The following is a 71,876-nucleotide window of genomic DNA, read 5'->3' on the forward strand; positions in this document are numbered from 1 at the left end:
CATCAACACGCAAATAAATTATTTGAGTAACTCTTCACAATATAAAAACTCAAAACATTTGTCATTTTCTTCTAACTGTTGGCATGTTAGAGATTTTGCAGGCAGTACTTGCCGACAATATAAATTCGTGGTCAGATGTCAACATACCGGAGCAATCATAAATATATATATATATATACACGTGATATTTCTATCTTTAATTAATTAGAGGTCTCGTGTTTGAGCTTTGGGATGAAAAAAATGGTAGAAAATGTTTTCCCCTTAAAACGGGGCCTTATACTACGTGAATTCGAATTAGTCAGGACTCCAAAATATGTATCATACTTGATGAGAAATTAAGAGGTTGTGAGTTCGAGTCTCTCCAAGAGCAAGGTGGGAAGTTCTTGGAGGGAAGGATGCCGGGGGTCTATTTGGAAACAGCTTCTCTACCCCAGGGTAGGGGTAAGGTCTGCGTACACACTACCCTCCCCAGACCCCATTAAATGGGATTATACTAGGTTGTTGTTGTTGTTGGTGAGAAACCACAAAAAAAAAAAATCATAATTCAGACAACTTAGTGAATTTTGAGTTAAAAATATGAATTGTGACGAAATAAATATTTAATTTTATCTATACTTATTTTTTGTAGATAAATATATGATTCAACCTTGAAGTAGTGAATCATACCAAACAAATCATGAACTCATTGTTGAATCCGTCATAATTGATATGAACAAAGTAAAATCTTCCTTCTTACATATGATCCTTCCTCTTTTCATTTTGGATTTTACTACTTATTCCATTCTTGACGTTACATCTCAATATTGATGTGAATCTTTCCTTAACGAATTAGAGTAACTTTTAGCTAGTATTATTTAAATATTTCTTTAGTCAAATCTATCTATAACAATCTTATTTATTCCGATACTTTGGCTGCTATAGTGAAGTATTGTTATAGATAACATATATTATAACATAATATGAAGAATGTTTCCAGAAGAAACTTAACTGCTATAGTAAGATATTGTTATAGAAGACGGTTGTGATAGAGAGGTCGGCCTACACATCATATAAAAGTTAAATGAATATTTTACCATGTTTGTCCAAGTAAATGTTGTTAATAAAATGGGAATCATATGCAGAATCTTGAGACTGGGAGGCAAAAAATATTATGTGATTCTTTTTTCATATGTTTAAGTTTATGATACTTGTACTGATGGAAAAGCAGTAGGTATCCATAAGCTAAGTTAATAATAAAAAATAAAAAAAAATAAAAAAAAAAATAAAATAAAAAAAAGATACGCGAAAACTGACCCGAACATCAAAATTATTCTTGAGATTGGCAACAAAATTGGACAAGTCACTTTCTTTATCTTGGTGTCTCCCCTATTATGGGCTATAACTTTATCTATATGGTACAATAACCTCTTAATCTAATGGGCCTGCCATCACATGGGATACTGGATGTGAAAATTTAACAACCAGATATTTGGGTGGGTAGGACAAAGCCTTTGACTCCACTTTTTCTCGAGTCGATGGTCTATCGGAAACAACTTCTTTAACTCTCGAAGTAGGGGTAAGGTCTGTATACACACTACTCTCCTCAAATCCCACCTGTGAAATTATGCTGGATATATTGTTGTTGTTGTACAAAGCCTTTGACCTTTCTTGAACCAAGAGTCTATCGGAAACAGCTTTTGTTGTTGTTATTGCTGTACAAAGCCTAAAAGCCTTTGACCCCACAGAAACCCCATGCCAACAAAGTGGGGCTAACTCTAAAATTACATTAGAAGAGAACTTGTAAGAGCCCAATAACAGATTATACCAAATTTGGAAAGTAGATGTTTAAGGAAAAAGTTGTAACCATGAAGCTTTTCAACAATTGTAAGAGAAGTTATTGAAAATCACGAAAGATTGTAGCGGAGTGGTAAGTAACCATCAATCTTTAATAAGATGTCTCTGGTTCAAGTACTAATATGGAGCCGTCTTTAGTAAAAGCATTTACCCCCCCCCCAAGTGGAGCTTTTCGACGCAAATCTGAATTAGTCGAGCTCCAAAGAGGTATTGAACACCAGAAAAAAAAACCTAATTTTTTTTTTTTTGGGGAGGGGGGGGGGGACCTTAATTTTCAAAAGCAAAATTTTACGATGAAAAAATTGTATATTTGACTCGTTAATTGTTTTTTGAAAGATGTATCTATCAAAAGTTTTCCTGAATTTCTTAGAATTAGGCAATTCTTTCTTTAATTATTCTTAAGCTCAGTCGCATTTCAATGTTTAGTAGCTTTAAAAATATAAAAGAGAGAAAACGGCAAATAGAGTAATAGGAAAATAGAGTAATAAAGACAGAAATTGAAAGAGACCAGACACAAATAGGAAAATACAATAAAATAAAAACAGAAATTCCTTTTTTTTTTCATTTATTTTGTTTTAGTTACTTTTCTCGTTTCATTTATTATTTCCTTTTTGTTTTTTGTTTAGCTTCAGTTGGATAATGTTATAATATGGTTTCTAGCTATCATGGGTGGGATCTGCTATTCAAGAGTTTGTCTGATTCTTAGTTTAAATCTGAGAAAGGCATGCACTTTGTCTCTCTAGTATGTCTTGAATTTAATTAGAATATAGGATTTATTACATATATTATATATGAATTACGAGGCTATATTTTTCTGTATATATGTGCACAATTTATTTAAGTAAATTTAGAAGAAGAGATAAATCTCACACACCTGACTTGCAACATAATAGCCTAGATACCACTTTGCAAATTTATAGCCCAAAAATAATAGGTTAATTCCCGAAAGACAACTTATTTCACACATCCAACAGGATAAAAGAAAAATAAAAACTTGGTAAATAAATTGTAGACTCCCTCCAATGCGTACAAATCTTTTTTATACAGCGCATGCACGAAAAAGAAGAAGAGAAGGAAGTGTCAAACTTCCGTAAAGGCCTCTTACATACTAACAATCTATATACATCCTTATAAACTGAAAAAATATATATTTATACAAAATTATACACAAATATACATATTTATATACAATTATACAATACTGTATAACTTGTATAAACATGTATAATAGTGTATAAGAGGTGTTTGTATATTCATATACACTATTATATAGTGTTTATACAAACTGCTATATAGTTATGATTTTTATCCAAGCCTCGAGTTGTAGTAGAAGGTATTGGATGATTCAACTCGTCTATAGGTTAGCAATTTTGCGCAAACGATTCGGAATTCAATGCACAGATACGATACACCCAATTTCAGATTCAAGACTTCAAGGAGGACAACACACATATCACGGGAATCAATAACTTGGAAATTAAGGTTTCAAACTTCCCATTTAGCTTCCGAATCAATAACTTGGGAATCAATGATTTAGCTTCCGATCTTTTCTCCTTGGAGCTTGACCAGACATTGGAAATTAAGGTTTCAAACTGCAAAGAATCAGACCCAATTTCAAAAAAATTCAATATTCTTCTGCTTGCCACCATGGACGACGGAGTAGGTGCCCGAGCCTTCTTCGAGCCATTGATGGCAGAACTGCGTAGGGGGTAGGAGAGGGGGAATAGCGGGGGCTACGTTAAGAGAGGATGAGGGATCTATGTGGGTTGGAAAGAAAAAAAACGAGAGGCGATGAGAGAGAATTTTGTATCCTGGGAATGAAGAAAGAAGAAAATAATAAAAACTCTAAAAGTGTGTCTTTAATAATGGGCTAAATGCTGAAAAGTTTCTTTCAAGTTATGTACAACATGAGCTAAATAGGGTAAGAGCTTCAAATCTGGGTCATTTTCAGTTGGGCTGTTAGGCCAAGTGACAAGGGCCGTAATTCTTTCTTTATTTAAGTAAATTTAGAAGAAGAGATAAATCTAATTTTCTACAATTTTTTGGAAATTAATTTTTTTTACAATTTAAATCTTTTAACATTTTAATTCGTTTTAGCTTGTATCTTATTCTAGTTTCCCTCATTTATCTTTCCTTAGTTTCCAAGCAAAGAGATTTGGTTGTCAAACAGAACCTTTGGTCCATCCCCAACCAGCCTTTCCAAGAACAATTATGAAATACCCTTCACTTTATTCATTATCACAATCATTTGAGTTCTGATTACTTGTAGGTTTGGTGGCTTTTAATTTTTCGAATATTTAATAAAAAGAAAAAGATGTAAAAAAAAATCCTAATAAAAGAAGAATTATATTTTAAGAAAAATGAAACATGCATGACGAACTTTATGGTGTAACGAAGATGTAGGAAATACTGCTGGTCAACTGGCAAGGGAGTTTGTGTTGAAAGTGATAATGATTATTTTACCCTTAATTAAAGTTCTCAGATTCGAGCCCGAAAATAAAAAATATTATGATACGAAGCTTCCCCCTTTAAGTCTTACGCTTTTCGAATGCGAATTAGTCGAAGGCTCAAAGCACTAATGCGAGTTGTCCCTCTCGAGCTCTCCTCGAGGCTTGAAAGCTTATTTCATTCTTGTTCACCTTACCAGACACCGTTTAGAAAATTAAAAGAAACAAAAATTTGCTAGTTAGACGATCTTTTTTAATTTAATTTTTAATTATGTAAGAGTTCTCTCTTCTTTTTTTTCTTTTTTTGTTTATCCCATATATCATGAGTGATAGAGTGACAATCTGAAAAAACTGTATAAGCTACAATATTCATTGATGCCAACTCTCTCTATTATTTCTTTTATTTATTTGTATTGTTCAAGGGGTACACAGGGGCGTTGGACAGGAAAAGAACCCTAAAAAAATCTTCAGTATTTTGTCTGTATACTTCCTGTATTATTTTGACAATTTTTTATTTTAAAAAATCATATAATTAAAATAGTTTTTGTAATGATTAATGAATCAAAAAACTAAATTTCCGACAAAAGAGACGAATTTGACACCAAATTTGAAGTCCCACCAAAAAGGTGGAAAAGATTCGGACAACTTGTTAATTACCATATTTTATGTGAGTATCTTTTTTTGAAAAAACAAAAAAATCACTTAAATTTGTTGGCTCGTTGTCCTTTCAAGAATCTTTGACATAAGATTTATTTGATTAATTCATTAGATATATATGTGGCACTTTCCATCTCCTATGATTTATATTAAAACTTAAAGTAGTTATTAACTAGTTTAGTTTGAATGCGATATTTTTCCTAATAATGCCTTACGTAAGTTGTTCATGCATTTTCAGTTCTGTCTTACCAGAAAGACGTACGTCTTTTAATTATATATCTTAGGTGTGATAATATATTAGAAGTTTATCTTTTTTATAGTCATGATGTCGGACGTTTGCGCGTATATCGATTAATTTTTTATTTCCATGATGTTATTTGAGTGAACTTTAATAACGTTTTGTCATCTTTCTTTAGCAATAAGATAAGTATGTCTATAACAAATGAATTTTGAGTAGGACTTCTTTTCTTTTCCTTAGATTTAAAATTATATAAATTAATGGTATGTAAAAGAAACTTAATTAAATTCACTATCAACTTATTTGACTTGCATTTTTTATAGCAGTTAGTAATATTCTCAAGGAGGTTTTTCGCCCTAGTATCGATGTTTATGCCAGTTCTAGTACTTTTAATTATTTTGCATAATATTTGTATGAGACAAATATTATTGGATTTTATGGTCAGTGAGTATAGATGACTCAAATTTGAGACTAAAGTGTTATTTTATCGTTGCGTTATAACGGATCATTAATTAATATTATCTAGGTTACCAAATTTCACTTACTATAATTTATTTGTTGTTGTAAGACTTTTTAACGTGATACAATAGAAAATTTATACTTCCTCCGGTGACTTTAATTGATTTTTTGATTTTTTTTTGTGGTCCATAATATTTAATTTTTTCAGATATTAAGAAGGAATTAACGTCTTTTTTTTCAAAATTTTCCTTGGAGTAAAGAGTACAGGAGTATTTGATATATTTCCAATAAACAAATCAAGGCTAATATGGTCAATTTTATTACTAATTAATGCTAAAATGTGAATTTCTTATTATATATAAAAATAACCAAAAAATTAATTAAATTGGATCGAAAAAAATATCTCAATGCACAAAAGTTAAATTCTTTTTATTTAAAGCGCATTGCCCATCATACATCCATACAGACGTTAAAGTATTTAATGACCAAATACTAGCAATTTGAATGTTCCAAGTCTTAGAATACTACCCCTTATGTTTCATTTGTGTATATACTAGACAAAATTACTTGAATTTCTTGCAAGTTGCATCTATGAATGCATAACTGAGGGTAGGGGTGTTCATGGTTCGGTTTGGGTCGGTTTTTCTGTAAAAAGAAACCAAACTAAGTAAGTTGGTTTTTTAAATATTGGAACCAAGCCAAACCAATTAAGTCGATTTTTTATCGATTCGATTTTGTCGGTTTTTTCGGTTATTTACCATTTTTTTCTTAAATATGGACATATACTACCAAACACATATTCCGGCGACTACATTTTTAACGTAACACTATCAAATCAATTGCTCTTTGAGAAATCTATCATTTACCAAAATATATTGATGATAATTGAATAAATTAGTGGTGAATTATTTAAGTACTCAATTAAAAATCGATTATTTTTAACATGAAATAAAATTCTTGTATTTAGCAAAAAAAAAAACTACCAATCAAACTAGAATGTAAATGCAAATAATTAGATTATTATAATAGCAAAGAACTAGACTAAAAATACAAATGACTAATATGTACTCCCTTCGGTTCACAATAAGTGACCAATTTGTTTTTTCATTTTGGTTCAAAATAAGTGTTCAGTTATGTAATCAAGAAAAAATTCAATTTGTTTTTACAAATAACCCCTATGTACATATTCCTAAAAGGTTTTCGTACTTTAATCATTAAATGTTTAATTAGGGATAGTTTAATCATAGTATGTATTTTTATATAGAATTTAGTATTTTTTAATAAGCGTATTAAAAGCAAATTGATCATTTATTGTGAACTAGAGGGATTATTATAAAATTTGTGACTTCGAGTATCGTGATATTATTCAGGACGACTACGCCACGCATCACTTTCCACGCCTGCCACGTGTCATGATTGTAGTTCTCCAATAAAATATCAGTGTTAACAGGTTCAGGTACATCTTCAATGAGAAAACTAATAGACCATTTGGAGAAATTAAGCCACGACCATTGACCATTTGACCCTAACAATCTCATTGCACTCCACTATAAATCCTATCATCACACGGGCGGCTCAATAATGTTGGTGGCCTAAAGCGAATTTTATTAAGAAGGGTAAAACAATTTTTATATTTATTTATTTATAATTTTTTTTAAAAAACTTTTTGACATACATAATTCTTCTTTTTTATTTTTTATTTCATTATCATGTAACTCAATAAGATCGGAGACTTGTTCATTTTAAAAACACTTTCCTATACCTTTTTATTAAACTTTATCTATTGTTTGAAAGAAATTTATTAGCAATACCTTTTTGAGGTTGTATTAAAAAGTTACTCATATTTTATTGTTGGCATGTTTAAATTCTAATTTAAAAAAAAAATTAAACCTAATTCTGAAAGTTGATAACTTGATGATTAATTTCAAAATAAACTAATCCATGAGGGAGTTTCATTTCTTCAATTTGCTAATTTAAATGCTTGAAAACATGAGAAAGAATATGAAAATAAAGGTGCAATTCTAATTATACAAGATATATTTTTTGTTTGACAGAATATGCAAATGCATAGGAAGAAAAAAAAAACATGTACAAATATGAATTTGGAAGTCACGGCCTAGAAAAAATATGTGACTTGTTAAAAATTATATATTTCTTTACAGGTAGAAGCTCATTGCCCATGTCTCCTTCTTTAAGTTGTTTTTTTTCATATTCTTTTCACAAAGTATTAGTGATTTTTCTTACCAGATTCAATTTTTTTATGAAAATATTAAAAACATAAAAATAATTACTAATAATATTTGGGGGCTCCAATTTTTGAGGGGCCTAAAACAAGGGCCTCACTTGCTTGCACACAAGCAGCAACAAGCAGAAATATGGATAACTGTGTTTAGCATAAACACCATCTAGAATCAACATAAGTGCACTTATAAGATAAAAAGGCACAAATAATGAAAGAAAATATATTTTTTTTCTATCATGGTTCTTTGGTAGTGAAAACTGAGAGCACGTGAGAAAGAAGGGACAGAATGAGACTAACAAAAGTGAGAGGAGAACGAGAACAAGGGCGGCTCAGTAAAATTAGTGGTCTAAAGCCAAATTTTAGTAAGAGTTTTTTTTTTATTTTATATTTGGTTGGGATAAAATTGTAATATAACTAATCGCGGAATTAGTTATTCCGGGATTGTAATAATTTTTTATTCTTGTGGGAGAGTGAAATAACTAATCTTGAGATAATTAATCCTGAGATAACTTATATTTCAACCATTTGGTACGGGGGAAAAGTGGAATAAGTTGGGATAAAATGTGGTACTAAATTTATATTATAGAGATAAATTTATATTGTCAACCAAACATAGCGTAAACTTTGTCTCAAACTTAGTTTTGGATATCCCATCTTATTTCATTTTATCCTATCAAATTTGATATTATTTTATCGCAACTCCCAAGTGAAATAAATTAATCTAGAAATTATAATAATATGGAGATAATTTAATCCACGTACCAACCGGTAAGGTCACATCCCAGTTTAAAGTTTAGACCAATAAAAACCACTGGTAAATTCTTTGTACTGTTCGAAGGAGAAAAGAATGAAACTAATTGCCTGTGTAGCCAAACTTCTTTTTGGTCAAAAGTAATTTATTTTGGCCAAAATAATATTTTTTTAAAGTTAAGGTGTTTAACTAAACTTTTAGAAAAAAAAAAGTAATTTTGAGTAAAAGCAAAAATAACTTTTGAGAAGTAGAAAAAATAGTTTCTCTAGAAAAATACTTTAAAAAAATTTGATAAAAACACACTTAGAAGTATTTGTTAAAAGTTTAGCTAGACATTAATTGCTGTTCAAAAATAATTTTAAAATTAGTTAGCCAAATACAAATTACTTTTTGCCAAAAGTACTTTTAAAAAAAAAATCCATATAAGTTGATTTTAAATGTTTGGCCAAGGAGGCTATAAACAAATTTTACTGAATAGTTTGTGGCCAAACAGATATGCATCAATTTTTCTAATACAAATGTCAAATCCATTTTTAGCGGACCTTAAACAGAAGTTTATTCTAATTTAGCATAAAATTTCTCATCACATGAGGATGCTTTAGATATACTAAGGGATAAACTATTTCATGTTGATCAAGCCCAACTATGCCTTATAAAAAGGATAAAGCGGTCGTTGCAAATATAATCCGATTTACAAGTCCGGAGTCGAATTTCACAGAGAATTAAGGCTTAGCTACAGTTGTCCACTATCACCAAGAATACAAGCTTGAACAATTCCTAACTTATAGATATTAAGATTCTTGTGTTTAACTAACTAACTAACTAACTAATTAAAATAATAAATTAACACTAAAGATACTATAGGTTGGAGAAAAGATTAAGGAGGTCTAGAGTTATAATTTTCTCAATTGTCGGAATCCTTCCCGCTATGTCTTTTATAATTTCGTCTAAGTATTCTCTACCGATCATGAATGCTCTGCGTGTTGTAATTCTCTCCCGAGTAATTACGACAATTTACTAGACATACTCTCCCGAGTTACGCTAGCTGACTTTAATTACAGCTCACTTAGATCGCACCCAAGGTTTCGTTGTCCTTAATCCCACCTTTAAACCCTTGGTTATTGATTCCTCACATACGTCTGGAGTGATGTTGTTCAACAACTACCTAAATATGCACTCTCTCCCGAGTAATACATACTAAATATGCACAGCTAATTGAGGGCCCTTCAATCAACCACAAGAATAATATAGTTGAACAAATAGAGAAAATACTACGGCTCAATTATATAAAAACATAACAAGAATTTATCCTACAAAAGGCTCCATCAAAACCCTAGATAACAAATTACCTATTCATAATAGTATGTAAAACTACAATACTAAAAGTCATAACCAACAATGAAAAATAGGAAGAGGAAGGAAAAACTCGTAAAGAATTCCCCGCCTTGCACCTATTGTGTCTCTGCCTCCTTAGGTCGAATTTGTGTAAAAAATTGGTCTCCTCTCCTCCAAATACCGGTTTACCATCTATATATACCAAGTAGGGTCGGGCCCAAATAATTATACATTCTCCTACGCCAAAAAGGACAAGTTTCTAGGTCTGGACGTCCGCAGCCACGGTCCGGACGCGGTACTTTCCTAGTGTACTGCCTCAGTCCGCGTCAGGTCCGCGGTCGCGGTTTCGACCGCGTTTTTACCCTGTTCTGTTTGGAATTTGGAAAAATATAAAACATGAAAATTGTAGCTCTTTAAGTTAGCTTTCCAATCATATATTGTGGAGACAAAATGAAGTTCTGAGAAAAAAGTTATGTATATTTTACTAGACAATGCGCAATATACCTACTCGATTCTTCGTTTTGTTGCTCTATCATCAGTTAATCCCCGAATGCGATCCCAGCTTAATTCCTTAGGCTTTTACTCAGACTTCAAAACTCCAAATCACTTGAATTTATTTTATAATATCTACATAGCTTGGAATCACCCCTACAAGGCATAAAACACACAATTAGTGCAAGACACTAGCGATTAAAGCTCAAACTCAATTAAAGTGCAGTAAATTTGAGTGTAATAAGCGACTAAAATACGTAATTATAGCCTATCATCAATACCCCACACTTAAATTATTGCCCGTCCTCGAGCAATCAAACTACACTTTTTTTATAGACACGACCTTTTTAAGCAATTCTCCTAACTCATCACACCAAGAGTATTTAAAATAGACTAAGCACAAAAGCGTAACATCTTCACCTCAAGATTTGACTCACAAGTACCACGCATTATTCACAACTCACTCACTTATTCTAACATAGATGTCACTGACATTACCTTTCCTTCATGAATCAAGTGCCCTCATACAACAAAAGAGAGTAGTTCCACACAATAAAATTTAAGAATACTTAGGAACTCAAGATAGAAAGAATTCACCCACTCTCAGAAATAACATTCATATACCATAAAAGATGCACCATAGGCTTGCCCGTAGTGTACTACTCTACTACTCGAACTTATTCAGCCTAGGATCAAGTAGGACTTTATTTGATTGTAATGTAGGCTGCGGGACGGGTATGATACATTTAAATATAAGAGTGACTACACATCCCTAAGCATTTTAATACATATACTTTAACATTCAAACCCCATACTTATGTTAAACCAAAACTCCACCTTCACTTCAATGTATATTACCCCATTCTTCTTTAAGTACACTTACATCAAAAGCCACCACTTATCAAGGAATTTTTTTTTCTTCACAACAATCCAACTATTTTTTTTCTCAATTCAAGTGGCTCTTACTTTTTCAAAACAGTGCACCTTTCTCCTTATTTAATTAGTTCCACTCAAAAGTCAAACCAACAACCTCGCACGTTAACATTTACAAAGTTCATAAACAATTCAAGTGCTCATGAGAAGTTACAATGGTTCAAATAGATAGTTAATTCAAACAAATGAGTAAGGTTTGTAATGTGGTTGCCAAAGAATCAGGATTACAGGCTCAAAGGGGGTTAACTATGATACATAACAATTAGGCGGGTAAAATATACATATCTAGCTCAACAAATAAATACATATATCACTTTCAAGACTGAATAAAATTACTATTTCGCTTTGCAAATACACGGGGCAAGTTCTAAACATCAAATGCAATGCACTGAATAATACAAAACCTTACACACACATGGCACATAACTCACTCAGGATTGGATTCATAGACACTCTAGTCAAAGTAGTTAAGCAAAGTTAAGATTATACAATTTAAGGTACTTCTACAAGAGTCAAAAACTGTGCCTAAGCGTCACAGCCAAAGTAGTCACTATTCTCAAGGCATAACCAAGTCAAGAGATATTGGTTCAATTTAAAATACAACACAATAGCTCCTACTCCTAAAAAAAACTAACTACATCCAATTCAAACAAAACCCTTGGAAAAGAACCGTGGGTTAAAGAAAAACCAAGGGGTAATTGCTACACTACCTAACAAAAGAAAATCTTTTTTTTCTTTAGACTTAAATCCCTCGAGAAAATTGTCTAATAGATCCATCGTCGGGAAAAGTCCAATCTTTTTAAAAAATCATTATTTAATTAAACTAACACAGCTAAAGTAGCATGAAAAATCACCCAGACAATCTCCTCACTCCACACTTAAAATTGTGCATTGTCCCCAATACACATCATAACCATAAGAGGGTAAGACAAACTCACTGGTAGGCCAAATGCCGAAGCACTAGCAGTTCATAGGGTACTCACACTTCTCCCAGGCTTGGTCCTTCGTGCGGGTACCTCACACTTTGTTCCAACCATCTGATTTGCTGTTGCATCCTTCCAATAGCTTTGCTTTCCATGCTCCTAGAAAATTAAAAATCGGCACTACAAAAATAATACGATAAAAAAATTATCAAAGAAATAAAACAAAGCAGTAAAGCTAGGTTACCTCCCAACAAGCGCTTGATTTAACGTCGAGGCACGACGCGGATCACTTTTTGCTTCCACTTCGAACTTATAAATTGGACCCAAGTTTTGATTCTGCTCTATGATCATGCTCCTAGGGTGGTGGAACGAATCTGACTGGCCCAATAAAACAATGTAGTATTCTGCACTTCTTGGCCTTTAGATGAGATGCGTATTCCTGACTTTCTGGGAAGAAGCATTCCAGAATGTAGACATCTTGTTCCTTACTCCTTGACTCCTCAAGTTGCTCGGACGACTCTATTTCCATATCATCATCCAAATACAATGTGGAAAAATGCTTGGAGTGTGGACTAATGCGCTCAACTACATGAACATTGGGACTGTCTACATTCTCAACACTAATGACAATAGAGTCAACTAAATATGCATCATCAATATCCTTGGTTGACTCTAGTATCTCTTCTACAACATCGACATCCTCAAAATCTAGTGCAATTGATTGTTGGTGTTCTACTATGGCCTTCTCCTCTAGCTCATCCTCGTATTTTTTTAAATCCTCCAGAATAATGGCAATTTCTGCAGCCACTTCATACTCATATTGGCTACTATCCACAATATCAACTTGTTGCGCTTTACAAGGTTCAATTAATTTATTCGCTTGCGTCTCCAAGTTGTGAATAGTTGCCTCTTGCCTTTGTATCTGTCGTGGTTTCTCATCATATTGTTCCACGTGACACTTTAACATATCCATGGTCAGCTTTAACATATCTTCGATTTTCTTCAGGTCAGCTTCCCAAGGTTCTTTGATCCTATTAACTTCACCAGAAAAAGTAGAACCATCATAGTAAGGGGTTGGGGGAGGATAAGATATATAATCACAACCATGAAAGTGACCATCTTGACCACCACACATATCACACACATTCCACACATAAGATTGAGTTGGTGCACATAACTCGCTCTGGGAATATTTTGACAATTTTGCAATGGGTTTTTCCTCCATAATATGCATAAAGAGGATCAAAAGTAGAATTACCAACATCAAAATTCTCATAATTCCAAGATGCCACGTCTCTCAAGTCAAAAATAAAAATAAAAAAATCAAATACAAGAAAACAAAAATAAAAATTCAAACTTGCAACCTAGAAATATGTACACCTACAACTATACCGTTAGTTCCCCGGCAACGGCGCCAAAATTTGATCACGCCCAACTATGCCTTATAAAAAGGATAAAGCGGTCGTTGCAAATATAATCCGGTTTACAAGTCCGGAGTCGAATTCCACAGAGAACTAAGGCTTAGCTACAGTTGTTCACTATCACAAAGAATACAAGCTTGAACAATTCCTAACTTACAGATATTAAGATTCTTGTGTTTAACTAACTAACTAACAAATTAAAATATAAATTAACACTAAAGATACTACAGGTTGGAGAAAAGATTAAGGAGGTCTAGAGTTATGATTTTCTCAATTATCAGAATCCTTCCCGCTATGTCTTCTATAAGTTCACCTAAGTATTCTCTACCGATCATGAACGCTCTACGTGTTGTAATTCTCTCCCGAGTAATTACGACAATTTACTAGACATATTCTCCCGAGTTACGCTAGCTGGGTATAATTACAGCTCACTTAGATCGCACCCAAAGTTTCGTTATCCCTAATCCCACCTTTAAACCCTTGGTTATTGATTCTTCACATATGTCGGGAGTGATGTTGTTCAACAACTACCTAAATATGCACTCTCTTCCGAGTAATATATACTAAATAAGCACAGCTAATTGAGGGCCCTTAAATCAACAACAAGAATAATATAGTTGAACAAATAGAGAAAATACTACGGCTCAATTATATAAAAACATAACAAGAATTTATTCTATAAAAGGTTCCATCAAAACCCTAGATAACAAATTACCTATTCATAATAGTATGTAAAACTATAATACTAAGAGTCATAACCAACAATCAAAAATAGGAAGAGGAAGGAAAAATTCGTAGAAGAATTCCCCGCCTTGCTCCTACTGTGTCTCTGTCTCCTTAGGTCGAATTTGTGTCAAAAATTGGTCTCCTCTCCTCAAAATACCGTTTTTCCATCTATATATACTAAGTAGGGTCAGGCCCAAACAATTATACCTTCTCCTACGCCAAAAAGGACAAGTTTCCAGGCCTGGACGTCCGCGGCCGCGGTACTTTCCTAGTGCACTGCCTTAGTCCGCGTCAGGTCCGCGGTCGTGGTTTCAACTGCGTTTTTCACCCTGCTTTGTTTGGAATTTGGAAAAAATGTAAAACATGAAAGTTGTATCCCTTTGAGTTAGCTTTCCAACCATATATTGTGGAGACTAAATGGAGTTCTGAGAGAAACGTTATGTGTATTTTACTAGACAGTACGCAATATGCTTACTCGATTCTTCGTTTTGTTGCTCTATCATCCGTTTATTCCTGAGTACGATCCCGACTTAATTCCTTGGGCTTTTACTCAGACTTCAAAGCTCCAAATCACTTGAATTCAATCCATAACATCTACATAGCTCGGGATCACCCCTACAAGGCATAAAACACACAATTAGTGCAAGACACTAGCGATTAAAGCTCAAACCCAATTAAAGTGTAGTAAATTCGAGTGTAATAAGCGACTAAAATACGTAATTATAGCCTATCATCACATGTATAATTTGATTTTATGAGGTAGTTTGAATTTTCGAGAATGGTAGATTTTGAGAAGTTAGGACGGCAACTCTTCAACATGTTTTTGCTGCTACTTCAAATTAAAGAAAAGAAAATTGAAAATTGTTACTAAAACATTTATGATTAGTACATAATATAATATCCAAAAATTGTAAAGTAAAAGAAACTAGTGAACAAATTAGCTGTTAGAATCAGGGGTTAAGCATACCTGCCATGTGGGGTACATCTTCCATTATTGCACTAACCAAACTAAACCACTCCCTACTCTATTCTTTATTATTTTTTGTAGTACTATACAATCACTAGTAATCATCAATACATAGTTGAGATCTCTCCATTTTTAATAAGACGCCTCGAATTAATTTTTTTCAATAGACCGTTTTATTCTTTTCTTTTTTGTAAGTCTATACAATGCGAATTTAAATTAATTGATTAATGGCCCCGTAGTGGACATGATATTGAAAATGGGGATGAGATAATTTGGATATGTGAAGAGGAGATGCCCAGATGCTCCAACGAGAAGGCGTGAGAGGTTGGCCATGGTAGGTTTGAGGAGAGGTAGGGGTAGGCCAAAGAATTATCGGAAGAGATGATAAGGCAGGACATGACACATGTGCAACTTACGGAGGACATGACCCTTCCTAAGAGAGTATGAAGGTCGAGAATTAGGGTAGAATGTATAGTCGAGCTTTTCTTTTTAATACCTATGGCAGATTTTCTTACACTTAGAACTCTATTACCACCGACAGTCTCTTTTTTTCCGGTTATCTTATTATCATGTTGTTGTTACTATTTTTTCTTTTAATGACTTTTCCCTTACCGTATTTCTTTTACTGTGATGTGACGATACTTTTTCTGAGCCGAGAATTTATCAAAAGTCTCTGTCTATGGCTCTATGCACACATTACCGATGTACAATCATGCCTCTCTATAACAACCTTCATATATGACAGTCACTCACTATAAAAGCCAAGTTTTTTTTTGGAACCGATTTTTATGTTATGTTATAATATATATTTTTTATAACAACACTTGATCACTATAAAAATTAAAAAATATCAAAATAAATAAAGGTGTTATAGAGAAGTTTAACTCTAATGGACTTTAAATATCACATGATTAAACTAAGAAAATACACATCACTAGTATTCCTACTATTAATAAATTATTTTTGGTTTGAAAGAAAATGGAAAGGTGAGGTGTGACAATCAAATCCAGCACATGCAAACGAGAGTATATAGTCAGCAATCGTAGGCCGCCCCACACACAACTATTCAACTCCTAGCTAGAAGCTGCCAATCAATCAATTGATGATATCATGAATTTCAACAAATTCCTTCTCCTTTCCTAACTTACTTACCTCTTTCCTAAGTCATTTCTCCTTTTCATTCTTTCATACTATTAATACCACACCCTTTTTCTCCTCCTCATTTTTTTTTCTGTGAATTCAGATCTATTTTCTCACTTCTCTGGTCTACACTTTCAAGTCTGAACCATGGGTGGTGACAACACTGAGAAGGTAATGCTAGTCTTTTTTATCATTGCTGTTTTCTTTTTTCTTAGCCGATGCTAACTTGTTTGAGACTGAAAAAGCGTATGTAGCTCAGGGGCGGATTTAGGGGCGGAAGGGAGTTCACCCGAATTTTCTTTGCCGAAAAATTACATTGTATATATAAGGCAAAATCTATTTTTTTACCTCTATATAATATGTTTTGAATGCCCTTGACACAATCCAAAATTGTAGTTTAGTGGTCAAGAGAATTTAAAATCTTTTTTAGGTCGCTGGTTCAATTCTCACTAGCTCTGCATCCGCCACTGTTGGTAGGTGGCATTTTAAGTCCGCCGTCAAATCTCAGGGCTCGTAATTGTTGTTGTGTTTTTTTTCCCCCTTATAATACAAAAAAAAGGGGATCATTATTACATGTTCAATAGCTCAATATCATTTGGATCCACCTTTTAAAGTCTCTAGCGTTAATTTTCATATTTTCCTTAATGAATGACACTGATTTTTTTTTATTTTGGTCTCTTAACAGACCACCAAAATGGTGCTTAAGGTTGATCTTCAGTGCCCTTGTTGCTACAAGAAAGCCAAGAAAGTTCTCTGCAAAATGCCCCGTAAGTCTTTATTTTCCTTCATGACCCCCCCCCCCCTCTTTTCTTTCATACTCTTAGAGCTGACATGATAGAGATTAGAATTCAGTTTAGGTTTATAACTTATATATAGTGATTGTGTAAAGAAATATAATACTATGATTTGTTGTAGCAGATAATCTAGCTTATTTGTAAATATTTTTTATTGACCTAATAGTGTAAAAACTTCGTTTGATTTTTTTGAGGTACATATTTGATGTTAAAATGGTTTAAATTGCAGAAGTTAGAGACCAAGTGTATGATGAGAAAGCCAATACTGTCACCATCACTGTGGTATGTTGCAGTCCAGAAAAAATTCGCGACAAATTGTGTTATAAAGGAGGAAAAGCAATCAAGAGCATTGAGATCAAAGAGCCTGCAAAGACCAAAGCTCCTGAAAAGCCCAAGGAACCTGAGAAACCCAAAGGGCCTGAAAAGCCCAAGGAGCCTGAAAAGCCCAAAGACAAGCCCAAGGATCCTGAGAAAGGTAAGACTGTCACCTTTGAAAAGCCCAAGGAACCCGAGAAGCCCAAGGACAAAACAAAAGAGCCCGAGAAGCCCAAGGACAAAGCAAAAGATACCGAGAAGCCCAAACAAGAAAAGCCGACCATAATTGACAAGCCAAAACAAAAAGAGCCCGAAAAGCCCAAAGACGGTCATGCAGCTGCAATGGTGGCAATGCCGTGGGTATCAGAGCCGGTGATGATGATGCCGGTCCAAGGATACCCACAAGCAGCAGCACATGGATGCGGTTGTGGGCAATGTTATTACACCGGAGGCCCGTGTTATCAGTACTACGGAACTCCGGTGCCACAAGCCCCAACCCCATATTACGGTAACTACTCGTATGGATATGGGCCTGGCCCTGGCCCATCTGGCTACGGAAAGGGCCCTTACGTTAACAGTGAATACTTTAGTGAAGAAAATGCTACAGGTTGCACAATTATGTAATGTGACCCAATCATTGTGGGCCTACTTTGTACTTTCTTTATTGGGCTTCTAAATGTGTCCAAAACAAAGTTTTGGGTCCATGTGAATGCCTTTTCTCTGTATTATTATTGTATTCATTAATTTCACATACGATGTACAAGGTATAGTTTTCTTTTAAAGAAAAAAGTGCAGAAAGAGAATAATAAGTAGGTGACCAAACGGCTTAACTGTCTAGTTATATAAATCTTCTATTATTGCCCTATTTTAAATATTACTTTGTGATAGTATAATAAATCTTCTATAATTAATTTCTTTATTTTCCACTTTGTTTGTTCTCTATGAATGTATTTGTGTTGTTTCTATTGTTGTAGGTGATGAGCAAATGTAGGCTTATGCGCCACAAATAAGGAACATAGGCGCAATTTCGCTTCCATATCTCATTTAGTAAATTCTTTATTAATGAACATAATGGCCCTTCTATTGTTTCAATAGAGAGAAGATCCTATAATTAGTTTTTCGAGAAATTTCCAAACAAACAATTTCACCACCAAAATGAGCCAAGTAGCTATCTTCCCCAAGGTTGCCAATTGAGTTCCCTTTATCAGAATGTTGCATTGCGCATAAGTGATCTTTTTTTTTATGTATATATATATATACTAATGTTAGTGAGAAATGAAATTAAAAATTTTCTTTTGTAGGTTATTGGTTCGACTTCCAACTATAATATTTTAGCATTTTTTTGAATCCCGTTGTCTCCAATTCTGTCTTCACCCTTGCAGTTACTAGTACTTCTCTTGAATGTGAGTGAATAATGGAGTGATAGCCTAGCCGTGAGCATCCTTTACCTTTAACAGAAAAAAAAAATAGAGGTTCGAATCACCAAAAGAGCAATGCAGAAAATAATCAATATAGACCCTTAGCGATCTAGGTACAGTTTATCTCCCTCATCTTTGGCACCGACCTTGAGTTGACATTGTGTGACTATTGCATTCTCATTAGGTAAAACATACAGAAAATGATGCAGGCTCTGACTTAGGAAAGGCTTATTGGAGTATTATATATATATATATATATACAACTCTTATTTGGTAAAAGTCAACCTAAAAGAGTTCCTTAAAATAGCTCAAGAGCTTCTTTATGAGTTCTTTTTCCATATAATACTTCACTCTTTCTTTTTCTTGAAATTAAAATATGCATGATTGCAGAATTTTAAATAATAAACGTTGCTTTTGCTAGAAAAAAAAAAAGGGAAGGTCTTAAAGGTGGCATGCACGTTTCTTTGTCTTGGACATGGTATTAATTAGGGGGGCAATTTGATCACAGACTCATTTGACCCACCCAACTCTTCCAAGGTTGGGTTGGTCATTGATCCGACCATTTGTTGAATTTAGCCTATCTTCATATAACTCATTTCAACCCATCAAAATTTGGGCTTATTTTTAGTCCAAATTCAGCCATGAATAACTATGCTAAATTATTTTAAAAGTAATTTTTTTATTTGATATTTTATATATGATTATTACAAAATAAAAAAAAACTTATTTGATAATTAAATAATTCATAAGAAAATAATACATGTTAATTAAAGCTTGATAAGAGTTGGACAGATTGGGCTATTACCCAAATTTTAGCCCAACTTGACTCAGTCCATCTCAACCCAAGTTATTTTTGGGCGAGTCATTGACCCGCTCGTTTATTGACTCAACCCGTTTTCACCCGCCCAAAATCATCCCAAACCACCCATTTAACACCTCTAGTATCAATATTGCTGTAGCAGCACTATAAATAGAGATGGTTTAGGTCATAAATCATAACTTTTCCTTGCAATTAATCATGGGGAATTGTATTGATACATTATTTTCTTCATCTCTAAATCAAGAAAATGAAGATGTAAAAGATTTAGCCAATGAACAAAAGCTAAGATCTGATAAAGAGATGTATTATGTTATTCAACATTTCAACCAGCAATTCCATTCACCTAGATGTCTATCTAATGACATGAGTGATAATAGTTGCAAGAACCAGAGAATCAAGATTGTCCTGACAAAACAACAGTTAGAGCTGCTTGTGAATAATGTAAAACAGCTCCAATGTGGACAAATCCCAATTCAATCTTTAAGAGTAAGAGATGATTGTAAAAGGTGGAAGCCTTCTTTAGCTACTATTCCAGAGTTATAGAGTTTTTCTTTTTACAACCATCTGGTATCCGAAATCTACTAGCCCGGCTAATTTAAGGGGAAAGTTCTATTTCTTATTTCACGGAGTGAACTCGAGACCACTGGTTAAGGATGGAAGGATCATGTCGATCCCACCACATCCCTGACTAGTGGAGTTATAGAGTTTTTTTTCTGACTAGTGGAGTTATAGAGTTTTTTTTTTTTGTCAACCATCTGGCATCCGGAATTTACTAGCCCGACTATTTAAGGGGAAAGTTCTATTTACCAGGAATTTTCTAATTCAGGGCTTGAACTCGAGACCTCCGGTTAAGATGGAAGGATCATGTCGATCCCACCACATCCCTGACTAGTAGGTTATAGAGTTGTTATAACAAGAAGATGAGAGCTGCTTCTTTTTTCCCTTTTATTATAGGTGCAAAGTTGACTAAGTTCTGTTTCTTGATTTCGCCACATTATTTTGGAAAGGGAGAAGTCTGGAATGGAGATCATTTTTAATATGATGACATAATTGTATAGTTATTGGAGAAAATATGTGTTGCGCGGACTCTTCAAAATGCTGCCGCAATAGTGTTGCCGTATCGGATCCTCAAAAAATACTCTATTTTGGAGGATCCGACATGCATTTAGAGACATTTTCGGGGAGTCCGAACAACGTAGGAGAAAACAAGAAGCACTCTGCTGTAGGGGTTGTGGGTATTAACAAAAAAGATCAAACTTTCAATTATTCTTATTCATCTGAATCTAAAGCTGAAAATAACTGTACAAGGACCTGGACAATGGGGGAAAAGTAAGAAACCAAAACAAAAGAATTACCATCTAGTTGTGACAGAGTTAGTCACTCACTCTACAAATTACAAATGAATTTTGGATCTTTATTCCTGTGATTACTGTCACCTTTTTCTATATACAATAAATGCAAGAGTCAAGACTGATGAACCAAGATCACTTTTTCTGCTTTTTTACATGAATCTTCAAGATGTTTTCACTGACCTTGTTGCTTAACTTTTCTTTTTCTTGCTTCGACTTCTATAGCTTTTGACAGCGTCTCGATTTTCTTAGTTAGCATCTGAAAACACCAAACAGATTGATAAATGATAAAAGGAAGATGATAAAGTGTGTGTAAGGACTTTATGATAAAAAAATGCAAGAGAGTTTTGTTTATGGTAAGACTTCACCTTAATTTCTTCATCTTTAGTATTCAAAGCAGATACCTTTGTCTCACAAAATTTCCTCAAACAGATAACCTCTTTCTGTAGCCTGTCATACAAAAAACCTGATACTATATCATCGTTATCGCTCTCCATGCTTCGACTAGTCTTGTTTTCTTCTTCGTCATCTCCTGGATTCTTGATTTTCTGTGTGTGTGTGATTTCTTTGCTATTCATTTCTGCATTTTCTTTTCCAACACTCTCAACGTTCTTATCTCGAGAATCCCATAAGCTCTTCTTTTTCAGACCAATGACTTGCTTCATTTCTCCAGAAGTATCATCGCTTCTTTGATCCGTATTTTCCTGCTTAGTGATTCGGCTAATGGTGGATACCCTTGGTTGTGATGTCGATCTCTTCTTTACTCCGGTATTGTTTGACAGAACACCAAAAAAATGTTTGGTCTTTTGAATTTTTGTGGATCCATGGTTTCTATTGGGATTGACAGAGACGTTGAACGCTTGTTTCAAGCCTTCTTCGAGTGTCTTGAGTCTCAGTTTCAGCTTATCCTATAGCAAAACATTGACAGAATGAGGATAAAACACATCAGGTTAATTTCAATGAATAAGCTCACCTTTAGTTGTGCTTCTGCCTTGGCTGTTCTCTCTGATATAGTTAATTTGTCTTTCAGTCGTTGCATCTCAGCCTGCAATGCCAAGGCGAAAACTATTTCAAGAAATGTAATAGATGAGTTTTAAATGTTATTCATTTGCATTTGGATGTTATGGTTTAATGACCTGCAACAGCCTTCTCTCTTCTAGCCACTGTTTTACAGGCATAACTTTGTCATTCTCATCTTTCCATTCGTTTGCCACGACAGTTGCTACTCGGTTTGCTGAAACCTTAACTCTTGCTAGTTCCCTTTCCAATGTCCTCTTTTCCTCCTACAAGTTTGAAAAAAACTCATGTCTTATGATCTATAACTGAGTCGACGAGTTGTATTACCAAATATGTGTGCATGTTTTTTACTTGTAATTCAGAAATTTGTCGTTTGTAGTCGCGAAGTCTATTAGCTGCTGCTCCTCCAGCAAGAATTGCCTCCTCAAGCTCTATAATGGTTTGGCTAAGTTTTTCCACCTCAAGAATCTTTTGACGGTTCGTCTTATCAAGTATTTTGGTTTCCTCCTGAATAGAGAAATTCATGTTAGGCCATATACCAATCTGGTTTTTACAAAATGGAATTGGTTAAAATTCCTACCTGGAAGATTTCAATCTGTCTTCTAAGCTCAAAGTTCTGATTTTGAATCTCCTCTACTATTAATGCCCTTTCTAAAGCACTTTTTAGTATCATTTCTGCTTCAAGCAAAGCTGCTTCTTTCGACTTAGTGTGTCGATCCAATGACCTTTTATCCTCCTGTAATGCTGCAATCTGAAAAAGGGATAGAGAAAAAAAGTTATTGCCACCAAAAAATTGAAGAAAATGAAGTACCTGGAGATGTGGCGGAGCCAGGAATTTCAGTAAGGAGATTCAAAATATAAAGAAGTAAATATACGAACAAGTCTAGGGAATTCAACATTTAATATATATACATAAAAATCTATTTTGCCAAAGTATATATAATGTAATTTTCAGGCGAAAGGGGTTCAGCCCTGGCTACGCCCATGCCTGGAATGAGTTTATCATTTTAAAGTACCTCATTCTTATACATCTTAATCTCTGCCTCGAGAGGAGCAATAATGGACTCGAGGGGAGGTGCATCATCGTCTTTCTGATCTGCATATACTCTTCTAAGTGTTGCTTCAGCAGCATATTGTGCAGCCAGTGCTTCTTTCTTCTCATTAGCGAGTCGTTTGATATCAAGATTCTGCAGTTGCAGTTATAGCCAATAATTTGTATGCCCTTTTACGTAAGGAAATGGTTGCTTTTGAATAGCACGCGATTCAAAAACAATTAAATGTCATACCTTTTGTTCAAGAAGCATTTCGTTGATTTTCAGCTTTCCCTCCAATCTCTGAAATTCATTTCCAAGCTGTAGAAAATAGGAATTGGATTATCAATACAATATAGTAATAGCTCAAGAATAACAAGTAAATGCATTTTTATGAAGGTCTTCTTTTAAGAGTACCTCTTCAAGAGCCTTGTCTTTGAGCACTTCTGTTGCTTTCAGAGCCTTAATTTCACTTTGAGCTGCTCCTAGTTCGCGATCCTTCTCTAACGAAATTCACATCAAGAATTGAAATTCAATAACTAAATTTTGCTCTTATATCAGTGCAGTGAAGGAGAGCCTTGGCATAACTGGTAAAGTTGCTGCTATGTGACCAGGAGGTCACAGGTTCGAGCCGTGGAAATAACCTCTTGCAGAAATGTAGGGTAAGGTACAATAGACTCTTGTGGTCCAGCCCTTCCCCAGACCACGCGCATAGCGGGAGCTTAGTGCACCGAGCTGCCCTTTCTATTAGTGCAGTGTGTTATAGGCAAACTTTTATGCAGTGGAAATTAGAGGTTTAAGGCTATACTAGTAACTGTCTAAAAACTGCAGATCATTGAATTATTGTTTGGCCTATGCTAAGACAAGCTGGACAGACAGAACCACAACAAACTTAGACAACTACCCAACTCTTGGATTGTTTTATGTAGTTGTCATTGGTTCAAAATCTTGAATGTCTGTGCTCTAACATGAAAATCAAATAATCAACAGCATGAAAACATAAACTTGTGAACTCCACTAGCAACTATTGTTACTCACCAACACAACTATGAACGTGAAATTTGATAACATACATCACTAAAGCATAAAGGGGAGCCTTGACACAACGGTAAAAGTTGCCGCCATGTGACCAGGAGGTCAGAGTTTAAACAGCGGAAAAACCTCTTAAAGAAATGCAAGGTAAGACTACGTACATAAGACCCAATGAAGTTCGACCCATCCCGTACCCTCGCATAGCAGGAGCTTAGTGCACCAGGCTACCCTTTTTATTCATCACTGAAGCATGTTAGATTATGAGAAAAGAAGATTCTTCAAAATGAACAGTAAGTAAGACAATATAGCAACTTCTAACACTTCTATTGAAGGCACAATTCTGTCATAGCAATAGGAATACATACACCAGCTAGCATCAAAGGACAGCCCGGTGCACTAAGCTCCCGCTATGCACGGGGTTCGGGGAAGAGCCATACCACAAGGGTCTATTGTACACAGCCTTACCCTGCAATTCTGCAAGAGGCTGTTTCCACGGCTCGAACCCATGACCTCCTGGTCGCATGGCAACAACATTACGCCAAAGCTCCCTTTCATGCACCAGATAGCATCATAATCAAGAAACACAGAAAGTGAAAACTAAAAGTAGTTTTTAACCTTTGAGTTGGTTCTGCAAATTATTGATTTCCAAAATAACAGGATCAGGATGAGCTAGAAAAAATTCTTCAATCCCAAGTTCATATATTCCTGACATTTCTTTCTTTCTTTTTCTCTTCTGTTGCTATAACTTTTAACTATAGTGCTAAGAAAGAAGCAATGACTATGATAATATTTAAGTAGTGAATGAGAAACTTGTGTAATTATAGCTATTTAAAGAGTCCATTACTTATAAATAAATTGAGAGGATGGACTTAACCTTCTTTTGAAGCAAACCTCAGAAAATAACAAATCAAAACCAGCTTAGCTGTTTTTAATTCCCTCCATTTTTATTATTAATATCTTATATTTTTTTTAAATATAATATTTCCATTTATTTGAAACTTTAATGCAATTCCACATTCTTTTTCCTAGTTTAACTACTCAACTTTAAAAAAGATAGTAATGATTATATGGAACAAAATCTTTATATGCTTCACACTCTTCTTTTGTGCTTACTAATTTGTATGGTTTAGCTGTAACATATTCTTGAAATTTGTCTTTAGTGGAACAAAATTATAAAGAAATAATTAAAAAAATGTGAGTACAAGAAATATTAATATAAAAAATAAGTGAAATTAGACTAAACCAGACAAATTCTAGGGAATAAAGGCTAAGTTGTCCTACACTTATCTGGACTTTGCTTTTTGAAGCTTTCCTTAAGCAGAAAAGTGGTGGTAGGTAATCAAGTTTCATTTCTAAAATAGAGCTCTTTTCTTTTTTCTATTTTGTTCCTATTTCCTTTTAGGGAAAGAGATTTTTTTTTGGTTTAACCATCTTGTATGCGGAACCTATTAGTCTGACTAATTCAGATTCGCGCAGAATAATGTTATTTAAGGGGAAAACGCTTTCTGCAAGAATTTTTTTATTCTCAGGGTTCAGAATCTGAGACGTCTGTATAAGGGCAAAAGAATACCATTCATTCCATCATTTCGCTACGCAGCAGCAAGGGCATATCTATGTTAAGAAATATGGGTTCACGTGAACCCGTGATCCTCTCCCTAAATTATGTACAATAATATTATATTTCTTAAAAATTACTTAAATATGTGCGTCCATACTCAAAAACTCCTATGGTGGAATAATTATTGAGTGCACCTTTACATGTGAAATTGGTAGTTCAAATCCCACTCTGGATGGTCTTATTTTCGGCATACAAGTATAGATATATATATATATATATATATATATATATATATATATATATATGTGTGAAAATCACTAAAATTTCAAAAATAATTTTAAAGAAGAATTAACCCAAATGACACCCACCCAATCGCTTAAACTAAAAATAGCTGGTGGAAATATAATATATGCATAATTTATATATTATATGTGTATAATTATGTATAATCAACGTATAAACTATGTAACAATGAATATGACCGGCTATTTATATAAAGATCCCTTAAAAACACGTCAAATGTAAATTCTAGATCCACCTCTTCATAATAGTGCAATCATCATCTTGAAATTCTCGATCCGCCTCTGCGTAGTAGGGGAAATATTGATGTGATATTTTCCAAACATAATCTCTAAATATTGATGGAAAGCAATTCCTACTCGAGAAGTAAATAAATTGCTTGAGCGTTAAACACTCCATAAAATCATGGAATCATTGATAAAATACAAAGAGAATGAGGTGTTGATAATAAATAATTGAAAGGGTTTAAACTGAGTTTGCTTTAAAGTACATAAACAAACTGAGTTGCTTTTAAGTATGAATGATTAGAATATAATTGAAGATAAGAGCAAATGGGCAAAGAAAAAACTATATACTGATACTTCCCTTGTAGATATATTATATAAAGCTTTTCATAGTTGGATGACACTTGGCAAATGGCAATATTCAAGCTGTACATGATCAATTTTCTGGTGAGGCAAAAAAAAAACCAAAAATAGGTAAATAACTCGATATAATCTATGTTTACATCAAATTAATATATTTTATCGTATTAAGTCATAAATAACGTAAAAGTACTCAATAATTAACCATAGTATGTGATGAAAAAGTATGCAGAAAATATATCATGAGTATATTAGTTTGGTGTAAATACCAAGTGCGGTAATTTTTATGAAAAAATAAGTAATATTATCCTACGTTCAAATTAGCTATTGATTTAAATATTTAAAATGGAAAAAAATAAAGCAATCAGATTACAAATATTCAAACATATCTTGATTGGCATTTGGCAAATTGGGTCTATTTTCTACATTAATTACTTCATGAAATTAAAAAGGATATAATATTAAAAGTGACCCCAAATTTAGTGGGATTTCTTTAATTCTTTTCTACAATAATTTGATGAAATTCCAGGTTTATAGCTCTGAAAGTGACCTCATTGGGGTTTCAAGCTAAGCTGTAAAGGTTCTATAATTTCTACTTTAATAATTAATATATTTTGATAATTAGCTTTAAGTAGGTAAATTGTGATAAGGAATTTGTTCTAATCTTGATTTCCTAATAATTTCTTTCTTCTTTTTCTTCCTTCTTTTGCTCTCTTTGTTTTTATACTACGCATCACTCCATTAATTATGCCTTAATTACTTTTTTCTTGTTTAATTAGGAGTCCCCTATTTTAATTAACCTCCATTGACGCATTTAATATTTTCTTCACTCAAATATTCCTATTGTTATCTCGCAATTGAAAAGTTTAAGTTAAATTATTCCGACGTTTGAAAAGGAAACATATTTTTAGAACAGATTAAAAAAAAATATGATTACATAAACTAAAACAGATGAAGTAGAACTTATCGATTGCACGATATTAGTGCACATTATTGAACCCTACGATTTTCAAATTTTCATAATTTTCTAGAAAATAATCATTTTGTGGTTTGCTTAGGTACTGATACCTATGGCCTGTTGCAAGCCACTAAAAGCAGTGGTACTATTGGATTATTAATGTAATGGTGCTTTAGTTTATAATTAATGTAATTGAATATATGCACTAGTAACATTGTGTCAAAGGGTCAAATCTTTATCAATGGACTAACACAATTAACATCAAGGGCAGTGTTTTTGTAGTAGGTATTGATGTGTATATATCCTAAAAATATCTCACCAAAAACCTTCAAATTAAGACTTATCTTTATAGAGCTAGCTATCACTTTCTTTCTTCATTATCATAGAATTTTATTTTAATTTCCCTCTGTTTTCCCTTTATTCTCTACTTTTATTTTTCCCTTCCACTAATAAATTTGGAAAAATGACACTGTATAGCCGCTGTAAAAATAATAGCCGAAAAAATATATAAAATTTGTGTATATTTTGTATATATATATATATACACACACACATTATGTATCTTATATATAAAAATTATACAAGTTTTATATACTTTTTCGGTAACCAAATGTAAATAGTTTCTGGCGGGGGCTAAAAGTAATAATACCGCGTTTATTAGTAAGTCCAAATACACCATTTTTTAGGCTTTGAAGGCAAAAATCTCATGAAACTTACTTGTTTTGAGATTAGAATTCTGTCAAAAAACACCATTGTAAGCTTTGTCTTTCGCACCATATATTAATATTATTGACAAATTACTAATTAATGCTTATCAAATTATTTACGTGTAATTATCTGTTAAGTGATTTGATTGTATGGCTAGAACTTAAAATCGGAGCAAGTGCATAGATAGCCATTCTTAAGGATGCTATTTAAAGAATAACCAATACTTATTTTGACCTGAAATTTTAAACTAAAAATCTTAATTTCAGGACAATTCAGAACATTTTTGTCTTGAAAATCTGAACTGAAAAACTGAAATTCAAAACGCACTGGCTAATTTCTAAATAGCAGCCCCTTGGAGTGGCTACCTGGTGTCATTTCTACCTTAAAATCATACCCTTTTTTTTTGCTAGTAGTCGCTTTGGTCCCGCAATTTCAATATGCAATATTAAAGGGAGAAATTCAAAATAGTCAAATTTACAAGTGGTCATTTAAAAATAGTCACAGTTTCAAAAGTAATCGAAATTTAGCCACTTTTCATGTAAAGATAAATCTGAAGGAAAACACTGTTCAAAATCCGGAAAAATACTCCAGCATAATATACTGGAGTTCCAGTATAATATACCGGTCCAGCATAATATACTGGAGCCAACAAAGTATACCGATCCAACATAATATGCTGGAAGGTCATACACAGGTGTACCGAACTCCAGTATATTATGTTGGACTGATCTCTGTTGCAGCAAAATAGTGACTATTTTTCAATGACTTGACAAACGCTGGCTATTTTTAAATGACCAGTCCGAAAATCGGCTACCCCGTGCTATGTTAACAATATTAAAAGGGGCATGAATGTGATCTTAACATTCCTTAATCATATTACTTAAAGCCGAAGTTGAGAGGTTTCCCCTTAAAAAAGCAGCCCGGTGCACAAAGTATTTCGTATTCACACAAGATTCGGGGAAGGGTGAACTCATATGGATGTGATATAAACAGTCTGCCCTATTGTTGGTTGCTACTATGGCTCGAACCTGTGACCTATAAGTCACACAAAAACAACTTTACCGTTGTTCCAAGCCTTCTCTTCAAGGTTTCCACTAGTCACAAAATTTTTAATCTTAGCATATACCTCAACATAAAAGAAATCTTAAGCCAATTAGACACACAATCCATTTAGATTAAACTGAATGTCAAGGTATCAAAGATTAGAATTGCTTGGGAAACAATTTGGAGCCAAAACAAAGTCTTGTCACTTTGAACAAAGAATCTTAGCAAAGACAAAAACCTCTGCTTTTCTCCCTCCTTTTCATTCATAAATCCCATTTTGTGTTTGATTAAAACTCTAAATAAACCCCATGGAAATCTTTGTCAAGCTTCTGCAGTTCAAGAATCATATTGTAACATTAATTGCTGCATCATTTGTCCTAAGTTTCTTCTTTGTTTTGGCACCTAACTTTGCCAACATTTTGTCTTATTTCTGGCCTCTAGTCCTGTCCACAACTCTACTTTTGATCACAATACTTGCATTCAACAATATATCACCATTAGCTGTTGACTTCTCCAATCCAAAAGAAGGTGAAGGACTACTGAATTTTCTTGCAGGGCACCAACAGCAACTGGAAGACTTCTGATATTCGATCGGAGATATTAATCACACCATATCTGAAAGTTTGGTTTCCAGTGGTCATGGGTTCACGTGCCCCATAATTTAAGCTATAAATTCGTCCCTGATGGTGGCCAGTTTATAGTTGGTGATTGATAATGTGCATTCTTGTCCAGTTTAAAGAACTACTAAGATGATATTGAAAATGTAACACTTGTCTCAATCTAGTTCAAATTTAACATGCCTTAACTTATATTCTCCAATAGTATATCTATGATCCTTTTCCAAACATCAAGTGCAACAACACCAACAACAATGAACCTAGTGCAATCCCACAAGTAGGATTTGAGAAGGGTAGTGTGTACGCAGACGTAATCCTCACCTTGAAAGGTAGAGAGGTTGTTTCTGATAGACCCTCCGCTCACAAAAGACTCAAACATCAAGTGCATAGGATTGAAAATGCAAAATTTTCAAATTATTTCTCCATTAATATGCAATTGCATACGCGCAAATAAAGGTACTGTGTACCACGAGTACGAATCATAATAAAAAAAATTACTAACTTATTAATTGCAAGGCGACCTTGTTTTGTTCCTCGGTTGAAAAGAAATGTCTTTAACAATCGGAGAAGCACTTTGATGAACAAATTTGATCTTGATCGAGCTAAACTATTAGGAGTAGAAAATTGCGGTGGTTAAGTCAAATAATGATCAATCCATGAGTATACCATAAAGTTACAAAGGTTGTACTTGTGAACCAACCTCTAAAATGAAATAGCTGCAAGGAAAATGCAATAAAACGGGATACCTTGTAGGACCTCAGCCCGCCTACTCGATTCTTGTATGAATATGCAGGAAGGGTGCATGCTCCTAGGTGTGTGTAAGGATTGTGTTTGTTCACGACGAAGAAAAAGGGGATTGTTTGTTAATAGGAACAAAAAAATGTTTATAGTCGTGACGATATAAACAAGAATACTCATCTGAGCCGCAGGAATATGTACATATATATATGTACGACCCTTCAAGATAGAGGCTTCAGTCATCGTTAGAATCTTTCTATCATCTACGAACAAAACATAGTTAAGCTGTCGGACATGTTAGAGGGGTTAATTATCAGATTTTCGATCGAGACGAGTGTAATAATGCAATATCTTTTTCAGTCAATGTGCCAGAATGATCAACATCAAGCATTTTGAAGCTCTCCATTACTACAGAGATATCTTCCTCAGTTATCTTCCCCAACTCTTTAAGTTTATAGACAATAAATTCTGCAGCACTGAATAAAGAAAAAGAAAGTGATTTGAATATAGCACAAAAAAACTTGAACGCGAAATAACAACAACAACAACAACATACACAGCCTCAGTTCCAAACGAGCTAGGGTCAGCTATAAATATCTAATCTGATAAGGCTAAAAGACAAAGCATAGAAACGTAAATGTACTAACATGACTAAAGCATATACAATCAAATCTGATCCGATATTTTTTTGTTGTAATAGTCAAGTGTTGTTATAGAGGACATATATTATAACATAACATAAAAATCAATTTCGAGAAAAACTTGGCTTTTATAGTGAATGATTGTTATATAGAGATGTTGTGATAGAGAGGTCCGACTGTACTCAACTAACTTATTGCATCGACTATATAGATCTTTATATTTCATTGTGCTCTGTCTTTCGTTAAGTCTATTGAATGCGAAATATACACTTATAAAACAACTTACCTGACTTCACTGTCATGATCAAGATCTGCTGCCTGCAGGTCTGAATTTGTCAACTCTCGAGTTAGAACCCATCTGAACATAGATTTTCGCCTTTGTTCTGTGTATAATTCAGCAAGGGAGTAAAACAACTGACCCAAACAAATCGTGCTCAACAGTATCCAGAAAGACGCGAACAAACGCCCCCATTTTGTCGAAAAGCTCTTATCGCCATATCCCAGAGTAGTAATGGTAGCACAAACACAATAAAAAGCATCAAATAAACTCAGATCCTCAACTTGATTTAAAAAAATTGTTCCAAGTATAGTAAACATCACAAGAAGTGCCAATGCACTTAAAAACTTGTACTTTTCGATGTTCGTTTCAACCTCTTGTAACACCTCATTTGAATTGCTATAATTTTTCCTCATGTTTATGGCTTTGAGAAACAAGATTTGCTGCCTCTCAAGAAAACTATCTGCTGCTTTACTTAGAACAAATCCAACAAGAGCCATGCCCGTGAAGACGAAAATACACGCGAGTAGCTTAGCTAAGATGCTTTTAGGTACAAGATCACCATATCCAACAGTAGTCATTGTAACAATACACAAGTATATTGCATCAAGAATTCCATTAGTCTTTTTTCCTTCGATTTGATCCCTGATTATGAAGAAGCAAATCGCTCCGATTCCTATATAGACAGACAAAAACAAGAGCACAGACCTGAGTCTAAATCTCTCTGTTGCAATGAACTCAGAGGAATGAAACAGTTCCTCATTATTTTTCTGTGGTATATGACTGATATTACCAGTACTGCTGCTCGATTGTGTTCGCCTTCTCTTGAAAGAGTTTATATCACTAAAACGAATCAAAGAATTTACATGGCTTCGTAGTAGAGGTTGTTCAACATCACCTTTATCCATGACAGTCAGAGGCGGATTCAAGATTTTAATGCGTCGGGGCACAATATTTTGTTCAATCAATGCCACCTAAAGACTTTTAGCATTGAGGGTGACAAATAATTCAAATTACCATTTTCAAGGTATATACAAGATTTCTGCCAAAGTTTACTGGGTCCGGTGAGCCTTCAACATAACACATACATCCGTCTTTGATGACAGCAAAAGGACATGCTTCCAATTATGTGTCAAATCAAACTGCAGTTAGGATAATGTACATTAAAAATCAACTAACATTTCTAGCAATATGCGAGGCAAACAACAACAACAACAATAACAACATGACTAGTGTAATCCCATAAAGTGGGGTCTGGGAAGGGTAGTATATACGCAGACTTTACCCCTACCGTGTAGAGGTAGAGAGACTGTTTCCAATAGACCCTCGACATTTCTAGCAGAATACGAGGCAAAAACATAAATTCATATATTTGAAACTCAGAGGCATAAATATAATCGTTCTTTTGTGTGACTAACTTTGATATCAATCTCAATTATTAAACCTAATACTTGAGTATTTCAAGACCCTGTACTGTCCATAACAATTAACACCCATAATTGATCCGTTTTAAGTTTCTGTCCTTGCAATATGGGCTTCATCTACAAAAGTTAATAAATGGGACTTCCATAGGCCCTGAGGGCCAGCGGCACACGGTTCAAAACTTAATGGATAATGGGCCCATATGTCTGTCTTCTCTACTTAAATACCAGGTTTTTGTCTGCAAGAAGGTTGGAATCCATAACGTGCGCCTAGTAACTCACATATCACGTGTTGTGTGGTTGATTGAGGGCTTAAAATCCTATAACAAATGTAAATTTTCTTTCAAATTCGCAAACCACTTTTTTTTTTTTACCTACCTCAGAACATCTGAAGATCTATATTGATGAAGGCTAATACAAAACTTGCTCTAATTATATCATATTCATTAATGAGAGAGTTTCAAGCCCATAAAAGTCAAAAAAACTTAACAATAGAGAAAGCAAAATTTAATTTCAGAACAGATAAGTCGAATGTTTAAGGAATGCAACAAATTTGAGTTATTTTAATAACTTCAGAACAAGAAACCATTGGGTATAGTATAAAGAAAATCCTCAGCAAATTGCAAAAGAATATGCCTTTTTTATGTTAAAGAGTTGCACCCACACACCTAAAAATCTACGTACATCACCGTCCCCGTTAACCTCGGTAAAAGTTCTAGATATATATGTGCATATATGTTGAAAACACTTTATATTTTACGTGAAACCCTTAAGATCAAAAGTCCGATGAGACACCGGTTGAGCAGTCTGCTCATGTGCCCCGCCATCTTCAAATCGTGGGGTCCGCCTCTGTATACATCATCCCTTAGATTCTTATGAAAATTAAATCAAATAAAAGATGGAAAAATGTCATATTACCTTAGGTTTGCCCTTTTCAAATCCATGCATGCAATTATATTGTTCTATTGGATGGAGGGAAAGCAAGAAAACAAAGTCTGTAAATTTTCACAAGGAAAAAACATAAGGTTTGTTTTTAGTTATGACTTATGGCTACAAAATTTGGATCAAAATAACCTGTAACAGGATCCGCTAGTTAAATTAAAGGCACCAAAGACAAACAGAATCACGGGAAACAATATGCATTCCTTGAATCTTACACGGTTACAACTACTGTATTTATTTTATTGGGGTATTATTTTTTTTAGCCCGCGCCAGAAACTATTTATATTTGGTAATTGAAAAAGTGTATAAAACTTGTATATAACATACAATATATATATATATATATATATATATATAAATTATACAATTTTTCGGCTATTATTTTTATAATGACTATACAACGTCATTTTCCCTAATTTTTTTATGGACGCTTGCAATAGATTTTAATTTCTCAACAATATATGGGTACTGTTTCTTTTTACCTATGTGTGGCTTAACTTCCCATATTTATTCTTCAATGACACTTAATATTGAAGATTTTGGCATAATTCTACTTTTCTTCTCTCTGCTAAAGAACATGTTTCTCTTGTAATCTCAAATATTAGTCGTTTTTGGTAAAGAAAATTTATTTAAAATATTCGACATTTTACAAAACAAGAAGCAATTTATTACGAACATATTTGACTGGACACGGAGTTTAAGAAAAAAAAAGAATACTTTTGAACTTGTGATGTAAAATGAGGTATATATATCTTGTGTGGTTATAAATCATTGCATAAAGGTAAATTAGTTTAAAAAATGAAAAAAAGTTATCTTTTTGGCATGGAATACAAATAAAATAGTATTATTTATTACGAACATATTTGACTGGACACGGAGTTTAAGAAAAAAGAGAATACTTTTGAACTTGTGGTGAAAAGTGAGGTACATATATCTTGTGTGGTTATAAATCATTGCATAAAGGTAAATTAGTTTAAAAAATGAAAAAAAGGTTATCTTTTTGGCATGGAATACAAAGAAAATAGTATTATTTTTCTAAAACTACCCTTGCTATTCCAAATAGTAGAGCATTGATTAGCTTAGATACTTTAGACATTTTTAATATCTTTTTAAGAGGTGTACAAAATTTTTTTAAGAAAAATAATGTTGACCGAAGGGACTACTAATGTAAATATGTAATGGGCAGTTATTCAATTATTACCAAGTGTTTTATTTCCCTTACCCTCGGCTCCGGTTGCTTTTTTGAGCCGAGGGTCTCCTGGAAACAGCCTCTTTATCCTTTGGGGTAAGGATAAAGTCTGCGTACATATTATCCGAGGGTTGTTATTGTTGTTGTTTTATTTCCCTTTTTTGTTCAGAGAAATCCCTCAATTTTAAATTGGAAAACCACTGATCAATCTGGTAAGCTGAGCAATCGAAAAAGAGAACCAATAATGTACCTAAATTTGTCTACAAGACTACAACTTTACATATCCAATACACATATCTACTACTCTTTATTGAAAGAGATATTCTGCAAAAAAACAAAAAAAAAATAAAAAAATGAGGTGGCTAGTAAGTCAAACTTGATGGCTAGCAACTAATATTCTTATATATTCTAATGTAAAAACATCACATCAGACGAAGCTAGCAGATACTAACATTTTGCTAATTTATTGGTTTGTTGGGTGAGACAAAACGGATACTTCGTGAACGCGGGATGATTCGTACCAGAGGCAGATGTAGCCCTATCGAACATGAATTTATATGTAAAAATTTACTGAAATCGCAATATTTTGTAGATATGAACTCATGACTTTAAGGATATAATGAGTTCAATACTAAGAAACTTAAAAGATTGAACTCATAGACTTTAACCGGACTACCTTTTTTTTTAATGAATATTCCAAAAAAGTAGATGCATCCTTCAATAAATAGGCATATTATCACTGAACTTGTGACAAATACTCAATTCATTTCAGACACAAGAAAACATACAAGATGGAATCAGTTTTTCTTGAAGAATTTAGTCCATTGAAACTAATCAAAATCTCCATATTCCCCTTTATAATCCTCATCTTCTTACAACTCTGGAGTTTGAAGAAAAAAACCAAACTTCCTCCTGGTCCAACAAAATTACCTTTCATTGGCAATTTAAACCAATTAATGACCCCAACACCCCACAAAAAATTAAGGGATTTGGCCTTAAAATATGGTCCTTTAATGTACCTAAAACTTGGTATGGTGCCAACAATTGTTGTATCATCTGCTGATGCTGCTGAGAAAATCTTGAAAACTAATGATCTTGCCTTTGCAGGCCGGCCTAAATTAGTCGCGCCAAAGATCTTGGGCTACAATTATTCCGATATTGCATTTGCACCTTATGGTACATATTGGAGACAACTAAGAAAAATTTGCATCCTTGAGCTTCTTAGCTCAAAAAGAGTCAATTCCTTCGCGTCTGCTAGACGCGGGGAGTTGAATCTGTTTCTTCAATCTATCGCGTCTTCTTGTGGTGGAAAACCTATTAACTTGGCTGAAATGTTGTTTGCTTTAAACCATGATATAACTACAAGAATCACATTTGGATGTAAAGCTGATGATCAAATAAGATTCAGGGCTGCAACTAAAGAAGGAACAGTATTAGTAAGTGGATTTCAGATTGGTGATTTCTTTCCTTCTCTGTCATTTGTTGCTCTTGTCACAGGCATGACATCGAGGATACAGAAGATTTTCGTTGAGATGGATGGAATAATTAACAAAATCATCGACGAGCATACTGAAAGAAACAAAAGAATCAAGCCGGAGCATGAGGATTTACTTGATGTTCTGCTTAGGATTATGGAAAATGAAGAACTTGAAGTTCCTTTGACTATTGACAACATCAAGTCTATTTTACTGGTAAACATGCTCCTACATCCTAAGTTTATTACTAACAGTTTAAGTTCCGAAGGGGAGCTTTGACGTAATTGGTAAAGTTGTTGTCATGTGACCATGAGGTCACGGGTTCGAACCGTGGAAATAGTCTCTTGCAAAAATGCAGGGTAAAACTGCTTACAATAGGCCCTTGTCGTCCGACCCTTCCCTGGACCCCGCTCATAGCGGGAGCTAAGTGTACCTGGCTAAAGGGGAGTTTTGGCGTAACTGGTAAAGTTGATGTTATGTGATCAGGAGGTCATAGGTTTGAGCCGTGGAAACAAACCTCTTGCAAAAATGTAGGGGTAGGACTGCGTGCAATAGACTCTTGTGGTCTGATCCTTCCCCGGACCCCACGCATAGAAGGAGCTTAGTGCACCGAGCTGAAGGGGAAGCTTTGGCGTAACTGGTAAAGTTGTTGCCATGTGACCGGGAGCCAGGAGGTCACGGGTTCGAGCCGTGGAAACAACCTCTTACAAAAATGCAGGGTAATACTACGTACAATATACCATTGTGGTCCGGCTCTTCCCCAGACCCTGCATAGCGGGAACTTAGTGCACGGGGTTGCCCTTTTTTGTTTAAGTTCATTGCATTAATCCTGCAAATGATATTTACACAATCAAGTCACATTAAAGAGTAAGTGGAGGTAACTCTATTTAATAGCATTGATCAGTAACGTATAATGGTAAGTACCTTTGTTACTGATTGCGTAAAAAACCATTATACTGTTAATGTATATAACTTAAATTTTTTTCCACACGGGCTAATATTGTTTCCTTCCCCTTGCAAAATTGAAGGAGATGGTTGTAGCTGGAAGTGAAAATGCTTCAAATTCAGTAGAGTGGGCAATGACAGAGATGATCAAGAATCCAAAAGTACTAACTAAAGCACAAGAAGAAGTCAGAAATGTAGTAAAAGGGAAGCCAACAGTAGAAGAGAATGATCTACACAATCTAAGTTACATCAAAATGGTGATCAAGGAAACACTAAGATTTCATCCTCCTGTGCCCCTTTTGCTACCAAAAGAGTCGCTGGAAAATTGCACGGTCGACGACTATGAAATTCCAGCAAATACTAGAGTTTTTATCAACTATTGGGCAATCTCTAGGGATCCCAAAAGTTGGGAAAATCCTGATATATTTGAGCCTGAAAGGTTTAAGAATGTAGCAGTGGATTTTAAAGGTCATGATTTTGAGTTTATTCCATTTGGCGCTGGAAGAAGGATTTGTCCTGGAATTTCCTTTGGGATGTTGAACTTGGAACTTTCATTAGCAGCTATGCTTTATCACTTTGATTGGAAGTTACCTCAAGAAATGAAACCACAAGATGTTGATATGAAAGAAACATTTGGAATGACTCTTTTCAAGACTTCAAGTTTGCATCTTGTTCCTACTCTTCATTTCCCTGTACCATCCTAAGTAAATAGTATACATTTTTCTGTCATTTTACATTTATGTACTTTGACGGGAAGTCTTGACGTAACTGGTAAAGTTGCTGCCATGTGATCAGGAGGTCACGGGTTCGAGCCGTGGAAACTGCTTCTTGCAGAAATGTAGGGTGAAGCTGCGTACGATAGACCCTTGTGGTCTGACCTTTCTACAAATTCCGCACATAGCGAGAGCTTAGTACATCAGGCTGGCCTTTTTACATTCATGTACTTTGTTTGTATGGGAGGAATATGTAGAGTTTACTTTATGTTTCTTTCCCTTTCCCTTTCCATTTCTTTGCAATCTAAACAAACAAAATGCTAAGGAATAAGATATTGTTTGGATAGCCAGGATATCTCTTTCTTATGTTCAACCATCTGGTATTCAGAACTCGTTGACCCGACAACCTGGATATCATTATCATCTTTCTTTGTTAGTTAATACACATACGTCAAGGAGCTTAAAAAATAGTACTCGCCTTTGTCCCAATTTATGTGACATTCTTTTCTTTTTTATCAGTCTAAAAAGAACGACATCTTTATATATTTAGTAACACTTCAACTTTAAAATTTTCATTTTACCTTTAATGCAATAATTTTTAGTCACACAACCCATAATTTCAAAAGACTTTCTTTATTTTTTAAACTTCATGTGCGGTCAAATACTTTTACATAAATTGGGACAGAGGAAGTAGTAATCTTCATTCTTTAATAAAGCAACCCTGCTGATGTATGTACTAGGTTTATTTAATCACATCCCAGATTTTCTAGTATAAGTGAATTTTTCTATTGACTTGTTTGTCACATTGCAAAACTAGTTTTCTCTTTGTCCTTATTCATTTTGTTGTTTTCATATTGTACCAAACGACCAACAAAGGACAGATAAGAGTTGTATTATCCAAACATTCATGGTGTACGAGGAATTTTCGTAAGCGATATTAATATTTAAATAAATAAATAAATTACTGTAACGGCAAATAATATTTTTTATATTTATATTTAATATTTTAATTTTATTTATTATTTATAATACAAATTACGAAAAAAATTCAATGAAATGGTATTACGTGACACCGCTTCAAGCAACGTGCCTACGCCGCTGACACATCAGACAATTCAAAATTTTCCACTTTCATCATTAAACTTTGAGCGCCAAACAAGCGTGGAGCTAGAGTTTAGTTGATTTTAGTAACTTTAGTCCAAATATTGTATTTTCTTAAAAATTTATTAAATAAATATAAGCTATTTATTTAAAATTCAAATATTTAAAAGACTAGAATCCTGAACCCGTAAACTTCTAATCATAATTGGTACGAAAAAGGGGGAGGAATACGATTGGAGAAAAGAAGGATAAACGTTGGAATATACAAGCTGAATGCACCTATTTCTTGGGCAATGTAAATTTCACTCAACCCCTTTAGAGAAGCACACCATTGATTTCAAAATCTATGGCCACTAATTGTTGGAATTGTCAAAAGACTGAGAAATAACGACCCCAAAATTATTATGCATTTCAAAACTAATTCTTTTTAACAATTTAAAAATTACGGTATATTGGTGTACAGAAATTGAAATTAAACACCTCTTTGGTATAGTGTTGTATAGTGTTTTATTTCTTCATCTTTGTTTCCAATTTCAAATATACATTTTTTTGGTTTTCTTAAGATCCTTATAACTTCATAATTTTGAATATATCTTGATTACCCTTATATTTTTCTATAGGCCGGGACGCCGAAAAACAATATCCTCGTTTGAGTTCAACTCATATTATAATTAAAAAATTTACATTATCAAGTAAAAAATCAATAAAAATCTTCCACAAAAGGTAAATTCATAACCTTAAAAATAGTACGGATTACTAGCCTGTTTGGCCAAGCTTTTCATGACCAAAAGTACTTTTTTCTTCAAAAAAATCCTTTTTTTTTTAAGTTGAAGTGTTTCGTTAAGCTTTTAGAAGAAAAAAAAAAGTACTTTTGAGAAGAAGTAGAAGCAGTTTTGGAGAAGCAGAAAAAAATAACTTTTTTCCAAAAGTATTTTTGGAAAAAATACACTTAAAAGCACTTTTTAAAAGCATGGGCAAACACTAATTGCTACTCAAAATGCTTTTCAAATTAATTAGCCAAACACAAACTGCTTCTTACCAAAAGTATTTTTTTTTAAAACACTTGTTGAAATAAGCTGATTTTTAGAAGCTTTGCAAACAGGCTATACTTGTTATAACAAGTAAATTATATAGCTGATTTTAGAAGCTTTGTTATATGCTATACTTGTAATAACAAGTTAATTATATCATAGTATAAACTTTTTTTACACGTCAAATATTAGTCTAACTCTATTCTTAAATATTATTACAGTATTACTCCACTACCAAACAAGCAGGGTAAAGATTACTTTTAGCCTTCGGCTGAAACTATTTATATCGAGTAATCATAAAAATATATAAAATTTGTATATTTTTTTGTATATAACATTGCTTACCCTCAAAATTGGATAACAATTGAATTTATACGTGGTTTTAAGGATACGTGATCTAACTTGATACAAATTGAGAAAATCAGATTAATATTGAAATCAATGAATAAAAAATAAATGCAAACCACACAAGTTGAACAATCTTGGCTTTGAAAGTTGGTCACCCTCGAGTCAAAAGTGCCTTAATCGGTATCAGAATAGAATGATAAGATAATAAGAACTAGTAATAATAGAATATTGTGTTAGGATGCGTGTTGCAATATGTCTTACAAATAATCAGACCTCCTTTATATAGTAGGGGAGTCATACTACTGATACAATTTTATAAAAGGTAAGGAATCTCATGATTTGCTAATTAACTGGTCTCTCATTGATACGTGCTGAGATTCCCGCCGTGATATCCGGCCGGTTACGGATATTTCGGCCTTCCATTATTTGGTCCGATAATGTTTCCTCGAGCTTATTCGGAGTCGGGATCGGTTTCGGAGTCACGGGCTCGTTGATCTTGAAGACGTATGTTCTAACTTCGTACCTTGGTTCGATGGAGCCCGGGGTCAATCTTCAACTCATCACGTTTCAGTCTCGGTCTTTCATGCAATATATGAGCCCGGTTTCGACCGTATACAGTACTCTCACTTTTTGAAGAGTAAACGATGAGAAACGATATGAGCCCTAGATTTTCATCTCGATAATTCGCGCCAGAAACTACAAAACTGACAAAACATCTCGTTAGTAACGTCTCAATGGCATTAAATGTGCGTCAGTTGCTGGTCGTCCATTACAGGTTTTGAACCGTCGTTTGCAAACTATAAATACCTCCTCATTATCTCATTCAAACTTTATTTTTAAAACTTTTTCTACTCTTGTTCTTAAAAAATCTTTGCACTCTCTAACACTTGTACCAAGATTTCTTGAGGTTTTTGCAAGAACTCCCGCTTTTTTCACTCCAAACCATTAAGCATGACCTTTTAATTTCCGTTTCTCCATCTTTATTCAAAAGAAAAATGGTGAAGACCTCTAAGACAGTTCTACAAAAAGAAACTGCCTATTTATTACGGTCGGTCGGCGAGGAACCGGCGGCGGAACCTCCTCTTGAAGTGTTTATTCCTGGTGGGTGGTCGACCGGTGCTGATTTCAAGGTCGAGAAAACCTCCTCCGTACCGACCCGCTCTCGAGATATATATGCTTGATCACCGACAGTCTCCTCTCCAAGGTCAAGGAGGATTGCAATTGGGTTGGTAAGCACGTTGTGGTGCCTGCGCCCGATGAAGCGATTACTACCCACGTGTAGGGTTTCTTAGGTGTTTACACTTATCCCTTCACATTGGACCCTTTGGACTCGGCCATCATCGCCTTCTATAAGTGGTACGAGGTGATCCTCGGTCAAAGTCATCCCTCTTTCTGGAAGATAGTAATTCTCCTACGCTTCTACGCTTCTTCATAAGCAAAATTGAGAAGTGTCCCTTCACCATCAATCACCTCATGCGTCTGTACAGTCTCCAACTCTATCGAGAGGGATTAATAAAACTTTCCCCATCGGGCCACTAAGGCCCTATTATAGAGCATAGACGAGGATCGGTACCGAGGATGGTTGGGCCGATTCGTTCGAGTGAAAACCTCGAATTTAATCCCGGCCGAGGACATGCCATTTCCCGAGAAATGAAATATGAAACGTACGTATAACCTTGCCTTTACTATTTCGTTTGTTGATTTTCCTTTTCCTCACTTATCATCGATGTTTTCGTGGTGTAGCCGTTGCTCGGATATAGGATGCAGTTCCTCGACTCAAGGAGTGGGTCGAGGACATTGTGTCATAGAAGCTCTATTCCGAACGCGCGTGGTGCGAACTTTCAAAGGGCCGGTGGGAGGCCCATTCCCATGGTGAGTTTTCTTGTCCGAGTTAATAATACTTGATTTTTTCCTTGCGCCATTGAATTCTTATTCATTCTATTGTATTTTGCAGGTCTTTCCAAGGATATTGCTATGAGGCTTCCATCCGGTAACGAGGATGTACCCATCGAGTCCCCTGCTCTAAGGCAAGGTGATGAGAAGAAAAGAAAGAGGGCCCAAAGCTCTCTAGGATCGGAAAAGAAGAGAATAAAAAGAAGTCTGGTGCGTAAATCCAAGGGTAGCACCAATGCTCGGGCACTATCTTCGGACTCACTCTACCGGCTGGGGGATGAGTCAGAAGAAGAAGAAAACTTTGAACTGGTGGCCCATGTGCGGTCAGGTGTCGTGATACGAGGGGCCTCCGAACTGGTGAGAGATGAAACTAAATTGCCTCGACTCGGAGAGGTCGATGATGGAGCTTTAGATGAAGCTTCCGGACCAGAAGAGGGAGGCCACTTCGCCTCGAGATAGGGAGGCCGACAATGAGTTCGTAGCTGGTTCTTTTCGGGCGGCGGATAGTGCTCTGAAGGGTGTACTCAGAGTGATAGACCTCTCCAATTCGCCTTTATTTTCTAATTCTATGTTTGCCGAGGCTCAGACTTTGAAAGGACAACCTAATGAAGAGCCACAGGGGGATGTGGACTCTTTTTATAACTTTTTTGATGGCGTAGACTCTACCGCTACCGAGGATGTCACCGGTTTGGGTGATTTACCAATGTCGAGGAAGAGTCCATCATCGGGGACGGGTGGATCTTCTTCAAGTCCAAAACTAGTCAATCATTCCAGGCTCCAAGTGTGAATGTTGACGGAAAGTGGTCGATCATTATATCCATTCTAGAAGACACCCGGGTTCTTTCTACTACCGTAGGGGTGGATAGTTACCTCTGATGCTTGGTGATAGAGCATGACTAGGCAAAGATGAACGAGGTGGAAGTACCCTGCCTGTTCAATGAAGCTCAACAGGCTTTAAATTAGGTAACTTCAGATACTTCTTAATAATTTCTGGTTTATACTTAGATTAGTCTGTAGGCGATCATAACTACTTTCTTTGTGTTTGTAGACCTCGGCACTCCACCATGAGACGTTCCTCCGCCATACGGAAGAGCTGAACCAGTGCGAGATCGAGATTTGAGGGCTCACTGAGAAAAGAGATGCTTACAAACTTCTTAGTGAGCAAAGAGAAGGGGAGGCTAAGGGCTTCCGGGATGAGTTGGAGGTGGTTCGGAAAGAGCATGTCGACCTAGTTGAGCAGGTAAGAAGAATTTTTGGAGTTAGTGACGACAAATCAGATATAGTGACTAATGGTCCGAACCCGCAGGTCCAACAGAAGATTTACAAGATCGGACAGCTCCGGGAAGAGTTAGATGTGGCAAAGGTTGAGGTCAAAGAATGGAAAAAGAACATGGACCACCTGGCCTCAGAAAAGGAGACTGCCCGGGCCCAACTGGCTTTTGCTGTGGTCCAGCTCTGAGTTATAAAGGAGAAATCCTTGGTGCAGGCCAAGAAGATCGAGGAGCTCCAGTCCTAGTTGAATTCGGATGTCTCTGATTGAGAAAATCTGGCCACAGAGCTTGAATCAGCCAAGTCGGGGGCCAGAGTGATTAAGGTCGATGCAGATGAGATGGTGGCCGTTTATAAGGCCGATGTCGAAGCGGCTCAGGTTCGAGCAAAAGACATCATCAAGCATGCTAAATGGCAATCTCGAAGGGAAACCCTTGAGGAAGTTCATGTTCGGGGTTTCGACCTATCAGCTGAGATTGGGAGTACCAAAGAACTCGAAGCCGAGGCCAAAAAATTGACCTATCCTGAAGACGATGAGGAGCTCAAAGACTTGGGAGAGTCCGAGGATGGAGAAGATCCTGAGGGTGGCGATGTTGCCCCCGACGAAGACCGGGCCGCTTAGGCCTCTAGATGTTTTTTTTTGTATTTTTGTTGAGGTCGTTCGGCCTTTGTAAAAAATTTCATCGGGCTATTTGAACCTTGTAAAAAGAACTTTGATTATGAATATAAGTCTTTTCCCTTCAACAACTTTCAATTTTTCACTTTGCCTTATGTTCTTTTATTTGCAAAGATATAAATGCCTTAGCATAAAATAGTTAGGTTTTGTTCGGAAACTCGAAGAAACCTTGCCTTAAACTTTATTTCGTTTTAAGGTATTTGTGGGGGTTCGGTGTCACCGAAAGTTTTTTTCCCCTAAGTACTTAGACTATTTTTTATGTCATAGTCTGCCGAGGGTAGCGTTTAGAACAGATTTAGAAATTTTAAGGCCTAGTTGTCTTTGTTACGGGTTCTCGGACGTCTCCGAGCCATTTTAATTTGGCCGTAGCCTTTTAGTTCTGGTGTCGCCTAGTGGTCTTGCTTACTCGAGTTATCTGGTATTGCCTAAGATAACAGTCCCCGAGTGGGGATGACCGTGGCCTTTAAAATTCGGGGGTTGCCTAATAGGTCTTATGCGCCTAAGGTCTAATAGCTTGGACCGTTCGAGTTTGTTTCTGGATGGCAGTCCCCAAGTGAGAAAGTGATTGTTTGATATCAGGTTAAAGCGGCCCCTTGGCTCATTTCCTTTAGGGGATCGGAAGCAGGGAATTACTTAAGAAATGTAAATAAGAAATTTAAAAGACAAGATGATTGCAAGGAAGATACTTCTCTTTATTCTTCTGTAAACAGTTATACATGTGTACATGCTTTATGCTAGTCCTCAAGCAATCTATGCGGGCACGGTTCGTTTGACCGTTTAGACCTTACAGTAAATCCTACCTATCGATACCCTTCCATCATGAAGTAATTTTCTTGCTAAAGTCGATATTCGAGGGTAATGCCCCCTAGTATTCGAGGTTGATCATAGAGAGAAGCCTCAGATACTGTTGATGTGATCCTTAACACCGATTCATAACCGGCCTTCTATTCTAAGTTAGCACGATCCACCGTTGTCTCGTTAAAAACCTTGCTGGAAAACCCATTTGGGACAAAACTGGTTCAAGGGAAAAAGAGTGCAACACGTGCTTTCAGACCTAAAAAACTGTTCTGCTTCTTCTTGGTTACCTGCAAGTGTTAGTTCAAAAATAAGTAAAAAGGAAAAGAACGGGGTAGTACCTTAGCATTAGTATCATTTCAAGTGAGTCGTGTTCCAGTTATTCGGTAGCCTTTCACCATTCTTTATCTCTAGTTTGTACGATCCTTTTCCGGCGATTTCGAGAATTTGGTACAGTCCTTCCCAGTTCATCCCCAACTTCCCTTCGTTCGGATTTCATGTGTTCAATGTGACCTTCTTCAGTACCAAGTCCCCAATATTGAAGTGTCGAAGGTTGGCCCTTCGATTGTAATACCTCTCGATCCACTGTTTTGGGGTGGCCAACCAGACGAGGGCGGCTTCGCACATTTCGTCTAATAGCTCCAAGCTTGTACTCATGGCCTCGTCATTCGATTCCTTTGTTGTATATCAGAATCTTACACTTGGTTCACCAGTTTCGACCGGTATTAGAACTTCAACGCGGTAAACCAGTGAGAACGGGGTGGCCCCGGTACTAGACTTTGAGGTCGTGCGGTATGCTCACAGGACTTCGGGATAGATTTCCTTCCATTTTTCTTTGGCGTTGGTTAACCTTTTTTTGAGGTTTTGGAGTATAGTTTTGTTGGTCGATTCGGCTTGTCCGCTCCTACTAGGGTGATAAGGTGTTGACAGGACCCTTTTGATCTTATGATCCTCGAGAAACATGGTCACTTTGTTACCGATAAATTGTTTCCCATGGTCACATACGATTTCGGATTGCATTCCGAACCGACATATGATGTGGTCCCAAATGAAGTCGATGACTTCCTTCTCCCTGACCTTCTCGTACTCCTTTGCTTCAACCCACTTAGAAAAATATTCAGTCATAAATAATATAAATTGAGCCTTACCAGGTGCCCATGGAAGAGGGGCAACGATATTCATGCCCCACTTCATGAATGGCCATGGTGACAAGACCAAATGTAGCAGCTCCCCGGCTTGGTGAATCATCGGAGCATGTCTTTGGCATTCATCACATTTTCGTACGAACTCCTTCGCATATTTTTTCCATGTCAATCCGGTAATAGCCGGCTCTAATTACCTTTTGAACCAATGATTTAGCGCCTGAATGATTTTCGCAAGTGCCCTCATGGACTTCCCTCAGAACGTACTTGGTATCTTTCGGTCCCAGACATATTACTAGTGGTCTATCGAACATTCTTCTGAACAAGGTTCTGTCTCGGACAAGCTGAATCGAGCTGCCTTTGTGCGCAGGGTCCTCGATTCTTTTGGATTTGTGGGCAGTTTCCTGATCTTCAAATATTCTACATATTTGTTTCTCCAATACCAAGTCAAGCTTGTGGAGTTTATTTCGGTGTGACCTTCTTCTACTACCGATCTCATGAGCTGTACAACTGTCACTAGTTGAGCTCGCCGTCTTCGACCGATGACCCTAAGTTCGCAAGGGCATCGGCCTCGCTATTTTTATCTTGAGGTATGTGTTGCAAAGTCCACTCTTTGAACCGATGTAATGTTACCTGCAACTTATCTAGGTCCCTTTGCATTCGATCTTCTCTGACTTCGAACATTCCATTAACTTGGTTCACCACAAGGAGAGAGTCGCACTTAGCTTCGATCACCTCCGCTTCCAAGCTTTTGGCCAGTTCGAGACCTGCAATTATGGCCTCATATTCGGCCTCGTTGTTAGTCAATTTCACAATTTTAATAGATTGTCTAACTACATTACTTGTGGGTGGCTTCAGTATGATGCCAACTCCGGACCTCTTTGCGTTCGAGGCACCGTTCGTAAAAAAGGGTCCGGATTCCCCGAGTTTACCAACAACTCTCTTTCGACCTCGGGTATTTGGGCCAGCGTAAAATAGGCCACGAAATCTGCCAAAATTTAAGACTTAGTGGTTGTCCGAGGTCGATACTCAATATCGTACCTGCTAATTTCCACAGCCCATTTGGCCAATCATCCCGAGAATTCAGGCTTATGCATTATATTTTGCAATGGATAAATTGTCACAACACATATAGGATGACACTAAAAATATGATTTTAGTTTCCTAGAGGCGCTTAGTAAAGCGAGCGCCAATTTTTCTAGGTGAGGGTATCTAGTTTCGGCCTCACCCAGGGTTTTACTAACATAATAAATTGGAAATGGTGTTCCTTGTTCTTTTCGAACTAGGACTCCACTTACCGCTATCTCCGATACTGCCAAGTACAGGTATAGTTGTTCGTTTGCCTTCAACGTGTGGAGCAGTCGCGGGCTCGATAGATATCGCTTGAGTTCTTCCAAGTCCCGTTGGCATTCCAGGGTCCATGTGAGGTTATTTTTCTTCTTCAGTAACGAGAAAAATCGGTTGGACCACGGCGGCAATACGCCCGATTAGCCTTTGAACGGCCTTCACGTTGTCTACTACCGTGATATCCTCGATAGCTTTGATCTTGTTGGAGTTGATCTCGATTCCTCGGTTGGATACCATGAACCCGAGAAATTTACTTGATCCGACTCATGAACGCACACTTCTCCGGATTCAGCTTCATGTTGTACTTTTTCAATATACTGAAGGTTTCCTGCAAGTGTTTTAAATGGTCTACTGCTCGTAGGGACTTAACCAAGATATCGTCAATGTAAACTTCCATGGATTTCCCTATTTGGTCTTCGAACATCCGGGTTACTAGGCGTTGGTAAGTGGCACCAACGTTTTTTAATCCAAATGGCATCACGTTATAACAGTATGTGACATACTTAGTGATGAAGGAGGTCTTTTCCTGATCATTCGGGTTCATCCGTATTTGGTTGTACCTGGAGTAGGCATCGAGAAAACTGAGGATCTCGTGGCTGGCCATGGCATCGATCATGCGATCGATTTTAGGCAAAGGGAAAGAGTCCTTGGGACATGCCTTATTTAAATCTTTATAATCTACTCACATTCTCAGTTTGTTCCCTTTTTTAGGTACTACTACTATGTTTGCTAAGCATTTCGGGTATTTGACTTCCTGAATAGACCCTATTTTAAAGAGTTTGGTTACCTCATCCTTGATGAAAGCATGTTTGATCTCGGATTGGGGTCTCATTTTCTACTTGACCGGGTGAAATTTCATATCGAGGCTCAACTTTTGAGTGGTTATCTCATATGGGATCCTGTCATGTCGAGATGGGACCAATCAAAATAATCTATGAGAAATTGAATGAGTTTTTTCTTGAGCTCGAAGGTTAACCCCGTGCCCAAGTATACTTTTCGATTGGGTAGATGTTCGATCAATGTGACTTGCTCCAGCTCTTCGACTGTTGATTTTGTAGCATCGGAATCCTCGGGAACTATAAAAAATCTGGGAACCCCGTAATCATCGTCTTCATCGGTCCCCTATTTATTCGATTGGGTCGTGGCTGGTGCCGATAATTGCTACTCCCTCCGTTCTAATATATATGAACTTGTTAAACTAGGCACGAAATTTAAGAAAAAATAAAGACTTTTGGAATTTGTGGTCCTAAACAAGTCAAAAAGGGGCCTAGATTATTTGTGTGGCTATAAAAGCTTCTCGTTAAGGGTAGAATTGTAAGTTTAAACTAAATTATTACCAAATTTTGAAAGGGAACATTCTTTTTGAACGGACCAAAAAGGAAATAGGTTCACATAAACTGGAACAGAGGGAATATTTAGTTTCCCTCTTTGTACTCGAACTTGGTTCCTTCGATATTGCTAGTGTTTATACCGGAATCACTTCTTCGACTACAAATATTTCCTTTGCGGCCAGTTGCTCCCCGTATATTGTTTTAATTCCTCCTGGCGTTGGGAATTTTAACACCTGGTTAAGAGTCGAAGGCGCTGCCCTCATGTTGTGAATCCATGGCCTCCCGGACAAGGTATTATACCTCATGTCCCCCTCAATCACATAAAACTTGGTTTCTTGGATGGTCCCGACGGCATTTACCGGTAATGTTATTTCTCCCTTAGTAGTTTCACAAGCCATGTTAAATCCGTTTAGCACTCGGGCTGCAAGCACGATTTGGTCCTATAGGCCGAGTTATTCTACGACCCTCGATCGAATGATGTTGGCCGAAGTACTTAGATTAATTAACACACTTTAACTCGAGATTTATTCATTAGTACAGATATTACCAGTGCATCGTTATGGGGCTGCATGATTCCTTCTGTGTCCTCGGCGTTGAAAGACAAAGTTCCTTCTAGTATGTAATCTCGAGTTCATTTCTCCCTTGTGATGGATACTTTGGTGCACTTTAACATCGTACCTTAAGGAACATTGACCCCTCCGATGATCATATGAATGACGTGTTGAGGTTCCCCTGCTCGATTTGTTTACTAGAGTCCCTATTTCTGAAATAATTCTTTGCTCGGTCACTCAGCAATTTTTGAAGATGCCCGTTGTTGAATAATCAGGCTACCTCATCTCTCAACTATCGGCAATCCTCTATTCTGTGGTTGTGAGTGCCATGATATTTGCACATCTGGTTCGGATCCATTTGGACTGGGTCAGATTGTAGAGGTCGAGGCCATTTGGCATCTTTGATGCGTCCGATAGCCGATACGATGGCAGCAACATCAACGTTAAAGTTATATTTTGATAATCTTGGTGCTTCTTTAGGTCCGATGGGCCTGTCGAAACCGTTCTTGCTCATAAGTCCCCGGTTGCTCTTACCTCGATCATTTCTCCTTTCATTTCGCATAGAACCCCGTCCGAACCCATTATTTCTTCGATCCTCACTGTAAGGTTGATACTGATCCCTATTCGGCCTTGGTTCACGAGTGATATCTCTCTTGACTCTGACGATGGGTCTAACAGGATAAACGGACCCGGAAGGATCCCCTAGTTGATCATCTTCGATTGATATCGGTCGTGCACATCAGCCTAGGTGACAGTTAGATATTCTATTAGATTCTGCTTCAACTGATATGAAGCCACCAAACTTCGAACATTGAGTCCTTGGATAAAAGCTTGAACGCCCCCAATCATCAGCGACTGGTGGCAGATCCATCCGTTCCATTTGAAGTCGATATACAAACTCTCTGAGCATTTCATTATCCTTTTGCCTTACTTTGAAGAGGTCCAATTTTTTGGTTTCGACCTTGATAGCCGCAGCTTGTGCTTTCATAGAAGAGTCTGCAAGCATGGCAAATGAGTCAATAGAATTAGGGAGTAAGTTGTGATACCATATCATAGCTCCTTTTGACAGGGTTTCTCTGAATTTCTTCAGCAAGATAGACTCAATCTCATCATCCCCAAGTCATTTCCTTTGATGGTGCATGTGGATGAAGTGACATGCTCGTTTGGGTCGGTCGTTTCGTTGTACTTAGGAATCTCGGGCATGCAGAACTTTTTAGGGATTGGCTTTGGAGCTGCACTCGGAGGGAAAGGTTTCTGTACAAACTTCTTGGAATCCAAGCCTTTCAATATCGGCGGTACTCCCGGGATTTGGTCAACCCTAGAATTTTAGGTTTCCACCTTTTTGTCATTTGCTCCGATTTTCTTCTCCCCTGATTCTATTCGCTTTGTCAGCTCCTCGAGCATTTTTATGATCTCGGGGTTATTATCCTACTCGTTCCCACTCGACCTTTCCGCGACCGGTTCCTCCATGCGAGTGATCTCTCGAGACAGGACGGGCTCGATCCTGCTCGGTATGCGACTCTGGTTTTGTAACTGAACTATTGCCGCCTATTGAGCCGCAACATTTCGAAGATCATCCGTAGATGACCCCATCTCGTCTATTATTTTGAGTATTCTGTATTGTCGACCGGGCTCCACCGCAGATATTATTCTCGGGGTCAGTAGAGAGGCTTGTGTCGATACCACAAGCGAATTAGCGTCTAACGAGTCCATAATTGGAATTCTGACGGGATCAACGAGCATTACCTAGTTACCGGGCGCTATGTTATTGTTTTCACCGTGGTTACTAAACTCGTCGTCAGCAGGTAGAGGTGCTAATTGTGAGTTTGACATTTTGAGTTTAAGCCTGAAATCAGAGACACTTCAAAGAACAAGCGTAAAATAGTGTGTGTTATGGAAATTCATATCAAATAACCACTATTATCCTTAGCCTCACGGTGGGCGCCAAATTGTTTACCCTCAAAATCTGATAACAATTGAATTTATACGCTATTTTAAGGATACGTGATCTAACGTGATACAAATTAAGAAAATCATATTAATATTGAAATCAATGAATAAAGAATAAATGCAAACCACACAAGTTGAACAATCTTGGCCTTGAATGTCGGTCATCCTCGAGTCAAAAGTACCTTAATCGGTATCAAAATAGAATAATAAGATAATAAGAACTAGTAATAATAGTATATTGCTTTAGGATGCGTGTTGCAATGTGTCTTACAAACAATTAGACCCCCTTTATAAAGGGGAGTCATACTACTGATACAATTCTATAAAAGGTAAGGAATCTCATGATTTTCTAATTAATCGGTCTTTCATTGATACGTGCCGAGATTCCCGCCGTGACATCCGACCAGTTGCAGATATTTCGGCCTTCCGTTATTTGGTCCGATAATGTTTCCTCGAGCTTGTTCGGAGTCGGGGTCGGTTTCAGAGTCACGAGCTCGTTGATCTTGAAGACGTATGTTCTAACTTCGTACCTTGGTTCGATGGAGCCCAGGGTCAATCTTCAACTCATCACATTTCAGTCTCGATCTGTCATGCAATAGATGAGCCTGGTTTTGACCGTATACAAACATACATAAATATATATATATATATAAATATACATCTTTTCAACTATTATTTTGAGAGTTACTATAGTGTCATTTTTTCAAACAACTACTAGTATTTCACGGATTATGGGGCCCGAAAATAACAGGGAGCGCCTTCCTCGCCAAAACAATTTGAATTCGGACAGCCGCCAAAAACCTTCTCCTCTATCATCTCCATCTCAGAGTCCACCTCACTTTCACTCTCTCCTATAACACACACACACAGACAAAACCACCAAGAAATGATATTTTCTGTCTTAAACTCAAAACGTTAATCACTTCAAAAAACAACACATCAATCCCATCTAATGGCTTCAATCAAGCCATCTTCTCGCTATGCCAATGCCACATTTTCTTCCATAGATTCTTCCCCCTCTTCCTCTACCGACCTAACCCCTCAAACCCACAACCAGCGCAATCACCACCCCTCTAAAATCTCATCACGCGCTCTCACGCGCCCTCAAGCTCCATCCACTACGCGCCACAATTTAGGCTCTTTAGTCAAGAAATACGTGGAGCACAAATCCGTGTCATCATCTTCTAAATTAAATCGGAAAGGAGAATTAAAAGTGGCGGATTTTGTAGCGGAAGATTTAAAGAAGACGGCGAAAAGGGGTACTGGTTTGAGTGCTCTGCATAAGAAGCTGTTTAAAGGAGTGAAAAGAGAAGAAGGTAGTGAGAAGAAAAAGGCGTTGATTGAAGTCAAAGGGAATACTAGGACTTTAGCTATGGTGCTTAGAAGTGAGAGAGAATTGTTGAGTATGAATAAGGAGCAAGAGGATCAAATTGTTGAGCTCAAATTGATGCTTGAGGAGAAAAACATAGAGGTATGTTGTTAAATTGTGTAATTTGCTTAATGCTAGAATTCTATTAGAATCCATTCTAGTCTTAATTTTTCCCCAAAAAATTGAATTTTTTTTGCTCAAGAATAGTGATAAGTGTTTTTTTATGACGGTGGTGTTTGGGCCCAACTCTAAGAGGAGCCTTGGCGTAATTGATAAAGTTATTGCCGTGTGATCAGGAAGTCACGGGTTCGAGCCGTGGAAACAGCCTGCTGCAGAAATGTAGTGTAAGGCTACATACGATATATCCCAGTGGTCTAGGCGTCTAGCTCTTCCCGGATTTCGCACATAGCCCAGAGCTTAATGCACCGGACTGTCCTTTTGTTTGGCCCCAACTTACGAGCACCTTGATTATTCCACGTGGTACTCCGGATGTTCGCATGTTTTACATTAATAATTGGATGTTAACTTGCAGTGAAATATTTTGACCAAAATGTGGGGTTTTATTAAAAGTTGCATCTTTTTAGATTATGCAGGGATTAAATGTGAGGAAACTCTCAAAAAGTAATATTAGGAGATAGGTTATAAGGATAATTAGAACATGTGCAGATCTTTTGGTTCTTTAGTGTTAGAACAATTGGTTTGATAACTAGCTTTCTTTTAGTGTATGCTTCTGCTAAAATGGTATTGATATCTTTGGTTGTGGAGTTGTTAATTGCATACTGTGGGAATTTAGGAATGTTCTTATTGAAGATAGCACATTTTAGTTGTCAAAAATTTGGTGGATTACATTATAATACACGACATAGAGAAGCGGGCCCATTACCCACCAAGTTTCGGATCGTGCGCCACTAACCCTTAGCGCTTTTTCTGGGTTATAAGAAAAATATTATGGCACATTGATTATAGATGTGGAGTTGCAAGCTGCATATCTAATTGAATATGCCTATATATGGTAGTATTAGATGGAATGGGAGCCTTGCGTAACTGGTAAAGTTGTTGCTATGTGAGTAGGAGTTCACGGTTCGAACTGTGGAAACAGTCTTTTGCAGAAATGCAGGGTAAGGCTGCGTACACTAGACCCTTGCGGTCCGGCCCTTCTCCAGACCCCGCACATAGCGGGAGCTTAATGCACCGGGCTGCCCTTTTTTATGTTAGTATTAGATGAAAGGATCCAACAACCAAGATTGACTTTTTATTTATCTGTTTCTTTTTGTTTATCTCGTATGAATCTTGGAATTGAACCAGAAAGAAAAGACAATTAAGAATTGTCTCCCTTCCATCTCCAACAATTGAAAATTGGAAGGTGGATTTAATATCTTGTTGTCGCGTTATAACTTGAAGCTTACATAGTGCTGTGATCTCATTTTCTAGTTTAATTACAAATGATAACAGGTTGAGAAGCTAAAGGATTTGTGTTTGAAGCAAAGGGAAGAGATAAAGTCGCTGAAAAACTCCATACTATTCCCAGATGTAATGAATTCTCAACTTCAGGAATTTTTGGAGAAGCAGGGCTCAGAACTCAAGCAGGCAAAGCAGCTTATACCAAGTCTTCAAAGGCAGGTCACTTCTCTTACAGGCCAACTACAGTGCCTTGCTGTTGATCTTGCCGAGGTAACCTTCAGCTTAATATGATTACCAGTGGCGGAGCTAGGATTTTCATTAAGGGGAGTCAAAATATAAAGAAATAAACTCACTAAGAAGTCAAGGGGTATCATTATATAGTATATATACATATTTTTTAAAAAATTACCGAACTATACAGTATAATTTTCCGACAAACCGACACCCCTTTGGTGCATGTGGCTCCGCCACTGATGATCACAAGACTTTTTAATAAATCCATAAGCCAGTTATCTAATATTCTTAGTATCTATGTTGCGCCGACTCTCCAAAATGTTGTCGCACCCGTGTTGGATCCTCTAAAAATACGCTACTTTTAAAAGATCCGACACGCACCCGACGACATTTTCGGAGAGTCCGAGCATCATAGGTTAATATAAGACCATAAGTTTAAGAAGAAGCCATTTTCTTGAACATGTGGAGGTTTTGTCTTTGTATCAGTCTAACATCAAACTCAAGATATACTATAGGCGTAGTATTAAAAGAACGGCAGTATTCCTAAAGATAAGCAGTATTAGTTAAATAAAGTCTATCGGAAACAACCTCTTTACCTTCGAAAGATAGGAGCAAGGTCTGCGTGCGTACACATTACCTTCTCTAGACCTCACTTGTGGGATTTCATTGGGTTTGTTGTTGTTGTTATAGTTAAATGAAGTCAATTATTGTTTGATATTTTCAGCCATCTTAGCAATCTTCAACTTAAAAGCTAGAAGGAAAGAGACCAAGTCCATTTTTAGTTATGTTCTTCAGTTTTTCAAATTTTCTACTACCAAATATATGCTCTTGGTGTGAGTTTCCACCAAAATCATTAACTGAGTTCTATAAAAAGATTACCTAATAGTACATGTCTCCCTATACTGCTTAACCACAATGGCAAATTAGCAAAATTAGCTATGATGTGAAAATTTAGGTGTACTGGTGTGCATAGGCAGCAATTAAAGTTCAATACTGCTATATTACTGCTCCTTCTTGAGCCGAGGGTCTATCAGAAACAACCTCTCTACCTTCCCAGGGTAGGGGTAAGGTCTGCGTACATACTACCCTCCCTAGACTCTACTTGTGGGATTCAACTGGGTTGTTGTTGTACTGCTATATTACTGATAGAAGAAATTTTTATATACTGAACCTTGTTAAAATCTTTTTCCATGTTCCTCCTTTTGCATTGGCTAAACGTCTCGTAGGTATGCAGATTTTTTTTCCCCACCACAAAGTCAAATTACACTTCAATCTCTTTATGTTGTCAAGCTATGTTATTTGCAATTAGATTGAGGAATTATTTACATCAATGATGAGTTCAAATCATCAGATTACTTATTTATCCATTTTGTTTGGAGGTAACAAAGGCGTGATATCCTGTCAAATCCATTTCTGAAAATGACTGACTTATATATTTCATACAGGTTAAGGCAGATAAGTACTCTATAAGAGGGTGTTATGATTCTCTTAGTAGCTCCCCAAGGACACCAGATTACGATCAAGAAGAAGCAGCGTATTCTCTGGTTAGTAAGTTTTAACGATAAGCTGAACTAGAAAATGTGAAACAAAGATTTTGGCTGTTATGTTTCAATAACCAATGTTTCTGCTCCAAGTTAGGATTCATTCAGAAAGCATTTGGCTGTTATGTTTCAAGCTTAAGCTTCAGAGAGTTAACTAAGTTTTTCTTTCTCTAGGAATTCAGTTCTGAACCTACAATTCCCGGAAGTCCAGATGACATGCTTCTCAAGGACTTAAATCCGTGCTTAACGCCTTATTCTACCAAGACGAAGTCCGAGGTAAGTGTCTCATGATCCAAATAAAGCCGCATGAATTGTTGTACTCGTTGAAGCTTCAAAGGACTACCCCTTAGTATTAATAATCTGATTAAGTACCTCTATTAGTGTGGTTTTTACTTGCGTCTAAAAAGGAACCTTTCAAAGTTATAGCTTTATTCGATATATATTGCATACATGTCAAACATCAAGGTTAAAATTCATGAATCTGCAGTTCTTTGAAGTTTGAAGTATGAACTGTATTTTGATGACTCAATGTGATTTTCTTTTAGGAATTTGAGTTCAATTCTCCAGATGACAAGAACTTGTTTAAAAACAATATACAAGTGTACCATGAGACTAGCTATAGCTGCAATTCTTGTACAAGCAAAGTATCGAAAAGTTCAGAGTGTTGTCAACGTTCAAAGGCAGCGAAAAGTTCAGTTCGTGCAGCTCGCAGATCTGATGAAAGTAAATACACATACATAAAGCAGATCCATAATAAGTTCTAAGGCTCAACCAACATCCCCACTCTCAACTTCCAATATTATGTAGAAAACAATCTTCTTAAGCTTACCTCCCCCCTCTCCCCCCCCCCCCCAAAAAAAAAAAAAAAAAAAACACACCACCTTTCTGGATGTAGAACAAGTTTCTGGTCAGCATTCATTTTGTTTGTATGGTATAAGACATGCCGGCAAGAGTTAGAAAGTACAATAATAACTACACCTCAGTCACATACAAGAGTTAGAAAGTGCTCATATTATTTGAATTCCGTTGTTCTTTTCTTGTTTCAATCCTTAGTAGTATTATTTAATTATGGTTATGTGACAAATGTGTATATGTGCAGGACACTTGTATTTATTCATTTGATGCAAATATGGTCGATTGGTACGAGTTCTTTTGCATTTTTATGCTAAAAGCTCTGCTAATAGATGAAGTAAGAGAGAATGGATACAATAGGCAATGCTAGTTACACCATGCAAGAGAGTTTTTCACAAATTATTTGATATTCTTTGGTAGAAAATGTCAGTAAATATTAATAAAAAAGCTTAATTTCTCTAATAGGCGCATAAAGTTTCTGAATTTAGTTGTCATCCTTTTTCTTTTCTTTCCCTGGAAAAATTGAAAGCATCCATCTATCTTGGTAGCAATCCACCATTAAGAGCCATTCTCACAACCTGGAAAATAACTGTCACATTTCCAAATGGAAAAGAAAAAAAAAAATCATCCCATCAATCTAAAGATATAATTAACATTTCCATCAAACATTAAGGGGTTATTTTCACCATTATGAACTGTTGCACTAATTTAATTATGAAGAAAAGAATTAAGGGTCATATAGAGTTGCACAGTAAAGGGGAGTTTTGGAGCAACAATAAAGTTATCTCCGTGTTATCTATAGGTCACATGTTCAAGCCGTAGAAACAGTCACTAATACTTGCATTAGCGTAGGCTGTTTACGTCACACCCTTGTGTGCGGCCCTTTCTCGGACCCTATATGAATGCGGAATACTTTATGCACCGACTGCACTTTATAAACTTGTCAGTAAAAAAGTGATTTTGTCTTTTGTTTTGCTTTGACATACTTAGAAATAAACAATTTTAGAAAAGTGAGCATTCATTGCTACTTACTCGAATTTATTTTTGAGCATTTAATTTGTTGTTTATGGATATACTTCACTATCTATTTTTAAGAAAAATATTTTTCACGGTAATAATTTTTCATGGAAAATATTTTCCTTCCCCGACCCCACACTTTGACCTCGAGCCTTAATCCTCAAAAAAATGTATAACCTTTTGAAATATTGTACTTTCCCTTCAAATTATGGTTGAATCATCCAAGACAACCAGATATTCATAAAAGAGAGATGAGCTACGGATAAATCGGTCAATGAATAAGGCTTTCATTTGAAAATGTATAAGAAAAAGGAAACTTTTCTATATTTAATTGTTAAACTTAAAAACTTTTTATATAAAATCTAAAAAATATGCTAACTTTTCTATATTTAATTGTTAAACTTAAAACTTTTTATACAAAATCTTAAAAATATGCTCTAATAAATACAAACAGAGAGCATGACATATTTAAGATAACATATCTTAAACATACATTTAATGCTTCAAAAGTTTTTTTTAATATTTAATTTCGTGTATAATCAAATACCGATATATTAAATAAAATGGAAGAAGTATTTGAGTTTCTTTTCCTTTTAATGATTCAGAACCATGCAATTACGTAATTTACGTGTAAGCAAATTTCGTCGAACATTTATGAATTTTTGACAAAATTTCCAAAGAGAGGGTGAGAGAGAAAGTGAGGAAGGAAGGATTTTTATAAAATGGACAAAAACCTTCACATCATTGGACGGAGAGAAAACAACAAAGAAGTCAATTTCAGTAATTTAAATTAAGGTAGTCATATTTTTCTACCACATCGTTCTTCATCAAGAGAGTCATGAGTTGTAGTTTCTCTATTTTATTATTTAATTCCTTAAATTAAAAGTTTAATTCTTGAATTCAATCTTATCTTCTTTTGATTTCTTAACAAGCAAGGGTCTCTAATACAAGATATTTTAAGTTCATATTCGAGGAAAAAAATAGGAAAAAGATATATAATGATGGGCCTAATCATCAATTATTCTCTTTTTGCTTAATTATTTCTTGGACCAACCATCATTATCGACACAATCCAAACCTTATCTTACTACCAAAACACTTTAGGGGTCAATTGGTAGGTAATATAGGTATAGTATTAAATATGGAGTATTAGCAACATTGAAATTAGTAATATTTGGATTAGTTATACTGAAATTAATTATGCTGGGAATATTTTTGTTATTGACTGTTTGGTGTGATGTATTAAAAATAACATGCATTGCATAATGTTTTTTTTTTTTTAAAAAAAATTATTTTTAAAAATACCCTCCGATAGGTTGGAAAAGGATTTAGAAAAGGTTTTGAAAGAGCAGTTCTGTCTTTATACATGTTTAGCCATGTATTAAAAATTATGGTATTGTTAATGCTAGGGGTGTACAAAGAAAACCGACAAACCACACTAAACCGATAATCCGAGTCAAACCGAGAAAAAAAATCGGACTATGGTTTGATTTGATTTGATTTGGTGTTAGGAAAAGAAACCCGACCATAATTGGTTTGGTTTAGTTTTAACTAAAAAAAAGTGAAACTGAAACCAAACCAACCCGATATTACATGTATACAAGTTTTATGAATATTTTATACATAAAAATAATTATTGTAATGTAATTTATAAATATAGTTTAAACTCTTTAATAGTTCTCTCTTTTAATGTATTATTTCAAGCTTGGACTTAGAACTTTTAAATGGTCAAATATGTTTTATAGCCAATAAAAGTTAGTAATTCAAATAAAGCCCAAAGCAAAATCAAATCAAATCAATATTAATGCTAACAAAAAAAATTCAATTCAATACTAGAAATGATAATAGTATTAGATATATTTTTTTTTAGTTTTGCATTGATTCAGATAGTGAAAATGCATAACTCACTTTTAATATCATTTTGTCCTGTAATTAATACTTAGTATTTATTAGTCGTACTTATTTTAACATGACTTAGTACTTTTAGTTTATGTTTATTTTTATTATGGCTTATTAATTAGTAATATTTATCTTATGCGATTTGTTGAGTATTTTAGTATAATCATGACTCATCTCACATTATTTAGTATTATTTTATTGAGTAACAATATCTTATATGGTTTTATCCTACTAGGACCTAAGAAATATTAGAGCACAAATTAATAAATTTTATGCTACGAAGATTTTGTCGGGAAAAAATCCGAAAAATTCGAGAAAAATCGTGATTGAAAAACCCAACTTTTGTTGGTTTGGTTTGGTTTATAAATTTAAAAATCCAAGATTGTTGGTTTGATTTGGTAATTGAAAAATCCGAACCAACCCGGCCTATGTACACCCCTAATTAATGCCATATTTTGTTATGTATAAGAACAATACCGAATATGGTATATAACTAACACACTATCAAATAAGTGATTAATAATACCAAAGCTAATACATATTTTATTTTCCCTAATACATCCTAGCAAACGACCCCTTAAAAATCCTTTTATATTTAATCAATTATTATGTTTTGCACATCTACAATCGGATTTCTCTCACCCAACAAAAGATAAACTTCTTGCTTCAAGGTTTTTTCCAACGTAACTTACTTTAAGGTGTTGAATTAACTTTAAGTTAAATAAAAGTTTCCGCATTGACCGAGAAAGAAACAAAGAAAGAAGAAAATTTGGTCTTGGAATCCAAAATTCTGAACCATCGAGGGATGTGGTGGATATGTCTCTTCGCTCTTAATCAGATATCTCGAATTTAAGATATATTAGCCTGAAAATTTTTTATATGAAATTTTTTCCCATAATTTTTTTTCATTTTTGATCCCGTTTGTTCACAAAAAAAAAATCATTTTTTTCCAAAAATATATTTGTCCATAAAATTTTGCATGTTTTTGAAAAAAATTCAAAAATGAGTTTTTTCAAAAATTTCAATTTTATTTTTCCCCCACTTATAAACCTGCAATATTTTTTCAAGTGAAATGACTTCCAAATATTATTTTTTAACTTAACTACAATACTACTTTTTTTTTTTTTTTAAATTACAGTTTTTATGTTCAAACGTCTACTTAAATCTTTTTGGAACTATATGAAATAGTTGTAATTCAGTAATACATTGAGAAAATGAAAGGAAACAGAAAGAAAGAAGTAAAAGTCAAAATTTTGACCAAAGGAGAAGAAGATAATTGAAAATGAGCGGTAGCTATTTAATTGTCCCACTCGGTATTTAATACTCTTCCATTTCACTTGTGAGGTAATGTTAAAATTAACTTGCTTATTTTTTAATCTCAGAAGATATTTACAATATTTACATTGAATAAATTGGTGCAAATTGACACTCTTTACCACAAATTAGTTGGAAGATTAATAACAGCTTGAGAAATTCCACGTTGTGATTGAAATAGAATATAGAACTGCTGGGCTCTTGACAAATTAAATAATTTTTTAAAGATCTTGAGTTGTATAATTTACTAAAATATTATTATTGAATACCATAACAAATGTGTGGGGATTACGGGTATCAATGGCGCGGTTCGACCTGTTATTTTATAAAATTTATATCATTCTATTTTTTTGGTTATTTTATTATGTATAACCAAAATTAAACTTTTTGAAACCGTCCCAATCATATCGGTTTCTCTTCGGTATTGGTATGGTTAGGTTAATTTTCGGAATTTTTTTTAAATATCATGTAAAAGTCACTAGTAAAAGTAGAATGACATATTATACATACTTTTATAGGACTTAGCAAAGCTCTCTAGACAATTTTACTGTTTAAATGGTGATGAATTAAGAAATCATGAAAGATGCTCATGGTATAGATCCATCAACTATTCTACAACCGTGTAAAAGAAACTAAGAAAAGATAAATCACACGAGTAAAAAAATATTAACCAAGCTGGGACTCATGAATAAAATTTATAGAAGGTTAAATATTCAAAAAGATAAATCTAAATTATACGAAAGGAAACATATTCAATACATTGTAGTTTGGTACTCATAGTCATAACTGCTAGAATAATTTGTATCTTGCTAGTGAATATGTTAGAAATAATTTAGTTTCAGTAGGAGTAGCATATTATGTTTGGGAATTAGGGTTTTGATTTTAATTACGTTGGCATGTAACAATTTTCATAATTCCTAGGCTCAAGGAAAAATTTAATTATTGTTTTTAAACTTAACATATATATTTTTAACATGTAAATTTATTCGGTATGGTTTGTATTTTTCGTTTTTTTTTTCATAAAATAAAAAATTTACCCTAATTGTCGGTGTGGTTATAAATTTATATAAAAACCCACAGTTTCATTTTAAAAAGCCCTAAAAATCAATCTTGTACGGCACGATTCGATCGATTTAGTCGGTTTTAAATATTCACTGACACCCTAGTTGGGATGGATGAAATCACTCCAATCTTAGCTAGAGGTCTTGAATTCGAGAGTCCTAAGAATAAAGAATTTTTTGCTAAAGAGTCCCTTCCTCCTTTATCGAGTCATATCCAACGCGAGTCTGAATTAATCGAATTAATAGGTTGTAATACGAATAATTAAATAAAAAATATTTTTGAAATGACTTTTTGACCAAATAAATGACTTTAAATCACCATCCCAAGAGCTTCTTGACCCAAATAACATTAACAAAAATTGTGATGACCCAAAAGGTTATCACTTGTTTTTAAAATGAACTCTGCGTTCCGAGGCCTTAAAAACCTCTTTCAGCATTACCTCGATTTGCGTGCGCAGTCTGAGCGCATAGCCGGAAAGCTATTATGTGAAAATATTGAAATTTTGTCTTAAAATGCATTTTAGTTGACTACGGTCAACATTTTGGATAAACGGATCCGGACCGGTGATTTGATGGTCCCTAAGGGTCCGTGGAAAAATATAGGACTTGGGCGTATGCTCGGAATCGAATTCCGAGGTCCCAAGCCCGAGAAATGAATTTTTAAAGAAAATTATTTTCTGAAAATTTCTATGAGTTTTGGAAAAGAAATGCATTTAGAATTTGATGGTATCGGGCCTGTATTCTGGTTTTGGAGCCTGGTATAGGTCTTATATGTGAAATAAGATGAGTATGTGAAATTTGGCAAGAAACGAAAGTCGTTTGAGGTGATTCGGACCCATAATTGTGAAAATTCATACTTTGAATGTTTTGAGATTTTTCTTAGATTCCTATACTAAATTCGTTGTTTAAGAGCTTATTTTGGAGATTTGATCGCACGGACAAGTTCATATGATGTTTTTGAGTTAGTACATATGTTTGGTTTGGAGCCCCGAGGACTCGGGTGAGTTTCAGAAAGTTTTTGAACTATTGAAAGTTGCAGGTTTTTGTTGTTCAGTGCATAGGGATTTTGTTCATCGCGTTCGCGTGGTCCCACTCGCGAACGCGTAAGGCAAATTTCCCAGGTGCCAGATTTCTTCTTCGCGAACGCGTCCAACTACTCGCGAACGCGTAAGGCAATTGGCCTAAGGGGAGGGGTTCTCATTTGTTCTACGCGAACGCGGGCATTGGCCCGCGAACGCGAAGGCTCGAGGGGTCAAAGCTCCGCGAACGCGAGCCCAATGTTGCGAACGCGAAGGTCACTGAGGCCTAACTCATTGTGAGCACGTGATTTTTGCTTCACGAAAACTACTCCAAAAGAAATCAAAAATAAAACAAATTTCTGTGCTGTACAATTTTGAGAATTTTGCGTGACATTTTGGATAATTATTTTTGTGTGTGAATGTTTATCTTGTTTTAATTAATTGAAAAATACCAAAATACATGTTTAGGATTTAATTGTGCATTTTTGAATTAATTAAACCATGTCCTATTTTAAAGAATGAAAATCACAAAAATATGAATTTTGGTAGCTTTGTTATTTTTATTGTTTAATTGTGTGATTTAATTTTTATCAGATCTTGTGTGTTAATTATTGTTAAGGGTTAATTAATATCTTGTTAAAATAAGCTTGGTTTTACAATTTAATTTAGGAATTAAAAGAAAATGAAAGGAAAAAAGAAAAGAGTGAAAAATTGGACCAAATCGGAACTGGGCCAATTTCAATGCAAAATTAGGCCTAAAACATATCAAACGATCCAATCCAATAAGCTTGGTCTCTCAGACAGTCCAAACGACGCCGTTTCGGCGCCTCAGATCTAAGCCGTTGATTTGTTTCCATTGGATGGTTCAGTTCAACCCATCGTTATTTGAAACGACGTCGTTCTAGAAAAGTTGATCCGAGCCGTCCATTCCCAATGATCTAACGGTCCCAGCCTTCCCCCATAATCCGGTCCATTTCAACCCGGGTCGATCCAGTCTCGATGCATGACCAAACGTCACCGTTTCCTTTAAGTGAATTGATCCAGGTCGTTGATCGTGCTTGATCCAACGGCCAAGATTAAACCACCCCTCCCTATATAACCTTAATCTCTACCCAGCCCCCCAAAACCAGACCCCCCCTATTCATCGTCTCTCTCAGAGACGACCCCCCAAACCCTAGCCGCCACCAAATCCCTTCACCGTAAACCCGGCAGCAACAACGCCGATGACCATGAAACTAACACCCCTAGAGCACTTAACCGCCGTCTCCACGAATCCCTTACCCGTTTTGCTCGAATCAGCCTGTAGCTTCTCGAATCTTCAATCGAAGATTCGAGCAAAACTTGAAACTACCCCAACCGGCCCCAAACTCACACCATGACGCCCCCAGACCTCCCTCGTTACCAAACCACCTTTGGTTTGGTTCGAATCAGGCTAAAACCGTTCGAACCCCAAATCAAACCCCAAGAACCCTAGAAAACCAAAGGCTGGAGTTTGTCCGAAGAAAAGGAATTTGGGTGTCCAGTGGACCTTAGTCGAAGTGTTCTCAGTTGAGAACACTCGATTAAGGTCCGTTCGACCTCAAAAAGGTCCGAATTAGAGTGCAAGTCAGGGTCGTCCAGTTTCCGAGTTCTCATGGTATTTTCCTTTCTTGTTTGTTCCATTTTTGTTTTTGTTTATATCTGTTTATTTATTTAGTGTAGTTTTATTGATTTTTCAATTTTTTGTCGATTGATTCTGTCCTTCTTCAAAGACCTTTTATTTGGTCAAACTTTTTCTGGTCATGGTCGAGTATATAATAAACTATATAATCGATTTGAATGAGCTCCGTTGACTAGTTAAGTTTTATTATAAATCCCTGTTTCTATCAATACGACTCGAATCACCCGTGTGCCTGTTTGATTCTGATTATTTTCTATTGATTGTATATGTTGTAATTCGTGTAGTCGATTGGATAAGTGTCGTCGATTAGTTTTACATGCTTGAATGTTAGAATAACCTGATAATAATTTGATTCATACGGCTTCAATTCTGATTGAATCATTGTTGGAATTTGATAGGCTGGATTGCTTATAGCTGATGGATTTGGTACAAATTGAAAGGGGTTGAGGTAGGATAATACACAGGGGTTAAGGGGGTAATCTAGGAATTGAAAAGTTTAAAAAAATGGTTAGTTTAAGTGTTCTGTCCAGTAAGTACTAATTAACATTAAACTAATGCATTTGTTTAGTGCTAATAAGGAACATAACATGATAGTATGGGAATTAATAGGAATACTATAATAGCCCATAGTTTTGATTGAAACAATAGGGAACAAGGCATGCAAGTGTGGGGAACAAAATAACGTCAAACAAGAAGACATTAAGTAATGGGATTAAAAGGGGGATGGGCAGTGAGAATCTGATGGTTTCAAGGAAGAGATAACAAGCCTGTTTTAGGGTTATAAATAGGGTCATTCAAGACAGAAAGTGGGCTGGTTTTTCGGAGCAGAAAATCAGTTCTCTTTGTCCTTTTTTGAGTCTGGTTTGGCTTTTCTTTTGGTCAGACCTTAGAAGAAAAAAAAACATTCTGGAGATCTTAAGGGAGGCTTCTGAATCTTGAAAAAAGAGATCACTTTTGAGAGTTCTTTTGAAAGGTAGTCAGTTTTGGAACTAATTTCGAAAGCTTAAAGTCAAATTTCTGAGAGTTTAAAAGATCAGTTTTTGTAGTAGAATCTTGGCTTAATTCAAGTTGGGTTGAGTTGATTTGGGTGTTGATTGCTGTTGTGGGGTCTTATAAATCTGTTCGTGCGTAGGTTTGGTTGTGTTTCTGATTCAAAACTGGACTGTTGTGGTATTGCTGTTGTAACTGCTACTGCTTGACTGTTGCTGTAACTGACCATTTCTACTCTCATTTCTGTCCAATATTCAGGTACACACATGAACTCACTGATGATGTAACTCCGAAATTAAGCATGAAATAAAATATTTGGGCCGTTGTTCGCTGGATGAAGCGTCTGTTGTCATTCCATTATAAATGATAGTTGAAATATGTTTTTGAGATGATTAACACTCGATGAAATTTGAAGCTGTGGAATATGTACTTAACGAGGACTGTATGGGATCAGTAATCTCACCTTATTTGATTATAGATTTGGTAGTTAAACACTGAATTCAGTAGCATAGACTTTAAGGTTAACTCTACACTCTAAATAGTCCAGTATGATGTAACGTGGTAGTGAATAATGTTAGTTTCCAATCGTTAATTGTTAGTGTTAGTTTAAATGAGTGTGGTTAAGCATGAATTTGTTTCCAGTGATCGTAAAGAAAAAAGACAAGTTTAAAAGAGGTCTGTGTCTCGTTGATTCAATTCCGTAGTCCAGCTGGTTTGAAATATTAATGTGTTTAAGTGTTAATCTAGTAGTAGTGATTTGAATAATACCTTATTTTGAATTGGGCCTTTAGCTGGCTTGTATGAATTGGTTATTATGCTGTGAACTATTTGGGCACATGTGAGGTAATTTGAAATAAGTGTAGCAGATCTGGGCCTGCTGTTGGGCCTTACATGACTGGGCTACCGATGGCCCAGTTTCCAGAGATGTTTGGTTATAGTTTAGGAAAAACACGGGTTGCCCAACTCAGGGAATCGATCTCCCGATCTTTCCTCCAAAGCCTGATTAGTTGAGGCGTCTTGGGTCACACAGCTTGGGCCATTTGGGCCAGAGATTAAATGGAAGGTGGACTGATAATACCCAAGGGATAGGTGGTGGATCTCATTATCTAACAATAATTAATTAGGATTCTATTTTTATTTTAGAGACAAATAGAAAATCGTAGTCACTTTTAGGTTGGCCTTTTAATAAAATAAAATAAGACGAGCCTCGCCAAATAAAACACACGAGTTGGCGGTCCCTCAATGAATGGTTAAAATAAAACATTTAGAATTCGGGACGGGCTATTTAGAGAATTTTACGGCCTTCCCCAAAATAATAACGCGTTAGTCTCTTTAGACGTGTATTTTAAATAACATTACCTCCCTAAACTTGGGTGCACATTCATGTGACCCAAATCCAAATCTCAACGAAAGTTGAAACGTGTCGCTAATCACGGGTACATTGATTGTGACGTGGTTCGAGATGCATTTCCACGACGTTGCAAATTCCTTTTAAAAAAATAATGAATGAGATGAGCCTCGACAAGAAAAAGTACACAAGATGCGGGGCCCTCTATACGTGTTGGTAAAATTACTTAGACTTCGGGATGGGCCGTTTAGCAAAATTTCACGGCCCTACCCAAAATAATGATACGCTAGTCACTTTAGGCGCGTCTTTAATAATTTACTTTCTCAAACTCGGGTGCACATTTATGTGACCCAAATCTATATCTCTACAGAGTTGAAATGTGTCAATAACCACGGGTGCATTGATGTGACGTGGTTCGAGGTGTATTTTCACGATATTGCAATTCTCGTTAAAATTAATAATAATAAAAGCGGTAAACAGTTAAAATTTGCATATAGGTTCAACATGTATTAAAACCAGATAAATAAGACGAATATGACAGTTGAGCGACCGTGCTCGAACCACGGAACTCGGGAATGCCTAACACCTTCTCCCGGGTTAACAAAATTCCTTACTCGGATTTCTGGTTCGCGGACTGTAATACAGAGTCAATCTTTTCCTCGATTCGGGATTTAACCGGTGACTTGGGACACCATAAATCTCCCAAGTGGCGACTCCGAATTAAATAATAAATCCCATTTCGATTGTCCTTTAATTGGAAAAATTCCCTCTGCGCCTTTGCGGGGGCGCGGGTAAAAATGAGGTGTGACAGCTCTGGCAACTCTGCTGGGGATCGAACCCTGAATCTCTGGTTCAGGGTTCAGAATTCGAGCTTTAAATAATTGTTATATTTGGCTTTGTTTATTATCTGATTTTTACATGTTTGGGCCTAATGTGCTAAATGCAGCTTTTACCGCTTTGATATTATCTGAACTGTATATAAACTGTGCGAAACCCTTCTCTTCTTACCTCTGGGGATGTGCTTGCTGGTTGAGACTCCCTATTCTGTTAGTGTCATACCTTGGAATAAGAAATAGGCCGGATAAGTTACATAGTCGGACGATCTCGCGGGTCCCCGGTACGTAACCCCCTCCTCGACTCGAGTTGTCCGCTCGGGTACACAGTCTAGAACAAATACCCAGGTTACGAACCTAGAATAACTAAGCTTCATGTCGGATCCCTAGTAAGAATGTTTGTTTGCATCATGTGCATTTGACTTTGGAGGCTCAACACAGGGGTTGAGTCTGTCTAGGACAGGTGTACCAAAACGATAAAAGACTATCCTGATGCATCCAACTTGCTACGTGTGCATTTGTTTATTTCGGACTCGCATGTTGACCGGCTTTTGAATACTTTGAGAAAAGAGAGATAGAGGTAGTTAATCGCCTGTTTTGAAAAAATTAATGTCCAAATAGCGTCGAAACTCTGTCGAAATTTTGAGAAAATGAAAAAAGGGTTTTTTTTATGAAAAAGGGTTTTATTTGCAGTTAAAAAGAGTCTTGTTTTCAAAAGAAGTTTGTTTTATCTACCCGAACTACGCCGGTTTGATTCTCACAGGGTGCGGGATACATAAGCAACCCTCATCGGGTCCAACCTCCCCTTTACAAAAATGTCAAAATTTTAATTTTCGTTATAAATAAGTCAGGTGACGCCGTTTTCGTCAAAATAGCCGAATGTTCCCAAAAGGGACGCTGGAAGGCTGACTTTGCATAAACGGCCACTTGTAGTCATTTTCTGGATTTTTGACCGGTTGACTCACCCATCCTCCAAATCTTCGTTCCCGAAGTGCTGAAAGGTCGTGTTCGGAACCGGATCTTTCTTTTAATCTGTGAAAAATTAAAAATAGCCAATTGGTTGAGTCAAATAAATTTTATTTTTTTGCTTAATCACCTTAATAAATGTGCAGGATGAGCACGATGCAAAATGAACCTTTTTCAATAATGACTAAAATTCCTTTCCAGTTGCGGCTATGGTGGGATGATTTAGGTGGTGAAGGGCAAGATGAGGTCAAGAAATATCTAAAAGGTCTTACGGGTTTATTGGAAATCCAACCTCGGGGGGATATCATAAGAGCTTTGGTCACCTGCTGGTACCCGACACACAATGTCTTCCACTTCTCCGATTTTGAACTCACTCCGAATTTGGAGGAAATAGCCGGGTACATCGGAAATGCTGAAGTTCCGTTGAGGCAAAAATACCTGGTTACTCCAAGAGCTGTCACTGTGCATCGGTTTTTAGATTCGTTAAAGATACCCAGGACGATCCATAACCCAGATTTAGCCGCAGGTTTTTGTAATCCGTGCTTCATATACGACAGAGACGGTCATGTCAGAGGATTCAACAACCCGGGTAACAAGTTATGCAACAAAAATAACCGTCAGAAATGGGACGAGCATAGATGAGTGGCTTTTATGATAACCTTTTTGGGCCTTTTGGTATTTCCAAGGAAAGACGGAAACATTGATCTGAAAATAGCCGAGGTTGTCAGTACCTTGCTCATTCAAGACGAAAACACTCTTGTGCCTATGATAGTATCTGATATCTTCCGAGCTCTCACAGCCTGCAAAGCCAGAGGGAACTTTTTCGAGGGGTGTAACTTGTTGCTACATAGATGGATGATCGAGCATCTCTGCCACCGTTCCCAGCTCTTGAGTTATGGTTCCTCGAAGAAAACTTGCATAGAAGAGTTCTACACAAGAATCAAGGGGGGCAGTCTACCCGAGGGAGTTACGGCGTGGACATCATTCTTTCCGACCCTCACCGCCAGCCAAATACAGTGGACACTAGGATGGTTGCCCGTTGACGAGGTCATCCATATGCCGGCAGCTAGGACCCACTTTCTATTGATGGGACTCAAGAGCATTCAACCTTACGCGCCATATCGGGTTTTGAGACAACTCGGGAGATGCCAAACAGTGCCACATGAGGAAGATCTTAGTGCTCAAGTAATTGAGATTAGCCCTGCCGAACAGTTCCCTGAAGCAAAAGAGTCCATCAGATCTGGAGCGAATGCCAATATTTAAAAGCAGATACTTGCGTGCAGGATCAGGCCAAAGGCGAAGTGGCACCAGGATACCTTGCTTGGTACATGAGAGAACTTGAGCACGAAAGGCCGGCTAAAAGTCCCCATCTCCAGGAATTCGTCAAGGCGTCGCAAGAACAGTGGGATTGGTTGGCTAAAGAGCACGAATACCGGGCCGAAGTAGGCAAGCTGAGGCAACAGATTAGAGACCTGGAATTTGAAAATAGTCTGAAAGTTGATGCCGATCGGGGAGAAAAGAACAAATTGGCCCAAGAAAATGAGGCACTGAAAGCCCAAATCCGACAAATGAAGAGAGATGCTAACAAACGACAAAGGAGTCGGTCGGATGAGCGGTTAATAAAAGGGTTGGAGAAGGAAATCGGTGAGTGTCGGGATGATTTGAAGAAATCTGAGGATACAACAACACAACTCCGGGTACAATGGGCAAAGAGAACGAAAGAGCGCACACATTACTTACAGCAGGCAAAGAAAGATCATGAAAAGACCATTGTCAGTCTAAAAAGGAAGGTGACCACCCTAGAGAGCGAGGCGGATAAACAAGCCAAGGCTTTTGAAACAGAGAGTAAACACTGCTATAATCTGATGGCCTCAATGGAAGATGAAATACAGCATTTATGGAAACAACATCTGCATGATTCTCGGGTTTTGAAGGCTAGAGGGGATCAGATAGAACACCTACTCCTAGAGAAAGACCGAACTAGGAACAAGATTCTGACTATTGCTCGTGCTATCACCAGGAAATGTTGGGAGTGTGAAAACATGACCCGTACTACCTTCTTCTCAGCGGTGATGATATTTGTGAAGCAAATCATGTGTAAATTAGAACAGCTGGAAAGGAACCTTACACCTAAACCCGCGGCGAGGCCGAATGACGACCGCGGGCACCCAAATTTAAAACTTTAATGTGTTCATAGTTTGAATCTGCATTTTCTTTTTCTTAGAGTCTGTTGTTTGTTAGAGTTTGTCTTTATTTCGCATCAGAGTATGTCAGTAGTTATTGAGTTCGTACTTGGTTTGGTTTCGAGTCTGTTATTTTCCTTTCCAAAAGCGTCTGGTTTGTAATAGAATGTTTATTAATGAAAAAATCAAAAATTTCCAAAAATTATCCTTTTGCTTTTCGCACTTATAGGGCAGAACTACACGCGGTCTGATTCATGCGGAGACATGATACGTAGGCAATCCACATAAGATTCGACCACTACTAA

General features: G+C 36.1%; 5 protein-coding genes across 8 annotated transcripts; 3 read left to right on the forward strand and 2 right to left on the reverse strand.

The window, feature by feature from the left end:
• The first annotated feature begins 16,480 nt into the window (after positions 1-16,480).
• Positions 16,481-18,592, forward strand: LOC104242511 (uncharacterized). Its single transcript, XM_009797581.2, has 3 exons — positions 16,481-16,735; positions 17,250-17,331; positions 17,588-18,592. Exons 1-3 carry the CDS (start codon positions 16,712-16,714, stop codon positions 18,295-18,297), a joined length of 816 nt encoding a protein of 271 aa, XP_009795883.1. The 5' UTR covers positions 16,481-16,711; the 3' UTR covers positions 18,298-18,592.
• Positions 18,593-21,149: 2,557 nt separating this feature from the next.
• Positions 21,150-25,142, reverse strand: LOC104242512 (microtubule-associated protein 70-5-like). Of its 2 annotated transcripts, none has more exons than XM_009797582.2 (10): positions 24,956-25,142; positions 23,726-23,811; positions 23,564-23,629; positions 23,294-23,464; positions 22,858-23,028; positions 22,629-22,784; positions 22,397-22,543; positions 22,234-22,305; positions 21,629-22,168; positions 21,150-21,519 (listed from the first exon to the last, which is right to left on the reverse strand). In XM_009797582.2, exons 1-10 carry the CDS (start codon positions 25,050-25,052, stop codon positions 21,436-21,438), a joined length of 1,590 nt encoding a protein of 529 aa, XP_009795884.1. In that variant the 5' UTR covers positions 25,053-25,142; the 3' UTR covers positions 21,150-21,435. The 2 variants fall into 2 exon arrangements, with proteins under 2 accessions (XP_009795884.1, XP_070027843.1); XM_070171742.1 differs by lacking the exon at positions 24,956-25,142 and adding an exon at positions 24,502-24,914.
• A 4,508-nt stretch (positions 25,143-29,650) lies between these two features.
• Positions 29,651-34,229, reverse strand: LOC104242513 (two-pore potassium channel 1-like). 3 transcript variants are annotated; one of them, XM_009797585.2, is made up of 4 exons: positions 34,105-34,229; positions 32,559-32,907; positions 31,775-32,441; positions 29,651-31,323 (listed from the first exon to the last, which is right to left on the reverse strand). In XM_009797585.2, the coding sequence occupies exons 2-4, from the start codon at positions 32,671-32,673 to the stop codon at positions 31,161-31,163; spliced, it is 945 nt and encodes a 314-aa protein (XP_009795887.1). In that variant the 5' UTR covers positions 32,674-32,907; positions 34,105-34,229; the 3' UTR covers positions 29,651-31,160. The 3 variants fall into 3 exon arrangements, with proteins under 3 accessions (XP_009795887.1, XP_009795885.1, XP_009795886.1); XM_009797583.2 differs by having other exon boundaries at positions 31,775-32,907; XM_009797584.2 differs by lacking the exon at positions 34,105-34,229 and adding an exon at positions 33,855-34,062 and having other exon boundaries at positions 31,775-32,907.
• Positions 34,230-36,080: 1,851 nt separating this feature from the next.
• Positions 36,081-38,800, forward strand: LOC104242514 (premnaspirodiene oxygenase-like). The gene is made up of 2 exons (XM_009797587.2): positions 36,081-37,008; positions 37,821-38,800. Exons 1-2 carry the CDS (start codon positions 36,109-36,111, stop codon positions 38,439-38,441), a joined length of 1,521 nt encoding a protein of 506 aa, XP_009795889.1. The 5' UTR covers positions 36,081-36,108; the 3' UTR covers positions 38,442-38,800.
• Positions 38,801-52,624: 13,824 nt separating this feature from the next.
• On the forward strand, positions 52,625-57,475 carry LOC104242516 (uncharacterized). The gene is made up of 5 exons (XM_009797588.2): positions 52,625-53,355; positions 54,706-54,924; positions 56,334-56,432; positions 56,604-56,705; positions 56,975-57,475. Exons 1-5 carry the CDS (start codon positions 52,837-52,839, stop codon positions 57,191-57,193), a joined length of 1,158 nt encoding a protein of 385 aa, XP_009795890.1. The 5' UTR covers positions 52,625-52,836; the 3' UTR covers positions 57,194-57,475.
• The last annotated feature ends 14,401 nt before the right edge of the window (positions 57,476-71,876 follow it).

Source organism: Nicotiana sylvestris, chromosome 4, assembly GCF_000393655.2.
Source record: "Nicotiana sylvestris chromosome 4, ASM39365v2, whole genome shotgun sequence".
Taxonomy (NCBI): Eukaryota; Viridiplantae; Streptophyta; class Magnoliopsida; order Solanales; family Solanaceae; genus Nicotiana; species Nicotiana sylvestris.

Coding starts and splice junctions, on each gene's coding strand:
- LOC104242511 (XM_009797581.2), top strand. CDS start 16,712: ATGGGTGGTGACAACACTGAGAAG. Junction 16,736..17,249: donor GTGGTGACAACACTGAGAAG/GTAATGCTAGTC, acceptor GTCTCTTAACAG/ACCACCAAAATGGTGCTTAA. Junction 17,332..17,587: donor AGTTCTCTGCAAAATGCCCC/GTAAGTCTTTAT, acceptor TTTAAATTGCAG/AAGTTAGAGACCAAGTGTAT.
- LOC104242512 (XM_009797582.2), bottom strand. CDS start 25,052: ATGTCAGGAATATATGAACTTGGGATTGAAGAATTTTTTCTAGCTCAT. Junction 23,630..23,725: donor AAGACAAGGCTCTTGAAGAG/GTACTCTTAAAA, acceptor TATTTTCTACAG/CTTGGAAATGAATTTCAGAG. Junction 21,520..21,628: donor CTAAAGATGAAGAAATTAAG/GTGAAGTCTTAC, acceptor TGGTGTTTTCAG/ATGCTAACTAAGAAAATCGA.
- LOC104242513 (XM_009797583.2), bottom strand. CDS start 32,673: ATGGATAAAGGTGATGTTGAACAACCTCTACTACGAAGCCATGTAAAT. Junction 31,324..31,774: donor GATCATGACAGTGAAGTCAG/GTAAGTTGTTTT, acceptor TTCTTTATTCAG/TGCTGCAGAATTTATTGTCT.
- LOC104242514 (XM_009797587.2), top strand. CDS start 36,109: ATGGAATCAGTTTTTCTTGAAGAATTTAGTCCATTGAAACTAATCAAA. Junction 37,009..37,820: donor ACATCAAGTCTATTTTACTG/GTAAACATGCTC, acceptor GCAAAATTGAAG/GAGATGGTTGTAGCTGGAAG.
- LOC104242516 (XM_009797588.2), top strand. CDS start 52,837: ATGGCTTCAATCAAGCCATCTTCTCGCTATGCCAATGCCACATTTTCT. Junction 54,925..56,333: donor TTGCTGTTGATCTTGCCGAG/GTAACCTTCAGC, acceptor TATTTCATACAG/GTTAAGGCAGATAAGTACTC. Junction 56,706..56,974: donor CTACCAAGACGAAGTCCGAG/GTAAGTGTCTCA, acceptor ATTTTCTTTTAG/GAATTTGAGTTCAATTCTCC.